Below are 72,089 nucleotides of genomic sequence, written 5' to 3' on the forward strand. Positions count from 1 at the left end.
CAAGCAAACACACAGGAGAAGACAAAGTAATATGGCTCTTTGACAGATAAATGGATATGCATGTGAGAGCCACTAAACATTTTAACCATGGTCTTCTACCTTGACCCAAAGAAAAACAAAACTATTTACACGGGAAAGCTCCCAACAAGCAAAAGAAGAACGGGAAATATTTTTGGGTTTTCCTTTTAAACACCACTAAGCAAGCTGGAAAGTAAACTTACAACTAATTTTTTTTGTTTTTCTCAATCTAAACAAACACACGAGAAGAAAGCGAGAAAAAGAAATAAACTAGCATGGATGATACAGGGGCAAGGTGTGAACACCGACTATCAAAGTGAAAGTGTGAGCATGAATATAAAGTCGATGAGAAACACGTACTCCCCCAAGCTTAGGCTTTTGGCCTAAGTTGGCCTACTCCCAAGGCTGGTCTGAGCGATATCCAAAATCATAGTGGGGGTTGTACGGGAACGCGGCAGCTACCGCCTGAATAGCTGCCTCACAGAGGCGAACAACCTTTGCCTCCCTCTCATACTCCTCTGCCTCTCCTCTGGTTATATAATATCTCTGTTTTACCTGAAATTCAAAGAAGGCAGGAGCAGGAAGGGTAATATGGAAAACACGCTGTCGGTTAAATATTAACCGGTATAGGAGGGATTCATTATCCCTCTCAAGGAACTAATAACGTGTCACAGCGGCGCGATCAAGGAAAGCTGTATGGAGCGGGGGATCTCCTTCGTGGATGGGTACTCCAAGAAAATTTGCTATGCGAGTGGCATAGATCCCAACAAAGAAATCCCCTTCATTAGCATTATTATTTAGCCTCCTCGCGATTATAGCTCCCATGTTGAAACTTCGATCACCCGTTAGTGCGCTCTTAAGAATACTAAGGTCAGGTGCGCAGAGGTGACAATGCTCAGTCTTGCCATTAATGCATCTACCTATGAAGAGGGCAAAATAATGCAGGGCAGGAAAATGAATGCTTCCCATGGTAGCCTGCGTAATATCTCTAGTTTCTCTGACAGTTATACTAGAGATAAAATCTCTAGCCGAAGACTTAGGAGGATCATTGAGACTACCCCAATCAGGTATCTCGCAAATTCTATCGAAATCCTCTAAATCCATGGTATACGATTTGTCATAAAGATCAAACAGTATGGATGTGTCATGGCCAACTGAAAATTTAAATCTACGAACAAAAGAGGCACTGAGAGTAGTATACTGTTCACATTTATTGGAGATGAATTCTTCGAGCCCGACGTTCTGAACAAATGTATCAAACTCGTCTTTGAAACCTGCATCAATCATGAATTCATCAGAAGGCCATTCACATGGTTGTACCTGTGCGTTCCTCGGTTGATAGGGATCGGGCTCCCGAATCGCGAGACGGGGACCCCTCTTGCTTGAAGAACCACCATGATAGTTTTTCCTGAACATCTTCTTTTTCTGAAATTTTGAGTGACTCAAAAGAAAAATGAACAAGGCTCAACAAAACTCATAGCAACTACTCCTACAAGTGCCTGGAGGCCATATCATGCATCAAAACTACTTGGGACCAACTAAAATTAACATGCAAAGCTCAAGAACAGGGTCACCAAGGCAGCAAAAATATGCAACGAATAAAGTACTAGAGCAAAAACTAATTGGACCAATGGAGGAGCCACATACCAAGGAACAATTCCCCCAAAATAGTTTGGTGAATGGGGCTTTGCACAAGGAGATCGAAAAATGTAGCAAGAAGAGCAAGAACAAGAGTTTGAGCTGTGGAATGATTTTTTATGGAGGTAGAAGAAGGAGATGGGAGTTGGAATAAGTGGAGGGGGCCACGTGGGGCCCACAAGCCTGGCAAGCGCGACTAGGGGGTGCCCGCGTCTCCTCGGCTTGTGGCCCTCTAGTGCATCCCCCTGACTAGCTCTCTATCTCAGAATTTTTCAAAAAAACCAGAAAAAATCATACTTGAATTTTAGGGCATTTGAAGAACTTTTATTTTCGGGACACTTTTCTAAGGGACGCAAAAAGCAGAAAACAGAAAAAACTAAAGCTAAATTTATCATTTTTCTTCTAAACAACAGAAAGTAAAAGTTCGGAACAGAAGGTTGTGACTCCTAGATTCATCCATCTCATGGTCATCAAAAGAAATCTGTCAATGAGGTTGATCAAGTCTCCTTGACAAACTTTTTTCGAATCACATGAAACTAGAGAATTTTCGAATAATCACTAGGTTACCTCAACGGGCATGTGCATATCGCCAACAAGTAAATCATACTTCATCTTGACAGTAGGTATAGGACATTGAAAGCTTCCAATAAGAATTGATGAAGATTTCTCAATAGCATTGATACAATGAACTCGATATTGTTTCTTCGGAAAGTGCACTGTGTGCTCATTACCATTAACATGGAAAGTGACATTGCCTTTGTTGTAATCAATAACTGCCCCTGTAGTGTTTAAAAAGGGTCTTCCAAGGATGACCGCCATGGCATCATCCTCGGGAATATCCAGAATAACAAAGTTCGTTAAGATAGTAACGTTAGAAACCACAACACGCACATCCTGGCAAATGCCGATAGGAAAAGCGGTTGATTTGTCGGCCATTTGCAAAGACATTTCAGTGGGTGTCAACTTATCCAATTCAAGTCTACGGTATAAGGAGAGAGGCATAACACTAACACCGGCTCCAAGATCGCATAAAGCAGTTATAACGTAGTTTCCTTCAATGGAGCAAGGTATAGTGGGCACTCCAGGATCACCTAGTTTCTTAGGAGTTCCACCCTTGAAGGTGTAATTTGCGGGCATGGTGGAAATCTCAACCTCAGGTATCCTCCTTTTATTGGTCACAATATCTTTCATGTACTTAGCATAAGGAGACATTTTGAGCATATCCGTCAAACGCGTTTGCAAAAAGACATGTCTAATCATTTCAACAAAAAGCACAAAATCATCATCATCCTTTTTCTTGGATGGTTTGGGAGTAATGGGCATGGGTTTCTGAACCCATGGTTCTCTTTCTTTACCATGCTTCCTAGCAATAAAGTCGTTCTTATCATAACTCCTGTTCTTAGGCTGTGGGTTATCAAGATCAACGGGTTCAATCTCCACATCCTTATCATTACTAGGTTGAGCATCATCATGAACACCACTATCAATATTATCACTAGGCTCATGTTCATCACCAGATTGTATTTCGGCATCAAAAGCAGAGACATCGTTTGGATTCTCGGGTGTAACAGCAGCAGGTTTGCTCGCATGCAAGTTCCTATCATCTTTCTTTTTCTTCCTAATACCAAGATGATTGGATGCATCGGTATTAACTCCTTGAGAATCGTGTTCAATTCTCTTAGGATGATCCTCAGGATACAAAGGTTCCTGGGTCATTCTACCACCTCTAGTGACGACTCTAACAGAATTGTCATTCAACTCATTGAGCAAGTAATTTTGAGCCTTAAGTACTTGTTCTACTTGAGTAGTGACCATAGAGGCATGTTTACTCAAAAGCTTAAGATCATTGACATTTCTATCCACACAAGCACTTATATGACTAATCATGCGAGCATTTTGTTCCAAATGTCTGCTAACATAATCATTGAAACTTTGTTGTTTGGCAACAAAGTTATCAAATTCATCTAAGCATAAGCTAGCAAGTTTATCCAAAGGAATATCACTCTCATTGAATCTACGAAGAGAATTTACCTCTACTACCTGTGTCGGGTTATCAAGACCATGTATTTATTCAATAGGTGGTAGATTCTTAACATCTTCAGATTTAATACCTTTCTCTTGCATAGATTTCTTGGCTTCTTCATATCTTCAGGACTGAGGAATAGAATACCTATTTTCTTCAAAGTTGGCTTCGGAGGTGGTTCAGGAATAGTCCAAGCATTATCATTGCTCAAGATATTATTCAATAGAATCTCAGCTTGTTCCATAGTTCATTCCTTGAAAACACAACCAGCACAACTATCTAGGTGGTCCCTAGAAGCGTCGGTTAGTCCATTATAAAAGATATCAAGTATTTCATTTTTCTCAAGAGGGTGAGCACGCAAAGCATTCAGTAACTGCACAAGCCTCCCCCAAGCTTGTGGGAGGCTCTCTTATTCAACTTGCACAAAGTTATATATATCCTGCAAGGCAGCTTGTTTCTTATGGGCAGGAAAATATTTCTCGGAGAAATAGTAGATCATATACCGGGGACTACGCACACAACCAGGAGCAAGAGAAGTAAACCAAGTCTTAGCATCACCCTTTAGAGAGAAAGGAAACAACTTAAGGATATAGTAATGGCGAATCTTTTCCTCACTCATGAATAGGGTGGCTATATCATGCAGCTTGGTAAGATGTGCTACAACCGTTTCAGACTCATAACCATGAAAAGGATCAGATTCGACCAAAGTGATTAACTCAGGATCGACAGAGAATTCATAATCCTTATCAGTCACAAAGATGGGTGAACTAGCAACCTTAGGATCGTATTTCATTCTAGCATACAAAGATTTTTCTTTCCACTTGCACAATAAATTCTCAAGATCATAGCTATCCTTACAAGCAAGAAAGTCCTCAGCTACCTCTCCCTCCATAACATAACCCTCAGTTATATCAGTCAATTCATATCTAGGAGAAATAGTTCTAACAAGTGAAATAGCAGGTTCTACTTCAATAATTTAAGCAGTTTCAGAAGTATCATCACATTCAGCAGCAACTCTAGCAATTTGTGCATCAAGAATGCACCCAGTGGCAAAGCAGTATCAAGCAAAGCATCATCATAAGCATCATGGATAGCAGAAGTAGCATCATCAAGCACAGGCGACACATCAGAATTTCTAGTAGGTGGTGGTGACGCAAACTTACTCATAACTAAATGTGAATCAATTGCAGAGCTAGATGGCAGTTCCTTACCTATCATCGTAGTTGAGGGCAAGACTTTAGTTTTTGGATCCCTCGGATTCCTCATAGTGATCTACAGACGTAAATCGCAAGTGACTCAGAGAATAGAGCTAGGCCTCCCCGGCAACGGCGCCAAAAAATAGTCTTGATAACCCACAAGTATAGGGGATCGCAACCGTTTTAGAGGGTAGAGTATTCAACCCAAATTTGTTGATTCGACACAAGGGGAAGTGCTACCTCTTGAGCTTGTGTTGGTTTTTCCCTTGAAGAGGAAAGGATGATGCAACACATCAGCAGTAAGTATTTCCCTCAGTTTGAGAACCAAGGTATCAATTCAGTAGGGGTACCAAGACAAGTCACCAATGTACCTGTGCAAAAACAAATAAACTTGCACCCAACGCTATAAAGGGGTTGTCAATCCCTTCACGATTAGTTGCAAGGTGATATCTGAAGGTGGAAAGTGCAACAAAGTAAAAGTGTAGAGCTGAAAATATGATGTGAAGTAGACCCGGGGGCCATAGTGTTCACTAGAGGCTTCTCTCATGATAGCAAATATTAAGGTGGGTGAACGAATTACTGTCGAGCAATTGATAGAACCGCGCAAAGTCATGACGATATCTAAGGCAATGATCATACATATAGGCATCACGTCCGAGACAAGTAGACCGATACTGTCTGCATCTACTACTATTACTCCACACATCGACCGCTATCCAGCATGCATCTAGTGTATTGAGTTCATAACAAACAGAGTAACGCCTTAAGCAAGATGACATGATGTAGAGGGATAAATTCATGCAATGGATATAAACCCCATCTTTTTACCCTTGATGTCAACAACACGATGCGTCCCTTGCTACCCCTTCTGTCACTGGGTGAGGACACCACACGGTATGAACCCAAAACCAAGCACTTCTCCCATTGCAAGAGTTATAGATCAAGTTGGCCAAACGAAACCCAAAACTCGAAGAGAATTACAAGGATACGAAATCATGCATATAAGAGATCAGAGTAAACTCAAATAATATTCATAGATAATTTGATCATAAACACACCGCAAAAGAAGATTACATCGGATAGATCTCCATGAAGATCATGGAGAACTTTGTATTGAAGATCCAAGAGAGAGAAGAAGCCATCTAGCTACTAGCTATGGACCCAAAGGTGTGTGGTGAACTACTCACGCATCATCAGAGAGGCAATGGTGTTCATGAATAAGCCCTCCGTGTCCGAATCCCCCCTCCGGCAGGGCACCAGAACGGTCCCTGATAACCCACAAGTGTAGGGGATCGCAACAGTTTTTGAGGGTAGAGTATTCGACCCAAATTTGTTGATTCACACACAAGGGGAAGCGAAAGAATATTCTCAAGTATTAGCAGCTGAGTTTGTCAGATTCAACCACACCCTAAAGATTAGTGTCTGCAAGCAAAGTATCAGTAGCAAAGTAGTATGATAGCAACGGTGTCAGAAATGATCTGTTGACGGCAGACTATTCCTAACTGTTGTATCAACGGCGCCAGTAGGTTGCACGTGGACGGAGAACTATTCTTCCCCGACAACGGTGACGAAAAAAGGATCTTGCAACAAGTAACAGCGAAGTAACAAGGAACATTAGTAGCAGCAGCAACAGAGTAACAGCAGTAGCAACAGCAGTAGCATCAAAGTGGTCCAATCCCTTTTGTAGCAAGGGACAAGCCTGGACAAAGTAACGTAACAAGGACCAGTGGTAAAAGACTCGTAGGCAGTGGATCGGTTATGGATGAGTATGACGGATGTGATTCATCATGTAACAGCTATAACACGGAGAGATAAGTAACTAGCTCCCGTTCGTCAATCTAATGTAGGCATGTATTCCGTATGTAGTCATACGTGCTTAGGGAAAAGAACTTGCATGACATCTATTGTCCATCCCTCCCATGGCAGCGGGGTCCTAATGGAAACTATGGGATATTAAGGTTCTCCTTTTAATAAAGAACTGGACCAACGCATTTACACTTGGTGAATACATGAACTCCTCATACTATGGTCATCTCCGGGAGTAGTTCCGGCTATTGCCACTCCGGGGTTGCTGGGTCATAACACATAGTAGTTGACTACAACTTGCAAGATAGGATCTAAAATACACATATATTGGCGACAACATAATAGGTTCAGATCTGAAATCATAGCACTCGGGCCCTAGTGACAAGCATTAAGCATGGCAAAGTAGTAGCAACATTAATCTAGAACATAGGGGATACAAGGGATCAATCCCTGTCAAAACTAACTCGATTACATGATAGATCTTATCCAACTCATCAATGTCCAGCAAGCCTACGATGAGATTACTCACGAACGATGAAGAGCATCATGGAATTGTCGACGGAGGAAGGTTGATGATGACGATGGCGATGATTTCCCCTCTCCGGAGCCCAGAACGGACTCCAGATCTGCCCTCCAGATGAAGAACAGGAGGTGGTGGCGCCTCCGTATCATAAAACGAGATGAAACCTTCTCCCTGGGTTTTTTTTCCGGGCAAGACAGAAGATATAGAGCTGAGTTTGGGGGCGGTGGTGTCACGTGGGCCCCACAAGCCCTCACGACGCAGCCTAGGGTGGTGGCCGCGGCCTCTGGGCTTGTGGCCCACTGGCACGCCCCCTCCGGTGGATCTTTGCGCGGGTATTTTTCTTTTATTCTAGAAAAATTCTTCGTAAATTTTCAGGACATTCCGAGAACTTTTATTTCTGCACAAAAACAACACCATGGCAATTCTGCTGAAAACAACGTTAGTCCGGGTTAGTTCCATTCAAATCATGCAAATTAGAGTCCAAAACAAGGGCAAAAGAGTTCGGAAAAGTAGATACGACGGGGACGTATCAACTCCCCCAAGCTTAAAGCCTTGCTTGTCCTCAAGCAATTCAGTTGACAAACTGAAAGAGACAAAAGAAAAACTTTTATGAACTCTGTTTGATCTTGTTGTTGCAACTATGTCTAACTCATATCCAATATTTTAGCAAGATCACAAGCAAACCACATAAGCAAATGACATCTAGGTCTCACGGTAAACTCATATCAATGGCATAATCAACTAGCGAGCAGGACACAAATCACCATGAACATGAACATCATAGAGGCTATGTTGATTTTCTTTCAACTACATGCATGAACATGTGCCAAGTCAAGCCACTTGAAACATTCAAAGTAGGATACCATCCTATCATACTACATCATAGTCATCTCAACATTCATGTTGGCAATCAAGACAGACCATTATAATCTCCTAGCTAAGTAAGCATGGCATAAGCAACTATGATCTCTAAGTTGTCATTGCAAACATGTTTCTCTCACAACAAAGCTGAACTAAGAAGAGTGAGCTAGTCATATTTACAAAAACAAAATAGATCGAGTTCATACCAACTTTTCCATGCTCAGTCACTTCATAATATATCGTCATTATTGCCTTTCACTTGCACGACCGAATGATGTGAACAATAATAAGCGTGCTTGTGCATTGGACTACGCTGGAATCTGCAGGCAAACACAAAGGAGAAGACAAAGTAATATGGCTCTATGAAAGCTAAACAGGTATGCATGCAAGAGCCACTAAACATTGTAACCAATATCTTCTACCTTGACCCAAAGAAAAAGAAAACTATCTACACGGGAAAGCTCCCAACAAGCAAAAGAAGAAAAGAAAATCTTTTTGGTTTTTTCTCACACTAGACAGACACACGAAAAAAACAAAAAAAAGAAAATAAACTAACAGGGATGATAAAGTGGCAAAGTGTGAACACCGGCTAACAAAGTGAAAGCATAAGCAAGAATGTAAAGTCGGCGAGAACACGTACTCCCCCAAGCTTAGGCTTGTTGGAAATATGCCCTAGAGGCAATAATAAATTAGTTATTATTATATTTCTTAGTTCATGATAATCGTTTATTATCCATGCTATAATTGTATTGATTGGAAACACAATACTTGTGTGGATACATAGACAAAACATTGTCCCTAGTAAGCCTCTAGTTGACTAGCTCGTTAATCAAAGATGGTCAAGGTTTCCTGGCCATAGGCAAGTGTTGTCACTTGATAACAGGATCACATCATTAGGAGAATCATGTGATGGACTAGACCCAAACTAATAGACGTAGCATGTTGATCGTGTCATTTTGTTGCTACTGTTTTCTGCGTGTCAAGTATTTATTCCTATGACCATGAGATCATATAACTCACTGACACCGGAGGAATGCTTTGTGTGTATCAAACGTCGCAACGTAACTGGGTGACTATAAAGATGCTCTACAGGTATCTCCGAAGGTGTTAGTTGAGTTAGTATGGATCAAGACTGGGATTTGTCACTCCGTGTGACGGAGAGGTATCTCGGGGCCCACTCGGTAATACAACATCACACACAAGCCTTGCAAGCAATGTAACTTAGTGTAAGTTGCGGGATCTTGTATTACGGAATGAGTAAAGAGACTTGCCAGTAAACGAGATTGAAATAGGTATACGGATACTGACGATCGAATCTCGGGCAAGTAACATACCGAAGGACAAAGGGAATGACATACGGGATTATATGAATCCTTGGCACTGAGGTTCAAACGATAAGATCTTCGTAGAATATGTAGGATCCAATATGGGCATCCAGGTCCCGCTATTGGATATTGACCGAGGAGTCTCTCGGGTCATGTCTACATAGTTCTCGAACCCGCAGGGTCTGCACACTTAAGGTTCGACGTTGTTTTATGCGTATTTGAGTTATATGGTTGGTTACCGAATGTTGTTCGGAGTCCCGGATGAGATCACGGATGTCACGAGGGTTTCCGGAATGGTCCGGAAACGAAGATTGATATATAGGATGACCTCATTTGGTTACCGGAAGGTTTTCGTGCATTACCGGAAAAGTTTCGGGCTCATCGGTAGTGTACCGGGAGTGCCGGGAGGGGTGCCGGGGACCATCGGGAGGGGTGTCACGCCCCAAGGGGTCTCATGGGCTATGGGAAGAGATAAACCAGCCCCTAGTGGGCTGGAATAAGTTCCCACTAAGGCCCATAAGGTTTGAGAAGGAAAAAACACAAGGTGGAAAGAGTTTCCAAGTGGGAAGGTGGAATCCTACTCCAAGTAGGACTGGAATAGGACTCCTCCACCTCCAATTTCGGCCAAACCTTTAGGTTTTGAGGCTGCCTCCTCCCCTCCCTCCCACCTATATATATGGAGGTTTTAGGGCTGATTTGAGACGACTTTTCCACGGCAGCCCGACCACATACCTCCATAGTTTTTCCTCTAGATCGCGTTTCTGCGGAGCTCGGGCGGAGCCCTGCTGAGACAAGATCATCACCAACCTCCGGAGCGCCGTCATGCTGCCGGAGAACTCTTCTACCTCTCCGTCTCTCTTGCTGGATCAAGAAGGCCGAGATCATCGTCGAGCTGTACGTGTGCTGAACGCGGAGGTGCCGTCCGTTCGGTACTAGATCGTGGGACTGATCGCGGGATTGTTCGCGGGGCGGATCGAGGGACGTGAGGACGTTCCACTACATCAACCGCGTTCACTAACGCTTCTGCTGTACGATCTACAAGGGTACGTAGATCACTCATCCCCTCTCGTAGATGGACATCACCATGATAGGTCTTCGTGCGCGTAGGAAAATTTTTGTTTCCCTTGCGACGTTCCCCAACAGTGGTATCAGAGCTAGGTTCATGCGTAGATGTCTTCTCGAGTAGAACACAAAAGTTTTTGTGGGCGGTGATGTGCGTTTTGCTGCCCTCCTTAGTCTTTTCTTGATTCCGCGGTATTGTTGGATTGAAGCGGCTTGGACCGACATTACTCGTACGCTTACGAGAGACTGGTTTCATCGTTACGAGTAACCCCCTTTGCTCAAAGATGACTGGCAAGTGACTGTTTCTCCAACTTTAGTTGAATCGGATTTGACCGAGGAGGTCCTTGGATGAGGTTAAATAGCAACTCATATATCTCCGTTGTGGTGTTTGCGTAAGTAAGATGCGATCCTACTAGATACCCTCGGTCACCACGTAAAACATGCAACAACAAAATTAGAGGACGTCTAACTTGTTTTTGCAGGGTATGATTGTGATGTGATATGGCCAACGATGTGATGTGATATATTGGATGTATGAGATGATCATGTTGTAATAGAAATATCGACTTGCACGTCGATGGTACGGCAACCGGCAGGAGCCATAGGGTTGTCTTTATACTAACGTTTGTGCTTGCAGATGCGTTTACTATTTTGCTAGGATGTAGCTTTAGTAGTAATAGCATAAGTAGCACGACAACCCCGATGGCAACACATTGATGGATGATCATGGTGTGGCGCCGGTGACAAGAAGATCGTGCCGGTGCTTTGGTGATGGAGATCAAGAAGCACGTGATGATGGCCATATCATGTCACTTATGAATTGCATGTGATGTTAATCCTTTTATGCACCTTATTTTGCTTAGAACGACGGTAGCATTATGAGGTGATCTCTCACTAAAATTTCAAGACGAAGTTGTGTTCTCCCCGACTGTGCACCGTTGCGACAGTTCTTCGTTTCGAGACACCACGTGATGATCGGGTGTGATAGACTCAACGTTCACATACAACGGGTGCAAAACAGTTGCACACGCAGAACACTCGGGTTAAGCTTGACGAGCCTAGCATGTGCAGACATGGCCTCGGAACACATGAGACCGAAAGGTCGAGCATGAATCGTATAGTTGATATGATTAGCATAGGGATGCTTACCACTGAAACTATTCTCGACTCACGTGATGATCGGACTTGAGATAGTGGATTTGGATCATGTACCACTCAAATGACTAGAGAGATGTACTTTTTGAGTGGGAGTTCTTAAGTAATATGATTAATTGAACTAATTGTCATGAACATAGTCTAATGGTCTTTGCGAATTACGATGTAGCTTGCGCTATAGCTCTACTGTTTTTTTATGTTCCTAGAGAAAATTTAGTTGAAAATTGATAGTAGCAAACTTTGCAGACTGAGTCTGTAAAACCGAGGATTGTCCTCGTTGCTGCGCAGAAGGCTTATGTCCTTAATGCACCACTCGGTGTGCTGCACCTCGAGCGTCGTCTGTGGATGCTGTGAACATCCGACATACACGTTTCTGATGACTACACGATAGTTCAGTGCAAAGTACTTAATGGCTTAGAAGCAAGGCACCGAAAACGTTTTAAACGTCACGGAACATAAAGTGATGTTCTAAAGAGATGAAATTGTGATTTCATGCTTGTGCCCTTGTTAAGAGGTACGAGACCTCCAACAAAATTCTTTGACCACAAAGTAAAGGAGAAAAGCTCAATCGTTGAACGTGTGCTCAGATTGTCTGAGTACGACAATCACTTGAATCAAGTGGGAGCTAATCTTCCAGATGAGATAGTGATGGTTCTCCAAAAGTCACTGCCACCAAGCTTTGAGAGCTTCGTGATGAACTATAACATATCAAGGATAGATACAATGATCTTTGAGAGATTCGCGACGTTTGACACTGCGAAAGTAGAAATCAAGAAGGAGCATCAATAGTTGATGGTTTGAAAAACCACTAAGTTTCAAGAAAGGCGAGGGCTAGAAGGGATACTTCGTGAAACGGCAAAACAGTTGCTGCACTAATGAAGAGACCCAAGATTAAACCCAAACCCGAGACTAAGTGCTTCTGTAATAAGGGGAACAGTCACTGAGGCGGAGCAACTCTAGATACTTAGTAGATAAGAAGGCTGGCAAAAGTCGAGAGAAGTATATTTGATATACATAATGTTGATGTGTACTTTACTAGTACTCCTAGTAGCACGAGGGTATTGGATACTGGTTCGGTTGCTAAGTGATTAGTAACGCGAAATGAAAGCTACGGCATAAACGGAGACTAGCTAAAGGCGAGGTGACGATACGTGTTGGAAGTGTTTCCAAGGTTGATATGATCAAACGTCACACGCCCCCTTTACCATCGGGATTGGTGTTGAACCTAAATAATTGTTATTTGGTGCTTGCGTTAAGCATGAACATGATTGGATCGTGTTTATTGCAATACGATTATTCATTCAAAAGGAATAATGGTTACTCTATTTGCTTGAATAATCACCTTCAATGGTTTATTGAATCTCGATTGTAGTGTTACACATTGGTGCCAAAAGATACGAGTTAAATGATGATAGTACCACTTACTTGTGGCACTGCCGCTTGAGTCATGTTAGTATAAATTGCATGAAGAGGCTCCATGCTGATGGATCTTTACTCACCTGATTTCGAATCACTAGTGACATGCAAATCATACCACATGAGCAAGGCCTTGTTTTCATTGAGATGAAACAAGATAGTAACTTGTTGGAAGTGATACATTTTGATGTATGCAGTCCAGTGAGTGTTGAGGCACGCAGTGGATATCATTATGTTCTTACTTCACTGACGACTTGAGTAGATACAGGAGTATTTACTTAATGAATCACAAGTCTAAAATATTGAAAAGTTCAATTCTGTTTCAGAGTGAAGTTCGTCGTAACAAGAGGATGAACTGTCTACGATATGATCATAGAAATGAATATCTGAGTTACGAGTTTTTGGTACACAGTTAAGACAATGTGGAAATTGTTTCACAGTTCATGCCACCTGGAACATCATGGTGTGATGATGTGTCTGAACGTCATAGCCACGCACTATTTAGTATGGTGCATGCTGGGATGTCTCTTATCGAATTACCACTATCGTTTATGGGTTATGCATTAGAGACAACCACACTCACTTTAAATGGGGCACCGCATATTTCCGTTGAGATGACACAGTATAGGCTGAGGTTTAGAGAAATCTAAACTGTCGTTTCTTGAAAGTTTGGGGCTTCGACACTTATGTGAAAAAGTTTCAGCCTGATAAGCTCGAACCCAAAGCGGATAAATGCATCTTCATAGGATATCCAAAACAATTGGGTACATCTCCTATCTCAGATCCGAAAGCAAAGTGTTTGTTTCTAGAAACGGATCCTTTCTCGAGGAAAGGTTTCTCTCGAAAGAATTGAGTGGGAGAGTGGTAGAACTTGATGAGGTTATTGAACCATCACTTCAACCAGTGTGTAGCAGGGCGCAGGAAGTTGTTCCTGTGGCACCTACACCAATTGAAGTGGAAGCTGATGATGGTGATCATCAAGCATCGGATCAAGTTACTACAAGCCTCGTAGGTTGACAAGGTCGCGTACTACTACAGAGTGGTACGGTAACCATGTCTTGGAGGTCATGTTGTTGAGCAACAGTGAACCTACGAGTTATGGAGAAAGCGATGGTGGGCCCAGATTCCGACAAATGGCTGGAAGCCATGAAATCCGAGAGAGGATCCATGGATGAAAACAAAGTGTAGACTTTGGAAGAATTACTTGATGGTCATAGGACTATTGAGTAAAGATGGATTTTTAAAGGAAGACAGACGATGATGGTGATAAGTCACTATTAAGAAAAGCTCGACTTGTCGCAAAGATGTTTTCGATAAGATCAAACAGTTGACTATGATGAGACTTTCTCACTCGTAGCGATGCTAAAAGTCTGTTAGAATTATGTTAGTTGTTGATGCATTATTTATGAAATATTGCACGTAGGATGTCAAAACATTGTTTTCTCGACGGTTTCCTTGAGCAAACATTGTATGTGATACAACCAGAAGGTTTTGTTAATCCTAAAGATACTAGCAAGTATGCAAGCTCCAGTGATCCTTCAATGGACTGGTGCAAGCATCTCGGAGTTGGAATATACACTTTGATGAGATGATCAAAGATTTTGGGTGTGTACAAGGTTTATGAGAAACTTGTATTTCCAAAGAAGTGAGTGGGAGCACTATAGAATTTCTGATAGGTATATGTGGTTGACATATTGTGGATCAGAAGTAATGTAGAATTTCTGTAAAGCATACAAGGTTGTTTGAAAGAAGTTTTCAAAGGAGTACCTGGATTATGCTACTTGAAGGTTGAGCATCAAAGATCTATGGAGATAGATCGAAAGCGCTTAATAGAAGTTTCAACAAGATGCATGCCTTGACAAGTTTTTGAAAGAGTTCAAAATAGACCAGCAAAGAAGGAGTTCTTGGTTGCGTTGTGAGGTGTGAATTTGAGTAAGACTCAAAACCCGACCACGGCAGAATAAAGAGAATAGACGAAGGTCGTCTTCTATGCCTTAGCCGTAGAATCTAAAGTATGCCATGCTGTGTACCGCACCTGAAGTGTGCCTTGACTCAAAGTATGTTGAGAGGTACAGAGAGTGATCCATGTTTGAATCACTAGCAGCGGTCAAAATTTATCCTTAGTAACAAATGGACTAAGGAATTTTTCTCGATTATGGAGGTGGTTAAAGAGTTCGTCGTAAAGGGTAACGTCGATGCAAGCTTTGACACTAATCTGAATAACTATGAGTAGTGAAACGGATTCATATAGTAGAGTGGATATTTGGAGCATTTCCGAATAGCACGTAGTAGCAGCATCTATAAGATGACATAAAGATTTGTAAAGAACGCACGGATCTGAAAGTTTCAGAACCGTTGACTAAAACCTCTCTCACAAGCAAGACATGATCAGACCCCATAACTATATGGGTGTTGGATTCGTTGGAATCACATGGTGATGTGAACTAGATTATTGACTCTAGTGCAAGTGGGAGACTGTTGGAAATATGCCCTAGAGGCAATAATAAATTAGTTATTATTATATTTCTTAGTTCATGATAATCGTTTATTATCCATGCTATAATTGTATTGATTGGAAACACAATACTTGTGTGGATACATAGACAAAACACTGTCCCTAGTAAGCCTCTAGTTGACTAGCTCGTTAATCAAAGATGGTCAAGGTTTCCTGGCCATAGGCAAGTGTTGTCACTTGATAACGGGATCACATCATTAGGAGAATCATGTGATGGACTAGACCCAAACTAATAGACGTAGCATGTTGATCGTGTCATTTTGTTGCTACTGTTTTCTGCGTGTCAAGTATTTATTCCTATGACCATGAGATCATATAACTCACTGACACCGGAGGAATGCTTTGTGTGTATCAAACGTCGCAACGTAACTGGGTGACTATAAAGATGCTCTACAGGTATCTCCGAAGGTGTTAGTTGAGTTAGTATGGATCAAGACTGGGATTTGTCACTCCGTGTGACGGAGAGGTATCTCGGAGCCCACTCGGTAATACAACATCACACACAAGCCTTGCAAGCAATGTAACTTAGTGTAAGTTGCGGGATCTTGTATTACGGAACGAGTAAAGAGACTTGCCAGTAAACGAGATTGAAATAGGTATACGGATACTGACGATCGAATCTCGGGCAAGTAACATACCGAAGGACAAAGGGAATGACATACGGGATTATATGAATCCTTGGCACTGAGGTTCAAACGATAAGATCTTCGTAGAATATGTAGGATCCAATATGGGCATCCAGGTCCCGCTATTGGATATTGACCGAGGAGTCTCTCGGGTCATGTCTACATAGTTCTCGAACCCGCAGGGTCTGCACACTTAAGGTTCGACGTTGTTTTATGCGTATTTGAGTTATATGGTTGGTTACCGAATGTTGTTCGGAGTCCCGGATGAGATCACGGACGTCACGAGGGTTTCCGGAATGGTCCGGAAACGAAGATTGATATATAGGATGACCTCATTTGGTTACCGGAAGGTTTTCGTGCATTACCGGAAAAGTTTCGGGCTCATCGGTAGTGTACCGGGAGTGCCGGGAGGGGTGCCGGGGACCATCGGGAGGGGTGTCACGCCCCAAGGGGTCTCATGGGCTATGGGAAGAGATAAACCAGCCCCTAGTGGGCTGGAATAAGTTCCCACTAAGGCCCATAAGGTTTGAGAAGGAAAAAACACAAGGTGGAAAGAGTTTCCAAGTGGGAAGGTGGAATCCTACTCCAAGTAGGACTGGAATAGGACTCCTCCACCTCCAATTTCGGCCAAACCTTTAGGTTTTGAGGCTGCCTCCTCCCCTCCCTCCCACCTATATATATGGAGGTTTTAGGGCTGATTTGAGACGACTTTTCCACGGCAGCCCGACTACATACCTCCATAGTTTTTCCTCTAGATCGCGTTTCTGCGGAGCTCGGGCGGAGCCCTGCTGAGACAAGATCATCACCAACCTCCGGAGCGCCGTCACGCTGCCGGAGAACTCTTCTACCTCTCCGTCTCTCTTGCTGGATCAAGAAGGCCGAGATCATCGTCGAGCTGTACGTGTGCTGAACGCGGAGGTGCCGTCCGTTCGGTACTAGATCGTGGGACTGATCGCGGGATTGTTCGCGGGGCGGATCGAGGGACGTGAGGACGTTCCACTACATCAACCGCGTTCACTAACGCTTCTGCTGTACGATCTACAAGGGTACGCAGATCACTCATCCCCTCTCGTAGATGGACATCACCATGATAGGTCTTCGTGCGCGTAGGAAATTTTTTGTTTCCCTTGCGACGTTCCCCAACAAGGCTTATGGCCTAAGTTGGTCTACTCCCAAGGAGGGAAATAACCAGCTCCGGGGTACTCCGGAGTGGACTGAGGATGCCACTGCTGTGTGAGCTCATCTAGCTCCCACTGATAAACTGGCGTGTGGTACTCGACTGGTGGCTCGGGCACGGACACCTGTGGTTGGGCCAAGCCCCAATATGCGTAGATGTCGGAGGGCATAATAATGTACCTGCCTGCATGAAGATTGAACAAAGAAGGAGCAGGTAAAGTAATAGTCTCACGAGTACCCTGACTAAATACCAGGTTATAAATCATCCTTCTATTTATATCGCTATCAAGAAAGTCATGGCGAACCATGCTATCGTAATCTAGATATCTCTCGGGAAGAAGAATCTCTTCTTCCTCCTCCAGTCTAATAGGTATCTCAAAGTGTCTAGCAAGACGAGTAGCATAGATACCTCCATAGACAATACCTTTAGAACGTTCAGGTTCAACCGTTGAGCTACTATAGCGCCCAAGCTATAAGTTTTATCGTTATAAAGGGCTTCGCGCAAGACCGCAAGATCTGGGGAACTAAGGGACCCAGCTTTCCCACGGCCAATCAAACATTTTCCCACAAATAGTGAGAAGTACCGAAGCACGGGAAAATGTATGCTAGCAGCTCTAGCGCAAGACACCCCTCTCTCCTCTCCTACAGCAATTGTATCGATGAAAGCTTCCAGGTCCTGTCGACGAGGTTCATGAATATCCCCAACATAAGGTAATTTGCAAACATTGCAAAAATCCTGGAGTGACATGCGCTGGGGGATATCATAAAGTTTAAACTCAACCATAGGAGGATTCTTCCTCGGATAGAAGTTAAAGCTTTGTACGAATATATTAGTGAGGAGGAGGTATTGCGGACACTTATCTTCAACGAAGGCGGTAAGCCCTCCGTTCTCCACCAAATGATAAAAGTCCTCATAAATTCCAGCGGCGCGTAAGAACACGTCGCTTGGCCATTCGCACGCTCGAACTTCCGCGACTCGAGGGACCAGATACTTGGGCTTCTTCTCACTCCCATCGTCCTTGGGGTCACGGCTTGAAGAGCCTCTTAAGAACCTCCTCATCATTTCCCGTTTCTATCTCTGAAAATTTCTGAAATTTTTAGTGACTCTAAGGAAAAGTGAACAAGGCTCAAGAAAACTCGTAGCAACTACTCCAACAAGTGCCTAGAGGCCATATTACGCATCAAAACTACTTGGGACCAGCTAAAATCAGCATGCAAAGCTCAAGAACATGGTCACCAATGCAGCAAAAATATGTGGAGTATAAGGCACTAGAGCAAAAACTAATTGGACCAATGGAGGAGTCACTTACCAAGGAGTAATTTCCCCAAAACAGTTCGGAGAACGGTGATTTGAGCAAAGAGATCGAAAATCCCAGCAAGAGGAGCAAGAACACGGGTTTGAGCTGCGAAACGATTTTTTCTGGAGGTAGGTGAACCAGATGAGAGCAAGAATGAGTGGAGGGGGTGCCTGTGGGCCCCACAAGCCTGTGCGACGCGGCCAGGGGGTGCCTGTGCCCCAAGGGCTTGTGGCCCACTGGTGCAGCCCCCAGACAAGCTCTTTGTCTTAGCATTTTTCAAAAATTCCAGAAAGAATCATACTTGATTTTCAGGACGTTCCGAGAACTTATATTTTCGGGGTACTTTTCTACCGGACGCTAAAATGGAAAACAGGGAAAACTAAACTAAATCTATCATTTTTCTTCTAAGCAACCTAAAGTGAAAGCTTGGAACAGAGGTTTGTGACTCCTTGATTCATCCATCTCATGGTCATCGAAAGAAATCCGTCAATGGGGTTGATGAAATCCCCTCGACAAAACTTTCTCGAATCGCAAAAGAAGACGGAGAATTTTTGAATAGTCACTAGGTCACCTCAATGGGGATGTGAATTTCCCCAACAAGCAAATCATACTTCATCTTGACACGAGGAATAGGGCATTCAAAGCTCCCAATAAGAATCGATGAAGTTTTTTCGATAGCATTGATGCAATGTACTCGATATTGTTTCTTCGGAAAGTGCACCGTATGCTCATTACCGTCGACATGGAAAGTGGCATTGCCTTTGTTGCAATCCATAACAGCCCCTGTGGTGTTTAAAAAGGGTCTTCCGAGGATGACAACCATGGCATCATCCTCGGGAATATCCAAGATAACAAAGTCTGTGAAGATAGTGACGTTAGCAACCAGAACAGGCACATCCTCGCAAATGCCGATAGGGAAAGCAGTTGATTTGTCGGCCATTTGCAGAGAGATTTCAGTGGGTGTCAACTTATCCAGTTCAAGTCTACGATAAAGAGAGAGAGGCATAACACTAACACCGGCTCCAAGGTCGCATAACACAGTTCTAACGTAGTTTCCTTTAATGGAGCAAGGTATAGTGGGCACACCGGGATCACCTAGTTTCTTAGGAGTTCCACCCTTGAAGGTATAGTTAGCAAGCATGGTGGAAATCTCAATCTCAGGTATCCTCCCCTTATTAGTCCCAATATCTTTCATATACTTAGCATACGGAGACATCTTGAGCATATTTGTCAACCGCATTTGCAGAAAGACAAGTCTGATCATTTCAAAAAATCGCTCAAAATCCTCATCATCCTTTTTCTTGGATGGTTTGGGAGGAAAGGGCATGGGTTTCTGAACCCATGGTTGCCTTTCTTTACCATGCTTCCTAGCAGCAAAGTCATTCTTATCGTATCTCTTAGTATTAGGTTGTGGGTTATCAAGATCAATAGGTTCAATCTCCACATCCTTTTCACTGCTAGGTTGAGCATCATCATGAACATCACTATTGATATTATCATTAGGCTCATGTTCATCACTAGATTGTGTTTCAGCATCACAGACAGAGGCATCGTTTGGATTCTCAGGTGTAGCAGCAATAGGGTTGCTAGCGTGCAGGTTCCTATCATCTTTCTTCTTCTTTCTAGGATGACTAAGTGCATCAGTGCTAACTCCTTGAGAATCTTGTTCAATTCTCTTCGGATGACCCTCAGGATACAAAGGTTCCTGGGTCATTCTACCGCCTCTAGTGACGACTCTAACAGAATTATCATTCAACTCATTGAGCAAGTCATTCTGAGCTTTAAGTACTTGTTCTACCTGAGTAGTAACCATAGAAGCATGTTTACTCGGAAGTTTAAGATCATTGACATTCTTGTCCACACAAGCACTTAAATGACTAAGCATACGAGCATTCTGTTCCAATTGTCTGCTAACATAATCATTGAAACTTTGTTGTTTGGCAACAAAGTTATCAAATTCATCCATGCATAAGCTAGCAGGTTTATCAAAAGGAATATCACTCTCATCAAACCTACGCACACAATTTACTTCTACTACCTGTATCGGGTTATCGAGACCATGGATCTCTTCGATAGGTGGTAGATTTTTGACATCTTCAGATTTAATGCCTTTCTCTCGCATAGATTTCTTGGCTTCTTGCATATCTTCAGGACTGAGGAATAGAATACCTCTTTTCTTCGGAGTTGGCCTAGGAGGTGGTTCGGGAATAGTCCAAGCATTCTCATTGCACAAGATGTTATTCAATAGAATCTCAGCTTGTTCTACAGTTCGTTCCCTAAAAACATTACCGGCACAACTATCTTGGTGGTCTTTAGAAGCATCGGTAAGTCCATTATAGAAGATATCAAGGATTTCATTCTTCTCAAGAGGGTGATCAGGCAAAGCATTCAGTAGTTGGATAAGCCTCCCCCAAGGTTGTGGGAGACTCTCTTCTTCAGCTTGAGCAAAGTTGTATATTTCCTGCAAGGCGGCTTGCTTCTTATGGGCAGGATTTTTCAGAGAAGTAGTAGACCAGATCCTGGGGGCTACGCACACAACCAGGAGCAAGAGAAGTGAACCAGGTTTTAGCATCATCCTTTAGCAAGAAAGGAAACTACTTGAGCATATAGTAGTGGCGGATCTTTTCCTCACTAGTGAATAGGGTGGCTATATCGTGCAGTTTGGTAAGATGGGCTACAACCGTTTCAGACTCATAACCGTGAAAAGGATCAGATTCAACCAGAGTGATTAACTCAGGGTCGACAGAGAATTCATAATCCTTATCGGTCACAAAGATAGGCGAAGTAGCAAACTTCGGGTCGTATTTCATCCTAGCATTCAGAGATTTTTCTTTCCACTTGCACAGTAATTTCTCAACATCATAGCTATCCTTACACGCAAGAAAGTCCTCAGCTATCTCTCCCTCCATAACATAGCGCGTATCAGGCATAACAGACAATTCAGGCATAGTAGCAGGTTCTACTCCAATAGTATCAATAGTTTCAGAAGTATCATCACATCTAGCAGCAACTCTAGCAATATGTGCATCAAGGGCACCTAGTGGCAAAGCAGTATCAAGCATAGCATCATCAGGCATAGTATCAAGCATGGCATCATAAGGCATAGTATCAATCATAGCATCATGAGGCATAGGCGACATATCAAGATTTCTAGCAGGAGGAGAATGTCGCAAACTTACTCATAACTGAAGGTGAATCAAGTGCAGAGCTAGATGGCAGTTCCTTACCTGTCCTCGTAGTGGAAGGCAAGATTTCAGTTATTGGATCTTTAGGATTCCTCATAGTGATCAGCAAACGTCAATCCCAAGTGACTCAAAGAATATAGTTGTGCTTCCCCGGCAACGGTGCCAGAAAAAGGTCTTGATAACCCACAAGTGTAGGGGATCGCAACAGTTTTCGTGGGTAGAGTATTTGACCCAAATTTGTTGATTCGCACACAAGGGGAAGCGAAATAATATTCTCAAGTATTAGCAGCTGAGTTTGTCAGATTCAACCACACCTGAAAGATTAGTGTCTGCAAGCAAAGTAGTATGATAGCAACGGTGTTAGAAATGATCTATTGATGGCAGACTATTCCTAACTGTTGTATCAATGGCGCCAGTAGGTTGCACGTGGACGGAGAACTATTCTTCCCCGACAACGGTGATGAAAAAGGATCTTGCAACAAGTAACAGCGAAGTAACAAGGAACATTAGTAGCAGCAGCAACAGAGTAACAGCAGTAGCAACAACAGTAGCATCAAAGTGGTCCAATCCCTTTTGTAGCAAGGGACAAGCCTGGACAAAGTAACGTAACAAGGACCAGCACTAAAAGACTCGTAGGCAGTGGATCGGTGATGGATGAGTATGACGGATGTGATTCATCATGTAACAGCTATAACACGGAGAGATAAGTAACTAGCTCCCGTTCGTCAATCTAATGTAGGCATGTATTCCGTATGTAGTCATACGTGCTTAGGGAAAAGAACTTGCATGACATCTATTGTCCATCCCTCCCATGGCAGCGGGGTCCTAATGGAAACTACGGGATATTAAGGTTCTCCTTTTAATAAAGAACCGGACCAACGCATTAACACTTGGTGAATACATGAACTCCTCATGCTATGGTCATCTCCGGGAGTTGTTCCGGCTATTGTCACTCCGGGGTTGCCGGGTCATAACACATAGTAGGTGACTACAACTTGCAAGATAGGATCTAAATCACACATATATTGGCGACAACATAATAGGTTCAGATCTGAAATCATGGCACTCGGGCCCTAGTGACAAGCATTAAGCATGGCAAAGTAGTAGCAACATCAATCTAGAACATAGTGGATCCTAGGGATCAATCCCCGTCAAAACTAACTCGATTACATGATAGATCTCATCCTACTCATCACCGTCTAGCAAGCCTACGATGAGATTACTCACGAACGATGAAGAGCGTCATGGAATTGTCGATGGAGGAAGGTTGATGATGACGATGGCGATGATTTGCCCTCTCCGGAGCCCAGAACGGACTCTAGATCTGCCCTCCAGATGAAGAACAGGAGGTGGCGGCACCTCCGTATCATAAAACGTGATGAAACCTTCTCCCTGATTTTTTTCGGGAGAGACGGAAGATATAGAGCTGAGTTTGGGGGCGGTGGTGCCACGTGGGCTCCACAAGCCCTCACGACGCGGCCTAGGGGGGTGGCGCGGCCTGTGGGCTTGTGGCCCACTAGCACGCCCTCTCTGGTGGATCTTTGCACATGTATTTTTCTTTTATTCCAGAAAAATTCTCCGTAAATTCATACGACATTCCGAGAACTTTTATTTTGCACAAAAACAACGCCATGGCAATTCTGCTGAAAACAGCGTCAGTTCGGGTTAGTTCCATTCAAATCATGCAAACTAGAGTCCAAAACAAGGGCAAAAGAGTTCGGAAAAGTAGATACGACGGAGATGCATCAGTCCCCAGATCCTTTGTAACTTGTTTCTTGTAGCATGAATGTTCAGATCCGTAAGATTCAAAACAATAGTTTACTATTGACATGAAAACAATAGTACTTCAAGCATACTAGCAAAGTGATCATGAACTTTCGAAATAACAAGGCCAAAGAAAGTTATCCCTACAAAATCATATAGTCTGGCTATGCTCCATCATCCGTACACAACGAATTTAAATCATGCACAACCCCGGTATTGGCCAAGTAATTGGTTTCGCACTCTTACTTTCTCAAACCTTTTCAACTCCCACGCAATACATGAGCGTGAGGCATGGATATAGCACTATGGGTGGAATAGAGTGTGGTGGAGGTTGTGAGGCAAAAAGGAGGATATGGTCACATTGACTCGGCATATCAACGGGCTATGGAGGTGCTCATCAATAGATATCAATGTGAATGAGTAGGGATTACCATGCAATGGATGCACTAGAGCTATAAGTGTGTGAAAGCTCAAAAGGAAAACTAGTGGGTGTGCACCCAACTTGCTTGCTCACGAAGACCTAGGATATTTTTTGAGGAAGCCCATCATTGGAATATACAAGCGAAGTTATATAATCAAAATTCCCACTAGTATATGGAGGTGACAAAACGAGAGACTCTCTATCATGAAGAACATGGTGCTATTTTGAAGCACAAGTGTGGAAAAAGATAGTAGCATTGTCCCTTCTCTCTTTTTCTCTCTTTTTTTTGTTTGGGCTCTTTGGCCTCTTCTCATTTTATTTTATTTGGTGGACATCTTTGGCCTCTTTTTTTTAATTCCTCACATGGGACAATGCTCTAATAATGATGATCATCACACTTTTACTCACAACTCAATACGTAGAGCAATGTCGACTCTATAGGAAATGCCTCCCGCAGTGTACCGGGATGTGCAACGATCTAGCTTAGCGTATGACGTTCAAACATCTCGCTAGCTATCTTACGATCATGCAATGGCAATATGAAAGTGACGGCACAAGTCATGAGACGGAACGTTGGGAGTTGCATGGCAATATATATATCTCAGAATGGCTATGAAAATGCCATAGTAGGTAGGTATGGTGGCTGTTTTGAGGAAGGTATATGGTGGGTTTGTACACCGGTGAAAGTTGCGCGGCACTAGAGAAGCTAGCAATGGTGGAAGGTGAAAGTGCATCTATACCATGGACTCACATTAGTCATGAAGAACTCATACACTTATTGCGAAAGTCTTATTAGTAATCGAAACAAAGTGCTAAACGCATACTCCTAGGGGAAGGGTTGGTAGGTGTTAACCATCGCGCGATCCCGACCGCAACACAAAGGATGACAATCAATACATCAATTATGCTCCCACTTCCTAGCATAGCGATTCACCATACGTGCATGCTACGGGAATCACTAGCTTCAACACAAGTATTTCTAGATTCACAACACCCTACTAACATAACTCTAATATTACCAAATCCATATCTCAAAACTAATTGAGAGGAATCAAACTTCTCTTTACTAATCAATGCACATGAATATGAAAGTTTTTATTATATCCTCTTTGGATGCCTATCATCTTTAGGACTCTTTCGTGGCACACGCCAATTACCAAGTTACTCAGAGAGAGCACTCCCAAAAATATATAAGTGAAGATCGAGAGTTCTTATTTCTCCAAAATACGACACCGCCGTGCTCTAAAAAGATCTAAGTGAAGCACTAGAGCAAAGTTATCTAGCTCAAAAGATATAAGTGAAGCTCAATGAGTATTCTAGCAAATTCACGATGAGTGTGTGTTTCTCTCTAAAAGGTGTGCAGCAAGGATGATTATGACACAACACAAAGAAAAGACTCCTATGATACACGAGGCTCCAAGCAAAACACATATCATGTGGTGAATAAAAATATAGCTCCAAGTAATGTTACAGATGGATTGAAGACGAAAGAGGGGATGCCTTCCCGGGGCATCCCCAAGCTTAGGCTTTTTGGTGTCCTTGAATTGGCTTGGGATGCCTTGGGCATCCCCAAGCTTGAGCTCTTTGCACTCTTTATCCCATTGTCCATGAGACATCACCCAAAACTTGAAAACTTCACAACACAAAACTTAAACAAAAACTCGTGATATCATTAGCATAAGAAAACAAACCACCACCTCTTAAGGTACTGTAGAAAACTTGATTTATATTTATATTGGTGTTATATTACTGTATTCTCACTTTTCCATAGCTAGTACCCCCGATACTATCCATAGTTTCATCAAAATAAGCAATCAACACAACAAAAATAGAATCTGTCAAAAACAGACCAGTATGTAGCAATCTATATACTTCGTATACTTATGTTATCTCAAAAATTCTGAAATTACGAAAATTAGGGCAATTGGCATATCAACCAGCAGCAAAAAGAATCAACTCAAAATCTCTTTCTCGATAGGAATGAAAAATAATTTCGTGAGCGCAAAGTTTCTGTCTTTTTCAGCATGATCAAACAACTATCACCAAAACTAGTCATAAGGTTTTACTTGGCTGAAACACAAAAACACAATCATAACAGAATTATGATGGTGTGGACATAACAAACAGGAAGTGAAAAGCAAAAATAAATTTATTCATTGGGTTGCCTCCCAACAAGCGCTTTCTTTAAGGCCTTTTAGCTAGACATTGATAATTTAATGATGCTCACATAAAGATAGCAATCGGACACGAAGAGAGCATCATGAAACATGCGACAAACATATCTAAGTCTAACATACTTCCTATGCATAGGCATTTTATAGGAAAACAAATTATCAAGACAAGCAATAACGACCATATGCAAGGAAGAAGAAAGGGACAATAGCAATCTCAACATAACGAGAGGTGATTTAGTGATATGAAAGTTTCTACCACAATATTTTCCTCTCTCATAACAATTACTTGTGGGATCATATTCAAATTCAACAATATAGCTATCACATAGGATGTTCTTTTCATGATCCACATGTATGCAAAGTTGACGCTCTTCAAAAATAGTGGGATTATCATCAACTAAAGTCATGACTTCTCCAAACCCACTTTCAATATTATTGCAAATATCATATTCATCATGAGGCATAATTTTTTTTTCAAGATCATAAGAAAAATCATTACCCCAATCATGATCATTGCAACAAGTAGTGGACATAGCAAAACAAGCATCCCCAAGCTTAGGGTTTTGCATATTTTTAACATGATTGACATTAATATAATTCATAGTGAAACCATTGCAATCATGCTTTTCATTCAAGGAGCCCTCATGAATCACTTCATAAATTTCACATTCACGCATCTCCAGCAAAACTTCATAAAGATAGTCAAGTGCACTCAACTCACTAGCAATTGGTTCAACATAATCGGATCTCTTAAAGAGATTATCAAGTGGATGAGGATCTATATTAATAGATTTTCCGCAAGCGAAGATGCAAGCATATTGAAGGCACATAGCACACAAGCAAAGGAAAGGCAAACGAAAAAGGCAAATATTTTTGTAAATTTTGTTTTTTCAGAAGTGGGGGAGAGGAAAACGAGAGGCAAAAGGCAAAAAAAGTAAATGCAAGAGATGAGTTTGCGAAAGTTACTTGGATAAGCTTCACTTAGAATAGTCCCCCGTGCCCTAAATTGACACGTTGAAGGGAGACTATTATTGACTTGATACTCCCCGGCAACGGCGCCAGAAATTCTTCTTGCTACCTCTTGAGCTTGCGTTGGTTTTTCCCTTGAAGAGGAAAGGGTGATGCAGCACAGCAGCAGTAAGTATTTCCCTCAGTTTGAGAACCAAGGTATCAATCCAGTAGGAGTATCAGGACAAGTCACAAATGTACCTGCGCAAAAACAAACAAACTTGCACCCAACGCTATAAAGGGGTTGCCAATCCCTTCATGATTAGTTGCAAGGTGAAATCTGAAGGTGGAAAGTATAACAAAGTAAAAGTGTAGAGCTGAAAATATGATGTGAAGTAGACCCAGGGGGCATAGTGTTCACTAGAGGCTTCTCTCATGATAGCAAATATTACGGTGGGTGAACGAATTACTGTCGAGCAATTGATAGAACCGCGCAAAGTCATGACGATATCCAAGGCAATGATCATACATATAGGCATCATGTCCGAAACAAGCAGACCGATACTGTCTGCATCTACTACTATTACTCCACACATCGACCTCTATCCAGCATGCATCTAGTGTACTGAGTTCATAACAAATAGTGTAACGCCTTAAGCAAGATGACATGATGTAGAGGGATAAATTCATGCAATAGATATAAACCCCATCTTTTTACACTTGATGGAAACAACACGATGCGTGCCTCGCTACCCCTTCTGTAACTGGGTGAGGACACCGCATGGTATGAACCCAAAACCAAGCACTTCTCCCATTGCAAGAGTTATAGATCAAGTTGGCCAAACAAAACCCAAAACTCGAAGAGAATTACAAGGATACGAAATCATGCATATAAGGGATCATAGGAAACTCAAATAATATTCATAGATAATCCGATCATAAATCCAAAATTCATCGGATCTCGACAAACACACCGCAGAACAAGATTACATCGGATAGAACTCCATGAAGATCATGGAGAACTTTGTATTGAAGATCCAAGAGAGAGAAGAAGCCATCTAGTTACTAGCTATGGACCCGAAAGTCTGTGGTGAGCTTCTCACGCATCATCAGAGAGGCAATGGTGTTGATGAAGAAGCCCTCCGTGTCCGAATCCCCCCTCCGGCAGGGCACGAGAACGGTCCCCAGATGGGATCTTGCGGAGACAGAAGCTTGCGGCGGCGGAAAAGTATTTACGTGGCTCTCTTTTCGAGTTTGGGATTTTTCGGGGATTTATATGCGGAAGAAGTAGGGAAAAGGAGCCACGGGGGGCCCACAAGCCTGCTAGGCGCCCCCCAGGCCACGGTTAGGGGGCTTGTGGCCTCCCATGGGGTCCTTTGCCTTGGTTCCCAACTCTCCTGCGTATCTTCTGTTACGGAAAAAATATTTCCAAAGGTTTTATTCCGTTTGGACTCCGTTTAATATTCTTCTCTGAAAAGGGTCAAAAACACGAAAAAAAAGGAACTGGCACTTGGCACTGAGTTTATAGGTTAGTCCAAAAAAAGATATAAAATAGCATAATCATGCATACAAAACATCCAAAGTTGACAAGATAATAGCATGGAACCATCAAAAATTATAGATACGTTGGAGACGTATCGGGAAGGCAAAGAATATTCTCGAGTATTAGCAGTTGAGTTGTCAATTCAACCACACCTGAAAGACTTAGTATCTGCAGCAAAGTTTCAGTAACAGAGTAGTGTGATAGTAACGCTAGCAGCGGTAACAGTAGCAGTAGTGACAACAGTAGCGGTAACAGTAGTAGCAGTGATAACAGTAGTAGTAACGGTAGCAGAAGTGACAACAGTAGCGGTAAAGTAACGTAGCAAGGACCGGTAGGAAAAGGCTCGTAGGCATTGGATCGGTGATGGATAATTATGTCGGATGACATTCATCATGTATCAGTTATAACATGGGGAGATATGTAACTAGCTCCAGTTCGTCAATGTAATGTAGGCATGTGTTCCGTATATAGTCATACGTCCTTATGGAAAAGAACTTGCATGACATCTATTGTCCATCCCTCCCGTGGCAGCGGGGTCCTAATGGAAACTTAGGGATATTAAGGTCTCCTTTTAATAGAGAACCGGAACAAAGCATTAGCACATAGTGAATACATGAACTCCTCATACTATGGTCATCTCCGGGAGTGGTTCCGGCTATTGTCACTCCGGGGCTGCCGGGGCATAACACATAGTAGGTGACTACAACTTGCAAGATAGGATCAAGAACACACATATATTGACGAAAACATAATAGGTTCAGATCTGAAATCATGGCACTCGGGCCCTAGTGATAAGCATTAAGCATAGCAAAGTAGTAGCAACATCAATCTGAGAACATAGTGGATACTAGGGATCAAACCCCATCAAAACTAACTCGATTACATGATAGATCTCATCCAACCCATCACCGTATAGCAAGCCTACGATGAGATTACTCACGGATGGTGAAGAGCATCCTGGAATTGGCGATGAAGGATGGTTGATGATGACGACGGCGTCGATCTCCCCTCTCCGGAGCCCAGAACGGACTCCAGATCTGCCCTCTAGAGGAAGAACATGTGGTGGCGGCGGCTCCATGTCGTAAAACGTGATGAACTCTTTTATCTTAATTTTTTCTGGGCGAGAGAGACTATATAGAGCTGGAGTTGGAGGCGGTGGAGCCACGAGGGCCTCACAAGCCTGCCACGTAAAACCAGAGGGGGTGCCTCCTGGGTTGTGGGCTCGTGGCTCCGTCCCTCCAAGTAATTCTTGCGCCAGCATTTTTTTATATTCCACAAAAAATCCTCGTAAATTTCCAGGTCATTCCGAGAACTTTTATTTCTGCGCAAAAACAACACCATGGCAATTCTGCTGAAAACAACGTTAGTCCGGGTTAGTTCCATTCAAATCATGCAAACTAGAGTCCAAAACAAGGGCAAAAGAGTTTGGAAAAGTGGATACGATGGAGACGTACCAGGGTCCCACCTCCTCCGATGCCCTCCTTTGGCCTATATTTAGAGTCCCGAGAGGAAACCCTCGCAGACTTTCTGGAATCGTGAATTTCTCCATCGTTCCGCCGACGCAGCGCTTTCGAGATCGGGGGCGTCAGGAGACCTCTTCCCGGCACCCTGCTGGCGGGAGGATTGACCTCCGGGAGCTTCCCCATAGCCATGGACGCTTCCGGACGTGTTGTGAGTAGTCCTCCTTGGACCATGAGTCCATGACCAGTAGCTATCTGATGTCTTCTCTCTAATCTTATGCTTCAATGGTTAGTCCTTGTGAGCTACCCTACATGATCAAGGCATCTATGTAATTCTTTTGCTATTGCTATGCTCGATTTGTTGGGATTCGATGGATTATGATACTATGTTTAGATTGTTATGAGTAATATATTTGATTATCCTTTTATATTATGTTCCTTAGTGATTCATGCATGTTCTCCGTTGCTTTTTATTGCTTTGGCCAAGTAGTAGATTGTAACTCCAAGAGGGAGCGTTATGCATGATTGTGGGTTCATGCCCCTCGATGTCTAGCTTGAGTGATAGAAACATGAGACTAGGGGATGTACTTGTTGCCACCAAGGAGAAAACAATGATGTTTGTGACCATGGTTGCAAGGATTGTTTACCTTACGCATAGTTCGTTAATGCAGTTGTCCGTTGCTTCAAGTTTACACTTTGGGTGGGGCTCGCAACTTAATACCGGAGAGATGTTCTGGATAGATATCTCAAGGTGGATGATTAGTAAGTAGATCCTGATGAATAAACGGTCTAGTTGTCTTGGCGTACTGCCCGTTACTATTGAACCTCTAACTATCAAGTAGCATAATTAGCATTGCTGTGCGATCATAATTCTATCAATTGTCCAACTATGATTTGTTTACCCAAGCATAGTTGTTTATCATCTTTTGGGAGAGAGACGTCACTAGTGAACATCATGTGATTCCGGTCCATATCACCATCATTGTTTACATCTCCATCATTTACCACTTTCATTTACTTTTCTGTTGAAATCACTATTACTTTCCTGCTTGTGTTTCGATCCTTTGCAAACTACAAGGCCGGAGAGATTGACAACCTCTCTGTACTCGTTGGGAGCAAAGTTATTTGTTGTGCGTGCAGGTCCACATCTTCTGCTAGCTCCAGGGTGGAAGACACCTACTTGTTGAGCCTAGGAGTCCTCTTGGTTCGATAAACCTTACAGTCCCCGTGTAAGGGAAATCTGCTCCTGACTACATCTCCAGCTTCCACTTGGGGTAACCAACGAGGGGCGAGAAATATATCCACCAACTCGTCATCACACGCCGTTGCGTGTCATTGCTATTCGTTGTGGCCGCTCGTGCCTTGTGTGTTCGTGCGTGCACAAGTGCCAAGGTGTAGCATGTGCCACTTCCACTCGGCCCCAGAAACGCCAGCTGTTGTGGCGTTTCGGCTTTGGGCAGCAACGCCATCTGATACGTCTCCAACGTATCTATAATTTTTGATGGTTTCATGCTATTATCTTGTCAAACTTTGGATGTTATGCATGCCTTTTATATATTTTTTGGGACTAACTTATTAACTCAGTGCCAAGTGCCATTTCCTGTTTTTTCCATGTTTTTGACCCCTTTCACAGGAGATTTTGAAACAGAGTCCAAACAGAAAAAAAACCCGAAAAGATTTTTTTCGTAACGGAAGAAGATCGGGAAGCTTGGGAGCCAAGGCAGGGGAGCCTCAGGGGCCCCACAAGCCCCCACCCCATGCCCAGGGGGGTAGGTCGTGGCCCACATGCTTGTGGGCCCCCTGGGCGCCCTCTGACCTAGGGGTTGAGCCTATATATTCCCTAAAAATCCCAAAAAAATCAGGAGATCGTCGAAAGTACTTTTCTGCCGCCGCAAGCTTCTGTCTTTGTAAGATCCCATCTCGGGCACGTTCTGGTGCCCTGCCGGAGGGGGGATTCAGACACGGAGGACTTCTTCATCAACACCATGACCTCTCCGATGATGCGTGAGTAGTTCACCATAGACCTACGGGTCCATAGCTAGTAACTAGATGGCTTCTTCTCTCTCTTGGATCTTCAATACAAAGTTCTCCATGATCTTCATGGAGATCTATCCGATGTAATCTTCTTTTGCGGTGTGTTTGTCGAGATCCGATAAATTGTGGATTTATGATCAGATTATCTATGAATCTTATTTGAGTTTCTTCTGATCTCTCTTATGCATGATTTCATATCCTTGTAATTCTCTTCGATTTGTGGGTTTTGTCTGGCCAACTAGATCCATGATTCTTGCAATGGGAGAAGTGATTGGTTTTGGGTTTATACCGTGCGGTGACCTCACCCAGTGACAGAAGGGGTAGCGAGGCACGCATCGTGTTGTTGCCATCAAGGGTAAAAAGATGGGGTTTTCATCATTGGTTTGAGATTATCCCTCTACATCATGTCATCTTGCTTAAGGCATTACTCTGTTCGTCATGAACTCAATACACTAGATGCATGCTGGACAGCGGTCGATGTGTTGATTAATAGTAGTAGATGCAGAAAGTATCGGTCTACTTGTCTCGGACGTGATGCCTATATGTATGATCATTTCCTTAGATATCGTCATGATTTTGCGCGGTTCTATCAATTGCTCGACAGTAATTTGTTCACCCACCGTGATATTTGCTATTTTAAGAGAAGCCTCTAGTGAACACTATGGCCCCCGGGTCTACTCCACACCATATTTTCAGCCTTACACTTTTTACTTTGTTGCACTTTTCGCCTTCATATCTCACTTTGCAAACAATCTTGAAGGGATTGACAACCCCTTTGAAGCGTTGGGTGCAAGCTTGTTTGTGTTTGCGCAGGTACTCTGGACTTGGTGAGACCCTCCTTCTCGATCGATACCTTGGTTCTCAAACTGAGGGAAATACTTACTGCTCCTATGCTGCATCACTCTTTCCTCTTCAAGGGAAAAACCGACGCAAACCAGAGAAGTAACAAGAAAAATTTCTAGCGCCAAGGAAGGACTTTTTTTGCCGTAGCACCATCTAGGGTGGCATTTCGGCCTGGGCAGCAACGCCAGTGTGGACAGGCGTTTCCACATGCAGCAGCAACGCCACGGGTTGTGGCGTTTCTAAAAAGGGTCAGATCATGAAATAGTTTCGTATACAGTTCCTTTTGTGTTATACTTTCAGATTAAGGTGAGAATAGTGTAAAAGTCCTGCAAGTGGCTGGTTGCGGGTTGCAACATCATTTGCCAAGGGTTGCAATAAAAGTGGCTCAGTGTAGGGGGTGCAATAACGACATGTCTTGCAACGTCATTTGTGTGCCCCGATCTCACGTGGACGTAGATGGGAGAAGAGAGCCGAGATGGAAGAAGTAAAGTTGAGGATGAGTCGGTCAAGCACCCGAGGGGGAAAGAAAAGAAAATGCGGGCCATATTCTTCTGGAAAGGATAAATAAAGACCGCGCGTGGGGCACGCGGAGGCACGTAGTGTGCACGGGTAGTGGTCGATGTGATAACATCATCGCCCTAGTGATTCCAAATATTTATCTATCTCAAACACTTGCCCAACCATCCTTGCCCAAATATAAGTATTATCCTTCAAAATTAGGATTAGCTATTTTTATTGCAGAATTTGTGGCATATTTTGGGCAATTCAAAATTGATACAGGTTATATGCAGAGTTTATGTTGTTTCTCTTCCATGGACCGCAATCCCTTCAAAGTCACGTTGCTACTTAATCCTAATATGCACAAATGTTCTAATATTTTTATACTTAGTATGAAACTTGGCCCACTAAAGCTTATACCCCACATAATTACATGTGGGCAAAAATACAGAAAAAGATAACCACCCTTGACTAAGGCGTGGCACATTTTCCTGGAGGGGATTGCCACATGGCACACGTGAGTGCGCGTTAGTGCCATCATCCACATGTGTCCCATTTATGCATCACCGACCCCCACACACCCGTGTAACCATGAGGATCGGTTCCAATACCAATTGCAATGCCCCAACCAAATCCACCAGTTCACCCGTCGGTTCCTCGCCATTGGGTCTAGGATCTAGAATCCTCTTTTAAATTTCCATGAAGGAAAGTCGTTTTGACATCCATCTGCCATATCTCATAATCAGAATATGCAGCCATAGCTAGTATGATCCTCACCGACTTCAGCATCACTACCGGCGAGTAGGTCTTGTCATAGTCAATTCCTTGAACTTGTCCATAACCTTTAGCGACGAGTCGAGCTTTTGTGGATTTGAACATTTCCATCCACGTAGATTTTTTTTCTTAAAACCCATTTGCAACCAATGGCTACTACGCTAGGCGGCAGATCAACCAAGTTCCAGACTTGATTATCATCCATGGACTTTAACTTGGATATCATGGCCTCAAGCCATGCCTCGCAATCTGGACTTACCATTGCTTCTGCATATGTGGCCGGCTCATTGCTTTCTAGCAATAACACATCGCACACTTTGCGCAATCTATCTATCCGACCTCCGTGCCTCTGGTGCGGACTCCATTACGGGTTCCCTGACCGACTCCGGTATGATCTCATCACCAGCCGAGTCGTCCCCGAGTGGCTCTTGAATTTATTCGAGTCGCACCGTTCTCCCACTGGCCTTCCCGGTTGAGAAACTCTTTCTCTAGGAAAACCCCGTTTCGAGCAACAAACACTTTGTTCTCTTCTCGGTTGTAGAAGTTGTATCCCAAGGTTTCCCTCGGATATCCCATGAATATGCATTTATCCGACTTGGGTGTAAGTTGGTCCCACATGACTCGCTTGACAAATGCTTCACAAACCCAAATCTTTAGAAAAGACAAACTAGGACTCTTCCCAGTCCACATATCATGTGGTGTCTTGTCTACGGATTTTGATGGTACCCTCTTAAGTGTGAAAGCTGCAGTTTCTAGAGCATATCCCCAGTATGACAAGGGTAAATCCGATTTGCTCATCATCGATCGGGCCATGTCCAACAAGGTTCAATATCTCTGTTCTGACACGCCATTTATGTGTGGTGTACCCGGAGGTGTGAGGTGACGTACAATACCTTTGTTTTTTAGATGATCATCAAACTCATGGCTCATGTACTCACCTCCACGATCTGATCGTAGAAGCTTTATCGTCTTGCCGAGCTGATTTTTAACCTCCTTCTGAAACTCTTTGAACTTTTCAAAAGTCTCTGACTTGTGCCTCATCAAATAGATATATCCATATCTACTCAAGTCGCCGGTAAAAGTCATGAAGTACTAATAGCCACCTATTGTCGTTGTGTTGATTGGACAACACACATCATTGTGTATAAGCTCCAACAGCTCGGATGCACTCTCGCAACTCTTTGCAAAAGGAGACTTAGTCATCTTGCCTAGCAAGGATGATTCACATTTCTTGAACAACCCGAAGTCGGACGAAGTCAGAAGTCCATCATCATGGAGCTTCTTCATGTGTTTCGGACGAATGTGTCCAAGTTGGAAATGCGAGAAGTATGTCGGATTTATCTCATTAGGCTTATGCATATTGACATTCACGTTATAGATTCATTTCTAGATTCAAAATAAATAGCCCAACTACAATGGGTGCATAGTCGTGGAACATTCCATTGAAATAAAATGAACAACCATTGTCCTTTAAATTGAATTTATAACCCTGACTCGTCAAGCATGAGGAAGGAATAATGTTCCAACTAAGTGCAGGAATGTAATAACAATTATTCAATTCCAAAATAAATCCACAAGGAAGCTGGAGTTGCATCGTGCCAATCTCTAATGCAGCAACTCTTGCTTTGTTGCCGACCCTAATGTCAATATCCCGTTGTGCCACACGCCTAGTTCTTACGAGCCCCTGCATCGAGTCGCAAATATGCACAACCGATCCGGTATCAAATACCCAAGAGCTACTAGGTATGTCAGGAAGGGTAAATGTCTATACCATATTTAACAAGTGTACATTTGCCTGAAGAAGCATCTCCGGCCTTCTTGCCATGCTGAGCAAGCCACTTGCAACACTTCCTCTTCGAGTGACCACCTTCCTTGAAATGAAAGCAAATGGTCTTTGAGTTCTGTCTGGACTTTGGCTCAGCGGTGGAGACATCCTTCTACATGCCCTTTGTGTTACCCTTTTTCTTGGACCAACTCTTCTTGAACTTTGCCGAGTTATGCACCATCAACACTTGATGTGTGACTTTCTTGATATCCTACTCTGCCACCTTGAGAATCCCATGCAATTTAGTGAGCTTCTTATCCATGCCATGCATATGATAGTTCGATATGAACGTCCCATAGCTAGCTGGAAGAGAACCCAGAACTGCATCAGTAGCTAGCTCATCCGAGCGGGAAGCCCAGACGATCCAAAGCTTGCACGTATCCGATCATCTTGATCACATGTGGGCTCAGTGGATCACCTTCCCTCAACTTACAATCCATCAAGTATCGTCAGACTTTAAACCTTTCGGTCCTAGCATGCACCTGAAACATGCTCTTGAGACTCTCGATCATATCGAAAGCCGCAATGTCTTTGAAATGTTGTTGCAAATCGGGCTCCATACAAGCATGCATGAGGCCGGTGATCTCGTTCGATTCACCAATGAGTTTATGGTAGGAATTCTTGGTTGTGTCATTAGCATTATCGGCAGGTACCTCTGGAAGTAGATCCTCTAGAACATGTTCCTTTTTATCGTGCTTGATAACAATTCTCAGATTTCTATACGAGGTGGTGAAGCTTGTTCCATTCAGTTTATCCTTTTCCAGAATTGATTTCAATGCAAAGTTTTGAGCACGTGGTGCCATTGATCTACAACAAAAAATATGCAATCACTAAGCAATGTATTTATGTAGAGTAATTCAAGCCTTAAATAGAACTACTCCCACTGAAGTCGGCATCCATCCACAAACTATGAGTGATTCAGGATCCATCTAGCGCAAGCGACTAGTGAGCTTCAGCATCACTGCTAGCCAACTTGCCTATTTGGTAAGCAACACCTTGCTAATCGTATCTCTATACGACTCTTGTCGGTCGGGTAGGTATCTTATTCCTCGGCTCCCAATCTTCTTTGCCACAAGGCCCAAAACTGTTTTGATAGTCTTGTCAAGTTAACCTGATACAGTGCATGTACGTGTCCGGCACGAACCCTCTAGTTCAAGGACACCTAGTAGCACCTTGATTTTATGAGCCCACCACTAGACGTACTTGATGTGCGAAGGTGCAACATCCGGAATGGCAATGTGCTTGATACTAACGAGGGATTTTTCTACACTATAACATGCATAGAAAACAAGAAGCAATATCAATCACATATAAACATAAATATGTGAAATAGTATGGCTCCATCATGGACGTCCTTTCAGGCCGGCTCCAACTCCGATGGCCAGGGTGGAACTCCATCCTGTTCATCACGCTGGGACGCCAAAACCTCGAACTTGATGTGTGTCCTCCAACTACTACAACTAGTAATGAATTTACACAGAATCATAAGTCGACACGCATGCCGTTATACAATATAATGACAACACTTTGGGTCCTGTCGACTGACAATCATGACACGCAAGTCATGTTAAATTACACACATGCATCACATACATATGAGTCATACTATTCACATAATCACATCAAACCTGCAAAATAAACTTATGCATAGAATCGCATTCCACCAGTTTGTGTGATCGTGTATGAAATATTCGACGCTATGCACACGACGGTCCCGACCACGCAGAATTTTCTTATTTGACCGACCTCATCGATCATCGCAAACCCGATTTGGACTTACATCGATCATCGCGAACCCGATTTGGATTTATGTTTCACTGTTAACCCCGATGGCGGAAACCAATTGGTAGGGGTAGATTGTGTCACGACCTCATCGATTCCGATGGACAGAAAACATAACCACAACGATCTTGACGTGTAGTTGATCTCATCAACCGTGCACATAGCCGATCTCAAGAACGACAACGGATCTCATTCGACGCTTTCACATATCAAATATGCATCCAATCGGAATACCAAATCCTATAGCAGAGGCTCTGATACCACTGTTGGGTTCTACCGTAGGTGCATCGCATGCAAATTAACATTTTCCTACGCAAAGAACAACCAAGAACATGCTACGAAGATGGATCACAGATTTTTACCAATAGACGCGTAATGTCATGCAGTGGACGTAGATGTGGCAACGCGTCCGCGTGGTTCGTCTCCTCCTCATACGATCTCCTTCGAACATACGGTCGTCGGATCCCTCTCCCATGAACAGTCGGTCGTAGGATCCCACGTACAAGTTCGCCGAAGCGGCACAGGTGCACCGCCTCTAACGGTATCCGCACGTGTAGGAGGAACACCGTGTGGCGGGCTGCTAGATCCGGATCACACAGTTGGCGACGGTGAGTGGGGGTGGCTAGGTGCAACACATGCACAACCCTAATGAGGGTGCCGAAGCGATCAATCAAATAAGTGTGCCGCACATCCACTGTATATAGGCGTCTCGCACGGGCTCAACTCTCGGGCCTTGCACGGACCCTAAAGCCCACGTGTTCCTTCCCTTAAGCGCGTGACCCTTTAGGTTCTCATTCACTTGGTAACCAATCAGACCACATCCGACTTGACTAGTCAGTAGCGGCCTCTAGCAAGGCTTGCCGACTCCGAGTGTCTGATGAAGCTGGTTAGGCGAACTTGTACTTCATACTTCTGTTCCCTTTGCCACACGATATACGTTGCCGTGCACAAGGCGATATGGTCATCCTTGTTATCGCATGACCTCTTTCTCGTTTTGGTGAATGTTACCAACATTCGGATTATCTCATAATCCTCGTCGCATGGCCATGCTTATTCAGGTTAGATCACCAGAGGGGCCCAGAGTATATCTCTCCTAATCGGAGGGGCAAATCCCATCTTGCTCGACCACGTCTCACAGCATGGGTGTGGACAAGCCCGAAACCTACCTTTGTAACTACCCAGTCACGGAGTAGCATTTGGTCGGCCCAAAGCAAGTCTGGTACCATCCCGAGTACATGCACCAGCTCAGGTCTTAGTGTTGGGGAGCGTTGCATGGGAAACAAAAAATTTCCTACGCACACGAAGACCTATCATGGTGATGTCCATCTACGAGAGGAGATTTGGATCTACGTACCATTGTAGATTGCACAACAGAAAGCATTAAGAAACGCGGTTGATGTAGTGGAACATCTTCACGTCCCTCGATCCACGAACCGTCCCGCGATCCTTCCCACGATCCGTTCCGATCTAGTGCCGAACAGACAGCACCTCCGCGTTGAGCACACGTACAGCTCGATGATGATCTCGGCCTTCTTGATCCAGCAAGCAAGACGGAGAAGTAGATGAGTTCTCCGGCAGAGTGACGGCGCTCCGGTGGTGGTGATGATCTACTCCTGCAGGGCTCCGCCCAAGCTCCACAGAAATCTGATCTAGAGGTAGAACTATGTGGTCTAGGGTTGAGTTGCACGTGGCAAAAGTTGTCTCAAATCAGCCCTAAAACGCCACTATATATAGGAGGGATGGGAAGGAGGCTTGCCTTGAGGGCCAATCCCTCAAGGGGTGCGCCGGCCAAGGAGGAGGAGGACTCCTCCTCCAATTCGGTTTGGGGAAGGAGGAGCCCTCCCCTTCCTTCCCACCTCCCCTTTTCCTTTTCTTTTTCTTTTCTTTTTGGTATTTCTTTAAGTGGCGCCATGGGCCCCTTGGGCTGACTCTACCATCCCACTAGGGACTTGTGGTGCCACCCTATGGCCCTGGGCTCACTCCCCGGTGGGTGGGCCCCTCCCGGTGAACTCCCGGAACCCATTCGTCACTCCCGGTACACTACCGGAATTGCCCGGATTTTCCGGTAACCAAATGACACCATCCTATATATCAATATTCGTTTCTGGACCATTTAGGAAACCCTCATGACGTCCGTAATCTCATCCGGGACTCCAAACAACATTCCGTAACCACACATATAACTCAACTATACTAAACATCATCGAACCTTAAGTGTGCAGACCCTGCGGGTTCGAGAATTATGTAGACATGCCCCGAGGCACTCCTTGGTCAATATCCAATAGCGGGACCTGGATGCCCATATTGGATCCTACATATTCTCCGAAGATCTTATCGGTTGAACCTCGGTGTCAAGGATTCATATAATCGCATATGGCATTCCCTTTGTCCTTCGGTATGTTACTTGCCCGAGATTCGATCGTAGGTATCCGCATACCTATTTCAATCTCGTTACCGGCAAGTCTCTTTACTCGTTCCTTAATACAAGATCCCGTGACTTACACTTAGTCACATTGCTTGCAAGGCTTGTGTGTGATGTTGTATTACCGGGTGGGCCCCAAGATACCTCTCCGTCACATGGAGTGACATATCCCAGTCTTGATCCATACTAACTCAACGGACACCTTCAGAGATACCTATAGAGCACCTTTATAGTCACCCAGTTACGTTGTGACATTTGATGCACACAAGCTATTCCTCCGGTGCCAGTGAGTTATATGATCTCATGGTCATAGGAACAAATACTTGACACACAGAAAACAATAGCAATAAAACGACATGATCAATATTCTACGTTCATAGTTTGGGTCTAGTCCATCACATGATTCTCCTAATGAAGTGATCCAGTTATCAAGTGACAACACTTCAACATAGCCACAAAACCTTGACTATCCTTGATCAGCTGGCTAACCAACTAGAGGCTTGCTTGGGGCATTGTTTTGTCTATGTATCCACACATGTATGTATGTTTTCATTCAATACAATTATAGCATGGATAATAAACGATTATCTTTAAATAGGAAATATAGTAATAACTATTTATCATTGCCTCTAGGGCATATTTCCAACAGTCTCCCACTTGCACTAGAGTCAATAATCTAGTCCTCACATCGCCATGCGATTTACATTGTAATAAATCGAACACCCATACAGTTTTGGTTTTGATCATGTTTTTGCCGTGGAAGAGGTTTTGTCAACGGGTCTACTACATTCAGATTCGTGTGCACTTTGCAAATATCCACGTCCTCTCCTTCGACGTAGTCGCGGATGAGGTTGAAGCGTCGTTTGATGTGTTTGGTCTTCTTGTGAAACCTTGGTTCCTTTGCTAAGGCAATGGCACCAGTGTTGTCACATAACAGAGTTAATGGATTTAGTGCGCTTGGCACAATTCCAAGATCTGTCATGAACTACTTCATCCACACACCCTCTTTTGCTGCCTCCGAGGCAGCCATGTACTCCGCTTCACATGTAGAATTTGCTACGACCCCTGCTTGGAACTGCACCAGCTTACTGCACCCCCAATAAGAATAAATACATATCCGGTTTGTCATCCGGATCAGTGTCAAAAGTTGCATCGACGTAACCTTTTACGACGAGCTCTTTGTCACCTCCATAAAGGAGAAACATTTCCTTAGTCCTTTTCAGGTACTTCAGAATATTCTTGACCGCCGTCGAGTGATCCACTCCCGGATTACTCTGAAACCTGCCTACCATACTTATGGCCAAGCTGACGTCTGGTCTAGTGCACAACATTGCATACATGATAGAACCTACGGCTGAAGCGTAGGGAACGGAACTCATTTGTTCTCTATCTTCCGCAGTTGATGGGCACCGAGTCTTACTCAATTTTATACCTTGTAATACTAGCAAGAACCCTTTCTTGGACTGGTCCGTTTTGAACTTCTTCAAAACTTTATCAAGGTATGTACTTTGTGAAAGTGCTATCAGGCGTCTCGATCTATCCCTATAGATCTTAATGCCCAGAATGTAAGCAGCTTCTCCTAGGTCCTTCATAGAGAAACTTTTATTCAAGTAATCCTTCATGCTCTCCAAAAGCTCCACGTTGTTTCCAATCAGCAATATGTCATCCACATATAATATTAGAAACACCACAGAGGTCCCGCTCACTTTCTTGTAAATACAAGATTCTCCAACCACTTGTATAAACCCAAATGCTTTGATCACCTCATCAAAGCGCTTATTCCAACTCCGAGATGCTTGCACCAGTCCATAAATGGATCGTTGGAGCATGCACACTTTGTTAGCATTCTTTGGATCAACAAAACCTTCAGGTTGCGTCATATACAACTCTTCCTTAAGAAAACCGTTAAGGAACGCCGTTTTGACATCCATCTCCCAGATTTCATAATCGTAAAATGCAGCTATTGCTAACATGATTTGGACGGACTTAAGCATCGCTACCGGTGAGAATGTCTCGTCGTAGCCAACTCCTTGAACTTGTGAAAAACCCTTTGCCACAAGTCAAGCTTTATAAACAGTCACATTACCGTCTGTGTCCGTCTTCTTCTTAAAGATCCATTTGTTCTGATAGCCTTGCGGACTTCAGGTAGTACTTCCCAAGTCCACACCTTATCTTGTACATGGGTCCTATCTCGCACTTCATGGCCTCCAGTCATTTGTTGGAATCCGGGCCCACCATTTCTTCTTTATAATTCACAGGTTCATTGTTGTCTAACAACATAATTCATAAGACAGGATTACCGTACCACTCAAGAGCAGTACGTGATCTTGTCGACCTGCAAGGTCCGATAAGAACTTGATCCGAAGTTTCATGATCATCATCATCAACTTCTTCATCAAACGGCGTCGCAATGACAGGAGTTTCCCCTTGCCCTGCGCCACCATAGAGGGATTAGAGGTTCGACAACCTCATCAAGTTCTATCTTCCTCCCACTCAATCTTTCGAGAGAAACTCCTTCTCAAGAAAAGCTCCTTTTTAGCAACAAACACTTTGCCCTCGGATTTGAGATAGAAGGTATACCCAATTGTCTCCTTTGGGTAACATATGAAGACGCACTTTCCGCTTTGGGTTCCAGCTTTTCAGGGTGAAGCTTTTTGACCTAAGCATCACATCCCCAAACTTTAAGAAACGACAACTTTGGTCTTTTACCATACCACAGTCCGTATGATGTTGTCTCAACGGATTTTGATGGTGCCCTATTTAAAGTGAATGCAGTTGTCTCCAATGCATAACCCCAAAACGATAACAGCAAATCGGTAAGAGACATCATAGATCGCACCATCTCTAATAAAGTACGATTACGACATTCGGACACACCATTACACTGTGGTGTTCCACGCGGTGTCAACTGTGAAACAATTCCACATTGTCTTAAGTGAGCACCAAACTCGAAACTCAGATACTCACCCCCACGATCAGACCGTAGGAACTTGATGTTCTTGTTACGATGATTTTCAACTTCACTCTGGAATTGCTTGAACTTATCAAACATTTCATACTGGTGCTTCATCAAGTAGACATAACCATATCTACTCAAATCATCAGTGAAGGTGAGAAAATAACAATATCCGTTGTGCGCCTCCACACTCATCGGACCGCACACATCAGTATGTATGATTTCCAACAAGTCACTTACACGCTCCATTGTTCCGGAGAACGGAGTCTTAGTCATCTTGCCCATGAGGCATGGTCTGCAAGTGTCAAATGAATCAAAGTCAAGTGACTCCAAAAGTCCATCGGAATGGAGTTTCTTCATGCGCTTTACACCAATATGACCTAAGCGGCAGTGCCACAAAAACATGGCGCTATCATTGTTAACTCTAACTCTTTTGGTCTCAATGTTATGTATATGTGTATCATCGCTATCAAGATTCAATATGAACAATCCTCTCACATTGGGTGCATGACCATAAAAGATGTTACTCATAGAAAGAGAACAACCATTATTCTCTGCCTTAAACGAGTAACCGTCTCGCAATAAACAAGATCCAGATATAACGTTCATGCTTAACGCAAGCACTAAATAACAATTATTTAAGTTCATAACTAATCCTGATGGTAACTGAAGTGAAACTGTGCCGACGGCGATTGCATCAACCTTGGAACCATTTCCCACGTGCATCGTCACTTCATCCTTCGCCAACCTTCGCTTATTCCGCAGTTCCTATTTCGAGTTGAAAATATGAGCAACATAACTGATATCGAATACCCAGGCACTACTACGAGAGCTGGTTAAGTACAAATCAATAACATGTATATCGAATATACCTGCTTTTTCCTTGGCCGCCTTCTTATCAGCCAAATACTTGGGGCAGTTGCGCTTCCAGTGACCCAGTCCCTTGCAATAATAACACTCTGTTTCAAGCTTAGGTCCAGCCTTGGGTTTCTTCGTCGGATTGGCAACAGGTTTTCCGCTCTTCTTGGAGTTACCCTTCTTGCCTTTGTCGTTTCTCTTGAAACTAGTGGTCTTATTCACCATCAACACTTGATGCTCTTTACGGAGTTCTGACTCTCGACTTTCAGCATCGCGAATAACTCGCCGAGTGACTTGTTCATCCCTTGCATGTTATAGTTCAACATAAAGCTCTTGTAGCTTGGTGGCAGTGATTGAAGAATTCTGTCAGTGATAGCCTCTTGCGGGAGTTTAATCCCCAGCTTAGCTAGACGGTTTGAGTACCCAGACATTTTGAGCACATGTTCCCTCACAGACGAATTCTCCTCCATCTTGCAAGCATAGAATTTATTGGAGGTCTCATACCTCTCGATCCGGGCGTTCTTCTGAAAGATAAACTTCAACTCCTGGAACATCTCAAATGCTCCATGACGCTCAAAGCGACGTTGAAGTCCCGGCTCTAAGCCATACAAGACTGCACATTGAACTACTGAATAGTCCTCCTTACGTGTTAACCAAGCGTTCTTAACATCTTGGTCAGCCGTAGCGGGTGGTTCATCTCCTAGCGCAGCATTAAGGACATAATCCTTCTTCCCAGCTTGCAGGAGCAACTTAAGATTACGAGCCCAGTCTACAAAGTTGCTTGCATCATCTTTCAACTTAGCTTTCTCTAGGAATGTATTAAAATTCAGGGTGACTGTCACGTGAGCCATTGATCTACAACACAAATATTTCAAAGTGGACTTAGGCTATGTTCAAGATAATTAGAGTTTTAACTAATCAAATTACTTGCTAAACTCCCACTCAAAAAGTACATCTCTCTAGTCATTTGAGTGGTACATGATCCAAATTCACTAACTCAAGTCCGATCATCACGTCAGTTGAGAATAGTTTCAGTGGTAAGCATCTCTATGCTAATCATATCAACTATATGATTCATGCTCGCCCTTTCGGTCTCTTGTGTTCTGAGGCCATCTCTGCACATGCTAGGCTCGTCAAGCTTAACCCGAGTGTTCCGCGTGTGCAACTGTTTTGCATCCGTTGTATGTGAACGTTGAGTCTATCACACCCGATCATCACGTGGTGTCTCTAAACGACGAACTGTAGCAACGGTGCACAGTCAAGGAGACCACAATTTTGTCTTGAAATTTTAGTGAGAGATCACCTTATAATGCTACCGTCGTTCTAAGCAAAATAAGGTGCATAAAAGGATTAACATCACATGCAATTCATAGGTGACATGATATGGCCATCATCTTGTGCTTCTTGATCTCCATCACCAAAGCACCGGCATGATCTTCTTATCACTGGCACCACACCATGATCTCCATCAACGTGTCGCCATCGAGGTTGTCGTGCTACTTATGCTATTACTACTAAAGCTACGTCCTAGCAATATAGTAAACGCATCTGCAAACACAAACGTTAGTTTAAAGACAACCCTATGGATCCTGCCGGTTGCCGTAGCATCGACGTGCAAGTCGATATTAACTATTACAACATGATCATCTAATACATCCAATATATCACATTACGTCATTGGCCATATCATATCACAAGCATACCCTGCAAAAACAAGTTAGACGTCCTCTTATTTGTTGTTGCATGTTTTACGTGGCTTGTTATAGGTATCTAGTATGATCGCATCTTACTTATGCAAAAACCATAACGGAGATGTGCAAATTGTTATTTAACCTCTCCAAGGACCGCCTCGGTCAAAACCAATTCAACTAAAGTTGAAGAAACCGACACCCGCCAGTCATCTTTATGCAACGAGGTTGCATGTTAGTCGATGAAACCAGTCTCTCGTAAGCGTACGAGTAATGTCGGTCCGGGCCGCTTCAATTCAACAATACCGCTGAATCAAGAAAAGACTAAGGAGGGCAGCAAATCGAACATCACCGTCCACAAAACCTTTTGTGTTCTACTCGAGATAACATCTACGCATGAACCTAGCTCATGATGACACTATAGGGGAACGTTGCATGGGAAACAAAAAATTTCCTACGCACACGAAGACCTATCATGGTGATGTCCATCTACGAGAGGAGATTTGGATCTACGTACCCTTGTAGATCGTACAATAGGAAGCGTTAAGAAACATGGTTGATGTAGTGGAACGTCTTCACGTCCCTCGATCCGCCCCACGAACCGTCCCACGAACCGTCCCGCGATCCGTCCCACGATCCGTTCCGATCTAGTGCCGAACGGACGACACCTCCGTGTTCAGCACACATACAGCTCGACGATGATCTCGGCCTTCTTGATCCAGCAAGCAAGACGGAGAAGTAGATGAGTTCTCCGGCAGCGTGACGACGCTCCGGTGGTGGTGATGATCTACACCTGCAGGGCTCCGCCCGAGCTCCGCAGAAATCTGATCTAGAGGTAGAACTATGTGGTCTAGGGTTGAGTTGCATGTGGCAATAGTTGTCTCAAATCAGCCCTAAAACACCACTATATATAGGAGGGAGGGGAAGGAGGCTTGCCTTGAGGGCCAAGCCCTCAAGGGGTGCGCCGGCCAAGGAGGAGGATGACTCCTCCTCCAATTCGGTTTGGGGAAGGAGGAGTCCTCCCCTTCCTTCCCACCTCCCTTTTTTCCTTTTCTTTTTCTTTTCTTTTTGGTATTTCTTGAAGTGGCGCCATGGGCCCCTTGGGCTGACTCTACCAGCCCACTAGGGACTTGTGGCTGAAAGGATCAATATGGTTGACTAGAGGGGGGTGAATAGGTAACGACCACTTTTCAATTATTCTTAACAAGTTAGGGTTAGCAACATAAAGGTTCTCTAAAATGACAACTAGGTGATGAACCTATATGATGCTACCAACTATAATCACTAAGGCAAGTAAGAAATAGTCTACAACAAAAACATACACAATGTAAAGATTAGAGATAACAACAAGTGCAACCAATGAAGACGAGGATGTGTTACCGAAGTTCCTTCCCTTTGACAGAAAGTACGTCTCCGTTGGAGTGGTGTGGAGGCACAATGCTCCCCAATAAGCCACTAGGGCCACCGTATTCTCCTCACGCCCTCACACAATGCAAGGTGCCGTGATTCCACTATAGGTGCTCTTGAAGGCGGCGACCGAACCTTTACAAACAAGGTTGGGGCAAACTCCACACAAAGCTTGGAGGCTCCCAACAAGACCACGGAGCTTCACCACAATGGAATGTGGCTCCGAGGTGACCTCAACCGTATAGGGTGCTCAAACACCCAAGAGTAACAAGATCCGCAAGGGATTAGTGGGGGGAATCAATTTTCTCTTGGTTGAAGTGTAGATCTGGGCCTTCTCAACCAATCCCTAGGAAATCAACAAGTTTGATTGGCTAGGGAGAGAGATCGGGCACTTTTGATCTTAGGGAGCAACAATGGAGCTTGGGAGGGTAAGAGATTGGGTTCTTGAGCAAGAAGAACCCTTTATATAGTGGGGGGGATCCAACCGTTTTCCCACTCACAGCACGAGCCCAGCGGTACTACCGCTGGCCCTCCAGCGGTACTACCGCTGGCTGCAGCGGTACTACCGCTGACCCTCCAGCGGGACTACCGCTGGCTGTAGCGGTACTACCGTTGAGCCCATGGTAGCGCAAAGATACTACCGGGCCACCCACCGCCAAGAAAGTCTTCGCAAAATGTCCGACGTAGTACAGCCGCAAGGATGACGGTACTAAAGTCCTAGAGCGGTACTACCGCTGACCAAGGGCGGTACTACCACTGGGCTAGCAGTACTACCACTAGGGGACCTTTTTGCAAGAGGAAAAATACCAGAGAGGGGAAAAGCTCCAAAGTTGCAGGGGAAAGGGGATGGAGAAAAAGTGTGTGCGTGCAAGATTCATTCCACCCAAACCTTCCCAATACGGAACCCCTCTTAAAAGTACGGCGTTCCTACGACTCAAAAACCACCAAAGAGAATAGTAGAAGACACCGTGCTTCTATTCCACGGAGGGTGCTGAATCGTCATGTGCCTTTGTCATGTGTTATCTAAAATGCTCAATGCACACGATTAGTCCATTAAGGTACTGTCATCAATCACCAAAATTACTTAGGCATAAATATGACCTAACAGTGGCGCCACACTATGGCCCTGGGCTCACTCCCGGGTGGGTGGGCCCCTCCCGGTGAACTCCCGGAACCCATTCGTCACTCCTAGTACACTCCCGCAATTGTCCGAAACTTTTCGGTAACCAAATGAAACCATCCTATATATCAATCTTCGTTTCCGGACCATTGCGGAAACCCTCGAGACATCCGTGATATCATCCGGGACTCCGAACAACATTCGGTAACCACACATATAACTCAACTATACTAAAACATCATCGAACCTTAAGTGTGCAGACCCTACGGGTTCGAGAACTATGTAGACATGCCCCGATGCACTCCTCGGTCAATATCCAATAGCGGGACCTGGATGCCCATATTGGATCCTACATATTCTCCGAAGATATTATCGGTTCAACCTCAGTGTCAAGGACTCATATAATCCCATATGTCATTCCCTTTGTCCTTCGGTATGTTACTTGCCCGAGATTCGATCGTCGGTATCTGCATACCTATTTCAATCTCGTTACCGGCAAGTCTCTTTACTTGTTCCGTAATACAAGATCCCGTGACTTACACTTAGTCACATTGCTTGCAAGGCTTGTGTGTGATGTTGTATTACCGAGTGGGCCTCGAGATACCTCTTCGCCACACGAAGTGACAAATCCCAGTCTTGATCCATACTAACTCAACGGACACCTTCGGAGATACCTGTAGAGCACCTTTATAGTCACCCAGTTACGTTGTGACGTTTGATGCACACAAGGTATTCCTCTGGTGCCAGTGAGTTATATGATCTCATGGTCATAGGAACAAATACTTGACACGCAGAAAACAATAGAAATAAAACGACACGATCAATATGCTACGTTCATAGTTTGGGTCTAGTCCATCACATGATTCACCTAATGATGTGATCCAGTTATCAAGTGTCAACACTTGCACTGTAACATACCAAATTTTGGAATGTTAATATAATTATTATATTGTTTGTTTGTTTGCTTGAGTGATTGAAACTTGAGTGAAATCTGAAACTTATCAAAAACTTTTGAATGAGAGGGAATAAAATGACATTCCCCATCTCCGATGAATTCAAATTCAATCTTTTAAAAGCAAAGAGAGAAGATGACATGACTTCTTCAACTATAGAGAATTTGAACGGAGTTTTGCATTTGAAATTCTTTCAAACATTTACCCTTGCTTCTTTATTTTTTTTCCCCGAGAAAATGCCCCGACAAAATTCTTGCACGCAAGAAAGAGCACAGGAAAAATGACCCTCCCAAAATTAGGGGGCATTTTTGAAATATTTTTGAGCCAAGAAAACCAGATTTCATTGAGAAATATTTGCAAAAAGAAATAAAGCATTTAGGGGATTTTCTGAAAAACATTTTTTTTAAAAGTTTTTATTTTGGTCGTGGAAAAATGTTAAACAAATTCTATTTTTTCTGCTCATAATTTTGGTATATAATACCCCTATATTTGGATTTTATATTATTCCTTTTTATTATTTTTACTTTCTGTTTTTTGAAAAAAATAGAAAAGGAAACTTTTTCTTTATTTAGGAAAGCGCTTGAGCGCTTTATAGCAGATCTGGGCCGACCCCCCCCCCCCACCCGGGATCCGGTTCCCAACCGGATCGATGAACCGGCCGAAGCCCCCACCTCTCTCTCTCCCTCTCGACAGCGGGCCCCACTGGCCGGCCGACACCCTGCCCCGGCCACCCCCTTTCCTCTCGCTCGCTCCCTTCCTTCCCCGAGCCCGATCCCCTTCCTGCCTCACCGGAGCCGGCCGATTCCCTCCCGTATCTCTCTCCTCCTTCCCTCCCGAGCCCTCTCCTCCCCCTATAAGTACCCCATCCCTCCTCCGCTCCCCAATCCCCTCGCCACCACTCCGTCTCGCTGCCCCAACCGCCCCGGTTGCACCTCACCGGAGCCAGAGCTCCCTGAGCTCCTACAGCTCGCTGCCGCCCCCCCCCCCCCCACGCCACCTGCCGCCGCAAGGAGCTACCCAACACCCCCGCACCCTGTTTTCCACCCAAGGCCCCGAGCTCCACCGCCCCACGCCACCGCCCCACGCTGCCGGAGCTCCGACCAGGAGCGGAACCTCCCTGGTCCCCTGCTGCATCGCCCCGGTCTCCTCTCGCATCGCCGTCGCCTCCCTAGGACGCCGGAGCTGCTCCGCCACCTCCCCGACACCCCGGACGCCGCCGGACACCGCCGGAGGCCCATCCCCGACCACCGCCACCTCCCTGCCTTGCCGGAGAAGACTCCATGCCGACAGCCCCTGTGAGCATCTCCCTATCACCCCGTAGCCGTTGGATCTTAAACGTGCGCGTTAGATAAGAACCTGCGTACCCCTTCGGTTTAGAGATAAAAAACCGAACGGTTTTTCTCCACTTGATTTTAGCCAGAGAACTTTTGTTTACAATGCGGCCGTTCGCCTGTTAGTCACCGCAGCACACACTCCCTGACCAATCAGGAGCTGCCACGTACCCCCTTTGTTCGTTAGGTTAGTTTTTCTTTTTCAGTTTTAGATTTAAAAACACAGACAGTTTCAATTTTGTTTTCTTTATAACTTTTGATCCACAACTCCAATGGAGTTGAAACTTTTTCCAGTAGATCACAATTGTTCTGTAGTTTTTACAAACATATAATTTGTCTATGTTTGAAATTTTCAAATTTGAATTAGATCAGATTTAGTTTAAACCTTGTTTTGCTTATTCCAGGAGTTTAAAAATAGCTTTTAATTTGATTCTTTTTTCTACTGATCACTAGTGATCTTAGTTATCAGTGCTAGAAATTTCAGAATTATTTGAGTATTTTAGCTCATTGTTTATTGTGAAACAATTTCTGTTTCACCCCTTTTAGGATTATGGCTATTACCTTTTCTATAATTGTTTTTAAATTATTTTCTTTTATATTTCAGAAATATTATGTTTTGTTTCTGTTAGTTAACAGTAGGTTTGCAACAAGTTTTGAGTTTTATTTTTATATGTTATCATGAAATCAATTCTAGTTCTCTAATAACTTGCAATTGGTTTCTCCATTGTTTCAAATCCCGTTTAGAAATATTTTCAAATAGTTTTGTGAAAAATACTTTATTTTATCTTAGTTAAATTTGTATCTTAGATCCGTGTTATTATTTTATGTTAGACAAAAACTATTTAGTGTTTGACGTAGTAGAAGACTCCCTAGTCTTATTTGAAGTTTCCTTCGGATTCCTATTCGCTCTCTCTTTTGTTTTGATTGCTAGAATGATTGCTAGTATGAGTGCTTATGTGAATGATATGTTTGTTATATATATTTCATCGGAGACTGACGAGTAGTCTATCAAGTTATTTCTCGAGAAATTCTTCTTCGTCAACATCGCCAGGCAAGTCATTTGATCATGTATCACCTATGTTTTATGCATCGTAGTTCTACCATCCTATGCCCAATTGCATGCTGAGTAGGTACTTGGAAATTATGGTTACATATTGTAGTATCATGTGGTAGGCACCCAGCAACCCCGTTATTAGGCCCGGGACGACAAATTTCATATTGCTATGCTTGAGTAGACGGGATTCTGGTTGAGAGTTTATCACGAGTGATGCGAGAATAATTTAATAACCAAGAACGGTTAAGTCAAGACTTTTAAAGACCTCGTGATGCAATGCAACTCTGGGTGAAGGACGGTTGATCGGCTCCCTGGAGAAACCAGTGGATGACCCGGGATGCTGGAGATGACCATGACATCTTGCGGAAAGCTTCACCCGGGCTCAAACAGACGGACGGATATTTTCAAGACCCAAGGCTTACCTGCACAGCCACAAGTCATTATGGGCTCTGGCTTGGTTGGACAACGCGGCGACTCTGGACAGGCGGTGCTAGCAGATGTAGAAGAACGGTAGGAATGGATGGGCACCGACAGGGATTCAGAGGGACCCGTTGAAAGACCATGTTTTGATCATCCGGTCTTCAAACACCCTGAAGTGCGAGGACATACACGGAGGCGATCAAATCTTGTGGGGAACGTGTGCAAAACTCTGCAAAGTACTCAAACCTAATCGATTAGCCGTGTCCACGGTCATGGACAAGAGCTAAAGGAACTGAAGTTATCTGAAATTCTCAACACAAATAATAATATTGATATGGGTATTATTGACAACATGGGTACGAGAATTGGTTGGTGGAACCATCTCGTTAACAACCAACAAGGTAGTAACATTTTGCTTTTAGCCCTCTCTTGATGTAGGAGAAAACTTGCTTTTCGCTAAAAAATTATAGCCCCACCTGCCATATATGCATATAGTATAGATGATTACTTTTCACCCCTCTCTTATGTGACTTGCCGGCATATTCAATATGCTGACCTACACGGCTGCAACGTCTTCTGTTGCAGATATTTTTCTTCGACGAGTAAGAGTACGATTCAGGGTTACGGTCTACACTCAACTTGCCGTTGGTGTTTATTGGGACTCCACTCCCTTGACTGTTTCCGCTGAGATATTTAAGGTATATATCAGTTTTACGCTATTTACATGTGATTGCACTTTGATATGTACATTGATGTACTGTGTGTGCCAGCATACTGATCCAGGGATGGCACAGAAACACACAGGCTTGACTCGTCTTGAGTCGGGTCGCTACAGAAATGGTATCAGAGCACATGTTGACTGTAGGACGTGACCCTCGAAACTGGAAACTTCTTAGGATAGGATCTCTCAAAAATCTTATTTTCAAGAACACCTTTTACTTCTCATCTCTTCTGATTTCATCGAATGTTCTCTCTCACCTCAAATAGTTATACAATCCCCTTACCCCTTTGACCTCATGAAGAATCAATGGAGTTCTACTTCAAAGTAAAGAGGATTTCATCATGCAATTGAAGCTACACAAATTGAAGACTCTCAAGACCTGAAGAACTCGAAGACCCCGAAGCGTTCGAATATTTATATGAGCATTAGAAGTCCAAACCCCAATTATATACCCACGTTAGTTACGATTATTTGTGAGCCGTCATTAGTGTGTGTTTTCCGACGGCCACAACTAAAACCTATTCTCAAAAATATTGTTTCTATTGTGTGTATCTCCCTCCCTCTCTTACCCGTCTCATCCCCAAAACATCAACCCTACCAGATGGAGTATGAAGCTGGACTTGTAGTCTCTGGACCAATGACCCAGCTGGAGGCTGAAATATGGATTCAGAACATGGAGAACCACTTCGGGAGCAACTTGATCTCAAGGAAGTATGAAGTGGAACACGCTCTTCAGTACTTTACACAAAGTGCTGCAATCTGTTAGAAAATGCACCATGCCATACAAGGATTTAGTGGAGCAGAAACTTGGGACGAATTCAAGAAGACTCTGTTAAGATCCCGTCTCATCCGGAAGTGCTATGATAATCCGAAGGAGAAGACTTGGGCATGCAAGATCTATGGAGAAATAGGACACACCCAGGAAGAATACAAGGATGGATGCACTCATTGTGAAGAAAATCACCCAGCTGAGGAGTGCCCAAGTAGTCAGGTGACTTGTTTCCTTTGTGAAGGAACCACCCACTACCCAGCTCAATGTCACATTTACCCCAAGGTACAACAAGTTGTCCAGCAGCAGAAAGAAGCAATGAAGGAAACACTCAAGAAGAAGATTTTAGAAGAGCCGGTGATGAACGAAAATATTGAAGACCCTAATGGACAAGGTCTGACCAGATTTTTCTCCAATGCATGCTACTCATGTGGAGAAGAAGGACATTATTCATAGGATTGCACGAAGGGAAGCCAAGAGTATCTGGGAAACTTCCCGACGGAAGAAGTGGAGTTTGATCCACTTGAAATAGAAGAGCTGGCCAAAATAAAGGAGTCCAGAAAGAAAAAAAGGTACCCTTGGAAGAGCCAAATCTCTGCAGATAGAGACCTGAGTCATGTCAGATGTTACAAGTGTATGGAATTTGGCCACCACAAATACATGTGCTCAGGAAGGAAGCCGGAAACCCAAGGAGCAAAAGCAAACACTAAGACGCCTCGAGACTTGTCAGAACTCATTTGCTTTCATTGCAAGGAAGCAGGACATTTTGCTAGCGATTGTCCACAAAGGAAGAAAGCTAAGAAGGAGTAGTTAAGTTTTGACCGCGACAATTGGTGTAATATGAAGAACTCTTGTTTTTCATGATATCATGGAGTGAAATTTTTTGTAACAGAAGTTCCTGAGATTGTAATAACATCATGAATAAATGGAATTTATTGTCTCATGATTGCCTATGTTGAAACTGTATGCGTTGTTTCTCTTCGAACAAAGATCTCTGAACAATTATGAGGATATGAGAAAATATGGTCTATGCAGGCATGAGTATAATTCATTTAAGTGTGGTAGTAATCGGTAAACCCCACAGGATCCACTGAGTAGGAATGTACCATAACTACCAAGGAGACATATACATTCCTCTGAGTACCTATTTACTGACACCTACAGATGACAACTCTCTACGAGTCATTCCTCAAGGGCCCAGAAACGATCATGACACTGACCAGTGATCATGATTACCCGAAAATCCTGAAGGACATGATGAAGCACATTCATCTTGAAGGAGATGCAATCTACAAAGGCTACCCATTTGTGGAAAATGGAGTGGAACTTTGGTACGTGGAAGTACACCTCCACCATGTGAAAGGAGTTTGTCCAAGGACTATGGGGCAATACTTTTTCATTTCACGTGTACCACGAGCAACCTTCTTTGATGATGTTCGTGAAGCTGCCATGGAAGCCATACGTCAGATTGGAGAAATACTTGAAGCAAGACTCCGTCATACCCAGGAATACCTGAGCGAAGTGCATGCGAGGATGATGGAGATGAAGCTCATGACCACCATGATGAAGCAAAAGATGGATGATTTCAAGGAGCACATTGGAAAGTTCCAGTGGAACTAAAGTACCTCCAAGAGAGACGAATGAATAATGTTGGCAGAAATGCTCGACCATACCGAACAATGTGGATGGCAGCATTTGTAATAAATTACTTTTGAGTTGGAATTTTGAAGAAAGCAAGGATGTAATAAAGGATTGATTATGAAATGAATATGATTTATGGAAGAAGCTATGATGGATCAGCAAATGTGTTCTTAGGAGCATACGAAAGCCAGAGAGTTGTGAAGATACGATAGATGTTTTGTTCAGCTTGCAGAACCAATGGATTATCCGAACTCCGTTCGTGGACAAGAGAAATTATGCAACGCTTGTGAGGATGCCCAAGTGTTAGAATACGAGATTCACTGAGCCTTATACAAGGTAATGATTTCAGTGCGACATGGCTTGGCCACCATGAAGACTTACTATTATCATTCTCTTGCTATTCGGAATGGTAAATCTGAGAGACTTACCCATAGTGAGAGACGACGTTCTTTGAAGCTTTTGTTTAAGCCTTAGAATGGTATGATGAAAGCCCCATGTACATGGCATTTGTGTCATGCGTAAGAAATTTTACGGTGAGGATGAAACCAAGACCCCTCTCTCTACAGGATAACCACAAATGGTAGACCACCATGAGGACCATCGATATGTTATTTAAAATTGACCACGAGACTCTCAGTTAAGAAGACCCAGTAACGGAAGAAGCTTATATCAACGGAAGAGCACTCAATTTTGATGGAAAACGTTATGAATATAACGGGAGAGCATCACCAAAGGATTTAATATGAAGACTGTGCGATGTCAGTTGCCAAAAACCCAGAGGATTGTTAAAATTTTGAGGGACCGGTATCTCTCATTTTAAGTGTGGTAGCATCCCACCTTGCCGGAGATTGGATTTGTTAGAAGACCCCCAAACCCTAACCTTTCTTTCTAGCCTCTTCGAATCTCGAGGACCAAATTCATTTTAAGTGTGGTAGGTTTGTAACATCCCAAATTTTGGAATGTTAATATAATTATTATATTGTTTGTTTGTTTGCTTGAGTGATTGAAACTTGAGTGAAATCTGAAACTTCTCAAAAACTTTTGAATGAGAGGGAACAAAATGACATTCCCCATCTCCCATGAATTCAAATTCAATCTTTTAAAAGCAAAGAGAGAAGATGACATGACTTCTTCAACTATAGAGAATTTGAACAGAGTTTTGCATTTGAAATTCTTTCAAACATTTGCCCTTGCTTCTTTATTTTTCTTCCCCGAGAAAATGCCTCGACAAAATTCTTGCACGCAAGAAAGAGCAGAGGAAAAATGACCCTCCCAAAATCAGGGGGCATTTTGAAATTTTTTTGAACCAAGAAAACCAGATTTTATTGAGAAATATTTGCAAAAAGAAATAAAGCATTTAGGGGATTTTCTGAAAAACATTTTTTTTAAGTTTTTATTTTGGTCGTGGAAAAATGTTAAACAAATTCTATTTTTTCTGTTGATAATTTTGGTATATAATACCCCTATATTTGGATTTTATTTTATTCCTTTTTATTATTTTTACTTTCTGTTTTTTTGAAAAAAATAGAAAAGGAAACTTTTTCTTTATTTAGGAAAGCGCTTGAGCGCTTTATAGCAGATCTGGGCCGACCCCCCCCCCCCACCCGGGATCCGGTTCCCAACCGGATCGGTCAACCGACCAAAGCCCCCACCTCTCTCTCCCTCTGGACAGCGGGCCCCACTGGCCGACCGACACCCTGCCCCGGCCACCCCCTTTCCTCTCGCTCGCTCCCTTCCTTCCCCGAGCCCGATCCCCTTCCTGCCTCACCGGAGCCGGCCGATTCCCTCCGGATCTCTCTCCTCCTTCCCTCCCGAGCCATCTCCTCCCCCCATAAGTACCCCACCCCTCCTCCGCACCCCAATCCCATCGCCACCACTCCATCTCGCCGCCCCAACCGCCCCTGTTGCACCTCACCGGAGACGGAGCTCCCTCAGCTCCTACAGCTCGCTGCCCCCCCTCCACGCAACCTGCCGCCGCCAGGAGCTACCCCACCACCCCCGCACCCTGTTTTCCACCCAAGGCCCCGAGCTCCACCGCCCCACGCCACCGCCCCACGCCGCCGGAGCTCCGACCAGGAGCCGAACCTCCCTGGTCCCCTGCTGCATCGCCCCGGTCTCCTCTCGCATCGCCGTCGCCTCCCTAGGACGCCGGAGCTGCTCCGCCACCTCCCCGACACCCCGGACGCCGCCGGAGGCCCATCCCCGACCACCGCCACCTCCCTGCCTTGCCGGAGAAGACTCCACGCCGGCAGCCCTGTGAGCATCTCCCCTATCACCCCGTAGCTGTTGGATCTTAAACGTGCGCGTTAGATTAGAACCTGCGTACCCCTTCGGTTTAGAGATAAAAAACCAAACGGCTTTTCTCCACTTGATTTTAGCCAGAGAACTTTTGTTTACAATGCGGCCATTCACCCGTTAGTCACCGCAACACACACTCCTTGACCAATTAGGAGGTGCCACGTACCCCCTTTGTTCGTTAGGTTAGTTTTTCTTTTTCTGTTTTAGATTTAAAAACAGAGACAGTTTCAATTTTGTTTTCTTTATAACTTTTGATCCACAACTCCAATGGAGTTGAAACGTTTTCCAGTAGATCACAATTTTTCTGTAGTTTTTAAAAACATATAATTTGTCTATGTTTCAAATTTTAAAATTTGAATTAGATCAGATTTAGTTTAAACCTTGTTTTGCTTATTCCAGGAGTTTAAAAATAGCTTTTAATTTGATTCTTTTTGCTACTGATCACTAGTGATCTTAGTTATAAGTGTTAAAAAGTTCAAAATTATTTGAGTATTTTAGCTCATTGTTTCTTGTGAAACAATTTCTGTTTCACCCCTTTTAGGATTATGGCTATTACCTTTTCTATAATTGTTTTTAAATTATTTTCTTTTATATTTCAGAAAGATTATGTTTTGTTTCTGTTAGTTAACAGTAGGTTTGCAACAAGTTTTGATTTTTATTTTTATATGTTATCATGAAATCAATTCTAGTTCTCTAATAACTTGCAATTGGTTTCTCCATTGTTTCAAATCCCGTTTAGAAATATTTTCAAATAGTTTTGTGAAAAATACTTTATTTTATCTTAGTTAAATTTATATCTTAGATCCCTGTTATTATTTTCTGTTAGACAAAAACAATTTAGTGTTTGACGTAGTAGAAGACTCCCTAGTCTTATTTGAAGTTTCCTTCGGATTCCTATTCGCTCTCTCTTTTGTTTTGATTGCTAGAATGATTGCTAGTATGAGTGCTTATGTGAATGATATGTTTGTTATATAGATTTCATTGGAGACTGACGAGTAGTCTATCAAGTTATTTCTCGAGAAATTCTTCTTCGTCAACATCACCAGGCAAGTCATGTGATCATGTATCACCTATGTTTTATGCATCGTAGTTCTACCATCCTATGCCCAATTGCATGCTGAGTAGGTACTTGGAAATTATGGTTACATGTTGTAGTATCATGTGGTAGGCACCCAACAACCCCGTTATTAGGCCCGGGACGACAAATTTCATATTGCTATGCTTGAGTAGACGGGATTCTGGTTGAGAGTTTATCACGAGTGATGCGAGAATAATTTAATAACCAAGACCGGTTAAGTCAAGACTTTTCAAGACCTCGTGATGCAATGCAACTCTGGGTGAAGGACGGTTGATCGGCTCCCTGGAGAAACCAGTGGATGACCCGGGATGCTGGAGACGACCATGACATCTTGCGGAAAGCTTCACCCAGGCTCAAAGAGACGGACGGATATTTTCAAGACCCAAGGCTTACTTGCACAGCCACAAGTCATTATGGGCTCTGGCTTGGTTGGACAACGCGGCGACTCTGGACAGGCGGTGCTAGCAGATGTAGAAGAACGGTAGGAATGGATGGGCACCGACTGGGATTCAGAGGGACCCGTTGAAAGACCATGTTTTGATCATCCGGTCTTCAAACACCCTGAAGTGCGAGGACATACACGGAGGCGATCAAATCTTGTGGGGAACGTGTGCAAAACTCTGCAAAGTACTCAAACCTAATCGATTAGCCGTGTCCACGGTCATGGACAAATTGAGCCAAAGGAACTGAAGTTATCTGAAATTCTCAACACAAATAATAATATTGATATGGGTATTATTGACAACATGGGTACGAGAATTGGTTGGTGGAACCATCTCGTTAACAACCAACAAGGTAGTAACATTTTGCTTTTAGCCCTCTCTTGATGTAGGAGAAAACTTGCTTTTCACTAAAAACTTATAGCCCCACCTGCCATATATGCATATAGTATAGATGATTACTTTTCACCCCTCTCTTATGTGACTTGCCGGCATATTCAATATGCTGACCTACACGGCTGCAACGTCTTCTATTGCAGATATTTTTCTTCGACGAGTAAGAGTACGATTCAGGGTTACGGTCTACACTCAACTTGCCGTTGGTGTTTATTGGGACTCCACTCCCTTGACTGCTTCCGCTGAGATATTTAAGGTATATATCAGTTTGACGCTATTTACATGTGATTGCACTTTGATATATACATTGATGTACTGTGTGTGCCAGCATACTGATCCAGGGATGGCACAGAAACACAGAGGCTTGACTCGTCTTGAGTCGGGTCCCTACATGCACATAGCCAAAAAACCTTGACTATGCTTGATCAACTCACTAACCAATTAGAGGCTTGCTAGGGACATTGTTTTGTCTATGTATCCACACATGTATCTATGTTTTCATTCAATACAATTATAGCATGGATAATAAACGATTGTTTTTAAATAGAAAATATAATAATAACTATTTATCATTGCCTCTAGGGCATATTTCAAACACTTAGGACATAGAACGTGTTGTACTAAAGACTGACACGTGACCTATCGCTGCGTCTCATAGTTGGGTTTGTCCAACTAAGACCTTATATCGACTCGGATCCTACTACGTCGAATCCGACCAGATTTTTCTGAGTCCATATTATTCGATTAGCCTCTAATGCTACATGGTCAGTGAGACCGGATCATCCACCATGTCATATGCTAGTCTAACTGGTTGCGCGTCCACACAATCCTTTCGACTAGGGACCATTTGGGACACTCATCGTACAATGCATAGTCTCACAAACAACTCACGTACTTGTCGATACACATCATTGACAATGTCCCAAGGACTATCTTTATTCATAAATACATAGGAAATATAATCATACATGATTGCCTCTAAGGCATATCTCCAACAGTCTGTGCATTTCACAGTTCTGCGCACCAACTCTTGGAAGCACTTTACTTTCTTGTGCAGCCTACCGCGAGGCCATGCGGTGGTAGGCTGTGATATCCTTCCGCGAGGGCCTCAGGCGGTAGGTGTTGGAAATATTCCCTAGAGGCAATACTAAAGTGGTTATTATTATATTTCCTTGTTCATGATAATTGTCTATTGTTCATGCTATAATTGTATTAACCGGAAACCGTAATACATGTGTGAATACATAGACCACAACATGTCCCTAGTGAGACTCTAGTTGACTAGCTCGTTGATCAATAGATGGTTATGGTTTCCTGATCATCGACATTGGATGTCATTGATAACGGGATCACATAATTAGGAGAATGATGTCATGGACAAGACCCAATCCCAAGCATAGCACAATATCGGGTAGTTCGTCTGCTAAAGCTTTCATAGTGTCAAGTATCATTTCCTTAGACAAATAGATTGTGCAACTCTCGGATACCGTAATAGTTCTTTGGGTGTATCAAACGTCACAACGTAACTGGGTGATTATAAAGGTGCACTACAGGTATCTCCGAAAGTGTCTGCTGGGTTGGTACGAATCGAGACTGGGATTTGTCGCTCCGAGTGACAAGGAGGTATCTCTGGGCCCTCTCGGTAATACGTTATCATAATGAGCTCAGTGTGACTAAGGAGTTAGCCACGAGATGATGTGTTATGTAACGAGTAAAGAGACTTGCCGGTAATGAGATTGAACAAGGTATAGGGATACCGACGATCGAATCTCGGGCAAGTATCATACTGGTTAGACAAAGGGAATTGCATACGGGATTGAGTGAATCCTCGACATCATCATTCATACGATGAGATCATCGTGGAACATGTGGGAGCCAACATGGATATCCAGATCCCGCTGTTGGTTATTGGCCGGAGAGATGTCTCGGTCATGTCTACATGGTTCCCGAACCTGTAGGGTCTACACACTTAAGGTTCGGTGACGCTAGAGTTGTTATGGGAATTGTATGTGTGGTTATTGAAGGTTGTTCGGAGTCCCGGATGAGATCCCGGATATCACGAGGAGTACCGGAATGGTCCGAAGGTAAAGATTTATATATGGGAAGTCCAGTTTCGGTCGCTGGAAAAGTTTTGGGGTTTATCGGTATTGTACCCGGACCACCGAAAGGGTATCGGGGGTCCATCGGGAGGGTCCACATGTCCCGGAGGGCTGCATGGGCCAAAAGTGGAAGGAAACCAGCCCCTAGTGGGCTGGTGCGAGTCAAGAAAGGAGGGGCCAAGGCGCCTAGGGCCAAACCCTAGGGCGTGGGGCTGCCACCCACCGCCTTGGGTGGCAAGCCACCCCTAGGGCGCCGCCGCCCCCTCCTCCTAGAGCTGTCGCCCCTCCTAGGGTTCCCTAGGGTGGCCTCCCCCCTCTCCCTCCCTTCTATAAATAGTGGAGGCCTTGGGAGGGCTGCACACACCTGAATCTCTCAACTTCTCCTCCCTCCATCGCCACCACGCCGTCGTGTTGTCGGAGTTCTCCCTCAACTTCTCCTCCCTCCTTGCTGGATCAAGAAGGAGGAGACATTCCCGGGCTGTAGGTGTGTTGAACGCGGAGACACCGAATGTTCAGTGTTTGGATCGGATCGCCGCGAGTACGACTGCATCAACCACATTCATAGTAATGCTTCCACTTTGCGGTCTTCAACGGTATGAAGATGCTCTTCCTCTCTCGTTGCTGGATTCTCCTAGTTTGATCTTGGTGACATGTAGGATTTTTTTTTGAATTATTACTACGTTCGCCAATAGTGGCATCCGAGCTAGGTCTATGAGTAGATTCTATGCATGAGTAGAACATAAGTAGTTGTGGGCGATGATTTGGTCAATTTGCTTACTGTTACTAGTATTATCTTGATTCGGTGGCATCGTGCTATGAAGCAGCCCGGATCGACTTTACACGTACTCTTACGTGAGACTGGTTCCATGGCTCGACATGCACTTGTTGCATAAGGTGGCTAGCGGGTGTTTGTCTCTCCCTCTTTAGTCGGATCAGATTCGATGAAGAGGTCCTTATGAAGGGTAAATAGCAATTGGCATATCACCGTTGTGGATGTGACGTAGGTAAGAAAAGTTCTTGCGAGAAACCCATAGCAGCCACGTAAAACTTGCAACAACAATTAGAGGACGTCTAACTTGTTTTTGCAGGATATGCTATGTGATGTGATATGGCCAAAAGGATGTGATGATATATATGTGATGTATGAGATTGATCATATTCTTGTAATAGGATTCACGACTTGCATCTCGATGAGTACGACAATCGGCAGGAGCCAAAGGAGTTGTCTTAATTTATTGTATGAGATGCAACGCCATGTGATTACTTTACTTTATTGCTAACCGTTAGCCATAGTAGTATAAGTAATAGTTGGCGAGACGACTTCATGAAGACACAATGATGGAGATCATGATGATGGATATTATGGTGTCATGCCGGTGACAATGATGATCATGTCGCGCCCCGAAGATGGAGATCAAAGGTGCTAGATGATAATGGCCATATCATGTCACTATATCAGTTGCATGTGATGTTTATCACGTTTCTATATCATATTTGCTTAGAACGACGCTAGTAAATAAGATGACCCCTCACTCAAATTTCAAGAAACGTGTTCCCCCTAAGTGTGCACCGTTGCGAAGGATCGTTGTTTCGAAGAACCACGTGATTATCGGGTGTGATAGATTCTAACATTCGCATACAATGGGTGTAAGCCAGATTTACACACACCAAACACTTAGGTTGACTTGACGAGCCTAGCATGTACATACATGGCCTCGGAACACGAGAGACCGATAGGTCCAACATGAGTCGTATAGTTGAAACGATCAACATGGAGATGTTCACCATTGATGACTAGCCCGTCTCACGTGATGATCGAACACGACCTAGTCGATGTGGATCATGTATCACTTGGATGACTAGAGGGATGCCTATCTGAGTGGCAGTTCACTAAATAATTTGATTAGATGAACTTAATTATCATTAACTTAGTCTAAAATTGTCTTTACAATCTATATTGTAGATCCAATGGCCCACGCACATGTCCCAGTGAACTTCAATGCGTTCCTAGAGAAAACCAAGTTGAAAGACGATGGAAGCAACTATGCGGACTCGATCAGTAACTTGAGGCTCATCCTCATAGCTTCCAAGAAAATGTATGTCCTTGATGCACCGCTAGGTGAAGCACCCGTTTTCTCGGCGGCTTAAGACGTTATGAACGTCTGGCAGTCGCGTAGTGATGATTACTCCATGCTTTAGTGCGGCATGCTTTATAGTTTAGAACCGGGGCTTCAAAAGCGTTTTGAGCAACACGGAGCATATGAGATGTTCCAAGAGCTGAAACTAGTTTTCCAAGCTCATGCCTAGGTCAAGAGATATGAAGTCTCCGACCAGTTCTTCAGTTGTAAGATGGAGGAGAATGGGTCTGTCAACGAGCAGATACTCAAAATGTCTGGGTTGCACGACCGCTTGTCTCAGCTGGGAGTTAACCTTCTGAATGACTCGGTAACTGAAAAAATCCTCGAGTCGCTTCCACCTAGCTATAAGAGCTTTGTGATGAACTACAACATGCAAGGGATGGAGAAGACCATTCTCGAGTTGTATTAAATGCTGAAATCAGCGGAGGTGGAAATCAAGAAAGAACATCAAGTGTTGATGGTAAATAAGACCACCAGTTTCAAGAAAGGCAAGGGTAAAAAGAACTTCAAGAAGGATGGCAAAGAAGTGGCCGTTCCCGGTAAACCACTTGTTGGGAAGAAGCCAAAGAATGGACCCAAGTCTGAGACTGAGTGCTATTATTGCAAGGAAAACGGCCACTCGAAGCGAAACTGCCCCAAGTACTTAGTGGATAAGAAGGCTGGCAACGTCAAAGGTACATATGATATACATGTTATTGATGTGTACCTTACCAGGGCTCGTAGTAGCTCCTGGGTATTTGATACCGGTGCAATTGCTCACATTTGTAACTCAAAACAGGAGTTGCGGAATAAGCGGAGGCTCGCGAAGGACAAGGTGAATATGCGCGTCGGGAATGGTTCCAAGGTCGATGTGATCGCCGTCGGCACACTGCCTCTACATATACCTTCGGGATTAGTTTTAAACCTTAACAATTGTTATTTAGTACCAGCTTTGAGCATGAACATTGTATCGGCATCTCGTTTGATGCGAGATGGCTACTCATTTAAATCTAAGAATAATGGTTGTTCTATTTATATGAGAGGTATGTTTTATGGTCATGCCTCGCTGGTCAATGGTTTATTCTTGATGAATCTCGAACGTGATGTTACACATATTCATAGTGTGAGTACCAAAAGATGTAAGGTTGGTAATGATAGTCCCACATACTTGTGGCAGTGTCGCCTTGGTCATATTGGTGTCAAACGCATGAAGAAACTCCATACAAATGGACTTTTGGAGTCTCTTGATTTTGAATCATTTGACACATGCGAACCGCGCCTCATGGGCAAGATGACCAAGACTCCGTTCTCCGGAACAATGGAGCGAGCAACCAACTTGTTGGAAATAATACATACTGATGTATGCGGTCCAATGAGCATTGAGGCTCGCGGTGGCTATCGTTATGTTCTCACCCTTACTGATGACTTAAGAAGATATGGGCATGTCTACTTAATGAAACACAAGTCTGAAACCTTTGAAAGGTTCAAGGATTTTCAGAGTGAGGTAGAGAATCAACGTGACAAGAAAATAAAGTTCTTGCAATCTGATTGTGGAGGAGAATATTCGAGTCACGAGTTTGGCACACACTTAAGAAAATGTGGAATTGTTTCACAACTCATGCCGCCTGGCACACCTCAGTGTAACGGTGTGTCTGAACGTCGTAATCGCACTCTATTGGATATGGTGCGATCTATGATGTCTCTTACTGATCTACCACTGTCATTTTGGGGATATGCATTGGAAACTGCCGCATTCACTTTAAATAGGGCACCGTCTAAATCCGTTGAGACGGCACCGTATGCATTATGGTTTGGCAAGAAACCTAAGCTATCGTTTCTGAAAGTTTGGGGATGTGATGCTTATGTCAAGAAACTTCAACATGAAAAGCTCGAACCCAAATCAGAGAAGTGTGTCTTCATAGGATACCCTAAGGAAACTATTGGGTACACCTTCTATCTCAGATCCGAAGGAAAGATATTTGTTGCCAGGAGTGGATCCTTTCTGGAGAAAGAGTTTCTCTCGAAAGAAGTGAGTAGGAGGAAAGTAGAACTTGATGAGGTAAATGTACCTCCTCTCGAACCAGAGAGTAGCGCAACACAGAAAAATGTTTATGGGGTGCATGCAACGGCTAGGGAGGAAGTTAATGATGATGATCATGAAACTTTGGATCAAGTTACTACTGAACTTCGTAGGTCCACGAGGACACGTTCCGCACCAGAGTGGTACTACAACCCTGTCATGGAAATCACGTTGTTGGACAATAGTGAACCTTTGAACTATGAAGGAGCGATGGCGGGCCAGGATTCCAACAAATGGCCTAAAGCCATGAAATCCGAGATAGGATCCATGTATGAGAACAAAGTATGGACTTTGGTGGACTTGCCCGATGATCGGCGAGCCATAGAAAATAAATGGATATTTAAGAAGAAGACTGTCGCACATGGTAATGTGACCATCTATAAGGCTCGACTTGTCTCTAAGGGTTATCGACAAGTTCAAGGAATTGACTACGATGAGACTTTCTCACCCGTAGCGATGCTGAAGTCGGTCCAAATCATGTTACGGAAGAATCGTATATGATATAGCCGGAAGGTTTTGTCGATCCTAAAAATGCTGACAGGGTATGCAAGCTCCAACGGTCCATCTATGGGTTGGTGCAAGCATCTCGGAGTTGGAACATTCGCTTTGATGAGGTGATCAAAGCGCTTGGGTTTGTACAGACTTATGGAGAAGCCTGTATTTACAAGAAAGTGAGTGGGAGCTCTATAGCATTTCTCATATTATATGTGGATGACATATTGTTGATGGGAAATGATATAGAACTTTTGGAAAGCATAAAGGGCTATTTGAATAAGTGTTTTTCAATGAAGGACCTTGGAGAAGCTGCTTACATATTAGGCATCAAGATCTATAGAGATAGATCGAGACGCCTCATTGGTCTTTCACAAAGCACATACCTTGACAAGACATTGAAGAAGTTCAATATGGATAAGTCCAAGAAGGGGTTCTTGCATGTATTGCAAGGTGTGATATTGAGCACAGCTCAACGCCCGATCACGATATAAGATAGAGAAAATATGAGCACTGTCCCCTATGCTTTAGCCATAGGCTCTATTATGTATGACATGTTGTGTACCAGACCTGATGTGAACCTTGCCATAAGTTTAGTAGGGAGGTACCAAAGTGATCCAGGAGTGGATCACTGGACAACGGTCAAGAATATCCTTAAGTACTCGAAAAGGACTAAAGATATGTTTCTCATTTATAGAGCTGCCGAAGAGCTCGTCGTAAAGGGTTACGTCGATGCTAGCTTCGACACAGATCCAGATGACTCCAAGTCACAAATCGGATACGTGTATATTTTGAATGGTGGGGCAGTCATCTGGTGCAGTTGCAAGCAAAGCGTCGTGGCGGCATCTACATGTGAAGTGGAGTAGCTGATTCAGAAGCAACACAGGAAGGAGTGTGGATGAAGGAGTTCATCACCGACCTAGGAGTGTTTCCCAGTGCGTCGGGCCCGATGACTCTCTTCTATGACAACACTAGAGCTATTGCCATTGCCAAGGAGACCAAGTTTCACAAGAAGACCAAGCACATCAAGCGCCGCTTCAACTCCATTCATGGATACATCCAGGATGGAGATATATATTTTTTTGTAAAGTACATACGGATCTGAATGTCGCAGATCCGTTGACTAAACCTCTTCCACGAGTGAAACATGATCAACACCAGAACTCTATGTGTGTTCGATTTGTCACAATGTAACTAGATTATTGACTCTAGTGCAAGTGTGGGACTGTTGGAAATATGCCCTAGAGGCAATAATAAAGTGGTTATTATTATATTTTCTTGTTCATGCTAAAACTGTATTAACAGAAAATCATAATACATGTGTGAATACATAGACCACAACATGTCCCTAGTGAGCCTCTAGTTGACTAGCTCGTTGATCAATAGATGGTCATGGTTTCCTGATGATGGACATTGGATGTCATTGATAACGGGATCACATCTTTAGGAGAATGATGTGATGGAAAAAGACCCAATCCTAAGCATAGCACAAGATCGTGTAGTTCGTCTGCTAGAGCTTTCATAATGTCAAGTATCATTTGCTTAGACCATGAGATTGTGCAACTCCCGGATACCGTAGGAGTGCTTTGGGTGTATCAAACGTCACAACATAATTGGGTGATTATAAAGGTGCACTACAGGTATCTCCGAAAGTGTCTGTTGGGTTGGTACGGATAGAGGCTAGGATTGGTCGCTGATACGTCTCAAACGTATCTATAATTTTTTATGGTTTCACGTTGTTATCTTGCCTTCTTTGTATGTTTTATGTACCTTTTTATATCTTTTTGGGACTAACTTATTAATTCAGTGCCAAGTGCGAGTTCATGTTTTTTCCCGTGTTTTTGACTCTTTTCAGATCTGATTTTGGAACGGAGTCCAAACGGAATAAAAAACCCGAAATGATTTTTTCCCGAACGAAAGAAGACCAGGGAGCCTTTGGGCCAAGCCATGTGGGCCCCAGGGAGCCCACAAGCTCCCACCACGCCACCAGGGGGAGGCGGCGGTGGGCAAGCTTGTGGCCACCCTGGCCGCACCCTGACCTAGATCTTGCGCCTATATATTCCCAAATATTCCGCAAAAAATCAGGAGAGCCTCGAAAATACTTTTCCGCCGCCACAAGCTTCCGTTTCCGCGAGATCTCATCTAGAGACCCTTCCCGGCACCCTGTCGGAGGGGACTTTGGAGTTGGAGGGCTTCTTCATCATCATCATCGCCCCTCCAATGACTCGTGAGTAGTTCACTTCAGACCTATGGGTCCGTAGTTAGTAGCTAGATGGCTTCTTCTTTCTCTTGGATCTTCAATACAAAGTTCTCCATGATCTTCATGGAGATCTATCCGATGTAATCTTCTTTGGCGGTGTGTTTGTCGAGATCCGATGAATTGTGGACTTGTGATCAGATTATCTATGATATATATTTGAGTCTTTGCTGATTTCTTATATGCATGATTTGATATCCTTGTAAGTCTCTCCGAGTCTTGGGTTTTGTTTGGCCAACTAGATCTATGATTCTTGCAATGTGAGAAGTGCTTGGTTTCGGGTTCTGCCATGTCGTGACCTTTCCCAGTGACAGTAGGGGCAGCAAGGCACACATCAAGCAGTTGCCATCAAGGGTAAAAAGATGGGGTTTTCATCATTGGTTTGAGATTATCCCTCTACTTCATGTCATCTTGCTTAAGGCATTACTCTATTCTTATGGACTTAATACACTATATGCATGCTGGATAGCGGTCTACGTGTGGAGTAATAGTAGTAGATGCAGAAAGTATTGGTCTACTTGTTTCGGATGTGATGCCTATAGAAATAATCATTGCATAGATATCGTCACGACTCTGCACGGTTCTATCAATTGCTCGACAGTAATTTGTTCACCCTCCGTCTACTTGCTTTCATGAGAGAAGCCACCAGTAAACACTACAGCCCCGGGTCTATTCACATCCATCGTTTACATCTCCGCTTTTACTATGCTTTGTTACTTTGTTGCTTTCAGTTCTCACTTGGCAAACAATCTATAAGGGATTGACAAACCCTTCATAGCGTTGGGTGCAAGCTTTTGTGTTTGTGCAGGATCTTGAGATACTCTTCCGCCGGATTGATACCTTGGTTCTCAAACAGAGGGAAATACTTACCGTCGTTGTGCTACATCACCCTTTCTGCTTCGAGGGAACACCAACGCAAGGCTCCAAGGCCACGGGGGAAATCCTTTGCATACTTGCCTAGGAAGTCCCTTAAGGCGTAGCCGTAGCTGAAGGATTCCTGGTGCCGTCGACACAACTACTTCTTGGCACCGTTGCAACGGATACACAGCAGAACAATCAGAAGTATTTCCGGCCCGTTGCCGGGGATCTTTTTGAGGTAGCAGAAGTATTTCTGGCGCCGTTGCCGGGGAGGAGGATCCTCAAGAATATTCTCCCGACAACGTGCCTATTTCTAGCGCCGTTGCCGGGGAGGAGAAATCAAGATCTATCCAAGTAGGTCTCACAAACTCTTCTCTTGCATTTACTTTTGTTGCGAGTTGTCTCTCGTGTTCCTCTCCCCCACTTCATATTTGCCGTTTTCATTTGCCTTTCTCCTTCGCCGTTTTCTTTTGCTTTTTTCGTTCGCCCTTTTCTCTCGCTTGCTTTCTGTTCGCTTGTGTGCCATGTGCCCTCAATATGCTTGCATATTTGCTTGCTGAAAATCTAGTGATATGGATCCTCATCCACTTGCTAGTCTCTTTAAGAGACCCACTCATGTGGAACAAATTGCTAGTGAGTTGAGGGCAATTGACTATTTGTTTGGAGTTTTGCGTAAGATGCGTGAATCTGAAAATTGTGAGGAACAAAATCATGAAGTGATTCACGAGGGCTCCTTGGATGAAAATCATGATTGCAATGATTTCACTATAAATCCTATTAGTGAAAATCATGCTAAAAATATGCAAAACCCTAAGCTTGGGGATGCTAGTTTTGCTTTGTCCACTACTTGTTGCAATAATCATGATTGGGTGATGATCTTTCTTATGATCTTGAAAATTTGTTCAAACCTCATGATGAATATGATATTTGCAATAATATTGAAAGTGGGTTTGGAGACGTCATGACTTTAGTTGATGATAATCCCACTATTTTTGAAGAGCGTCAACTTTGCATGCATGTGAATTATGAAAAGAATATCCTTTGTGATAGTTACATTGTTGAATTCGAATATGATCCCACATGTAATTGCTATGAGAGAGGAAAATATTGTGGTAGAAACTTTCATGTTACCAAATTACCTCTCGTTATGTTGAGATTGCTATTGTCTCTTTCTTCTTCCTTGCATATGGCAACTATTGGTTGTCTTGACAATTTGTTTTCCTACAAAATGCCTATGCATAGGAAGTATGTTAGACTTAGATGTGACTTTCACATGCTTTAGGATGCTCTCGTTGTGCTTCAATTCTTGTCTTTTGTGAGAGCATCATTGAATGCCTAGCTAAGGGCGTTAAACAAAAGCGCTTGTTGGGAGGCAACCCAACGAATCTATCCTTTTTCTTTCTGTTTTGTGTTTTCCACACTTTCGTAATTCTGTTATGATTGTGTTTTTTGTGTTTATTTTTGCTTTTATGCCAAGCAAAACCGTTATGATTAGTCTTGAGGATGATCGTTTGGTCATGCTGGGAAAGACAGAAACTTCCTCTCACGAAAAGAATTTTAATTTTTTTATGTAAGAGCTTTTGAGTTGATTCTTTTTCCTGCTGATTAATACGCAAATTCGTCAGACTGTCGTAATTTTTCAGAATTTTTGAGGTACCATAGGTATACGAAATATACAGATTGCTACAGACTGGTCTGCTATTGACAGATTCTGTTTTTGTTGTGTTGGTTGCTTATTTTGATGAAACTATGGATAGTATCGGGGGGTATTAGCCATGGAAGATTGAAAGAACAGTAACCCAACATCAGCACAAGTAGAATTTGAGTTTGCTACAGTACCCAAGGAAGTTGTGATTTGCTTTCTTGTACTGATGTTATCACGAGTTTCTGTTTAAGTTTCTTGTTGTGAAGTTTTCAAGTTTTGGGTGAAGTTCTTATGGACGAAAAGATAAAGAGTGGCAAGAGCTCAAGCTTGGGGATGCCCAAGGCACCCCAAGAGATTCAAGGATGTCGTAAAAGCCTAAGCTTGGGGATGCCCCGGGAAGGCATCCCCTCTCTCGTCTTCCATCCATCGGTAACGTTACTTGGGGCTATATTTTTATTCACCACATGTTATGTGTTTTTGCTTGGAGCGTCTTGTATCGTAGGAGTCTTTTATTTTTGTTGTGACACAATCATCCTTGCTGCATACCTAGAGAGATAGACATGCACACACTGTGATTTTGTCGAGCTTCACTTATATCTTTTGGTAGACAATTCAGCTCACATGTGCTTCACTTATATCTTTTGAGCTAGATAATTTTGCTCTATGTGTTTCACTTATATCTTTTAAAGCGCAGCGGTGCGTGGCTTGGTAGTTGATCTATGCTTTGAAAGTAGTCTCAAAAGGGGTAGTTATCCAAAGGGATATGAAAACTTCCACCTTCATGTGCATTGAATAGTTAGAGAAGTTTGATTCATCTCAATAAGTTTTGAGTTGTGGTTATGGTAATATTGAAGTCATGCTAGTAAGGTGTTGTGGATCTAGAAATACTTGTGCTGGAGTTAGTGATTCCCGTAGCATGCACTTATGGTGAACCGCTATGTGATGAAATCTGAGCATGATTAGTATATTGATTGTCATCCTTTGCGTGGCGGTCGGGATCGCGCGATGGTTTATACCTACCAACCCTTCCCCTAGGAGTATGCGTTGAATGCTTTGTTTCGATTACTAATAAAACTTTTGCAACAAGTATATGAGTTCTT

This window comes from Hordeum vulgare, chromosome 3H (genome assembly GCF_904849725.1).
Source record: "Hordeum vulgare subsp. vulgare chromosome 3H, MorexV3_pseudomolecules_assembly, whole genome shotgun sequence".
Classification (NCBI taxonomy): domain Eukaryota; kingdom Viridiplantae; phylum Streptophyta; class Magnoliopsida; order Poales; family Poaceae; genus Hordeum; species Hordeum vulgare.